This window comes from Aulostomus chinensis, chromosome 12, assembly GCF_037954235.1.
Source record: "Aulostomus chinensis isolate RoL2024-O1b breed Wild chromosome 12, RoL_Achi_v1.0, whole genome shotgun sequence".
Taxonomy (NCBI): domain Eukaryota; kingdom Metazoa; phylum Chordata; class Actinopteri; order Syngnathiformes; family Aulostomidae; genus Aulostomus; species Aulostomus chinensis.
The window spans coordinates 16,499,093-16,555,059 of NC_141331.1; the positions used below are offsets into that span (position 1 = coordinate 16,499,093).

The 55,967-nt window shown below is 43.1% G+C and overlaps 3 protein-coding genes and 2 long non-coding RNA genes across 6 annotated transcripts; 4 read left to right on the forward strand and 1 right to left on the reverse strand.

Annotated features, from left to right (window-relative positions):
* Positions 1–2,750: 2,750 nt before the first annotated feature.
* Positions 2,751–4,064, reverse strand: LOC147252268 (helix-loop-helix protein 15-like). Its single transcript, XM_086220521.1, has 2 exons — positions 3,869–4,064; positions 2,751–3,122 (listed from the first exon to the last, which is right to left on the reverse strand). The coding sequence occupies exon 2, from the start codon at positions 3,110–3,112 to the stop codon at positions 2,759–2,761; it is 354 nt and encodes a 117-aa protein (XP_086076647.1). The 5' UTR covers positions 3,113–3,122; positions 3,869–4,064; the 3' UTR covers positions 2,751–2,758.
* A 9,488-nt stretch (positions 4,065–13,552) lies between these two features.
* Positions 13,553–15,471, forward strand: LOC147252269 (NAD(P)H dehydrogenase [quinone] 1-like). Of its 2 annotated transcripts, none has more exons than XM_086221276.1 (6): positions 13,553–13,710; positions 13,853–14,017; positions 14,106–14,236; positions 14,307–14,420; positions 14,492–14,593; positions 14,662–15,471. In XM_086221276.1, the coding sequence occupies exons 1-6, from the start codon at positions 13,707–13,709 to the stop codon at positions 14,959–14,961; spliced, it is 816 nt and encodes a 271-aa protein (XP_086077402.1). In that variant the 5' UTR covers positions 13,553–13,706; the 3' UTR covers positions 14,962–15,471. The 2 variants fall into 2 exon arrangements, with proteins under 2 accessions (XP_086077402.1, XP_086077401.1); XM_086221275.1 differs by having other exon boundaries at positions 13,577–13,710; positions 13,850–14,017.
* Positions 15,472–28,217: 12,746 nt separating this feature from the next.
* Positions 28,218–32,885, forward strand: LOC147252270 (atypical chemokine receptor 3-like). The gene is made up of 2 exons (XM_086220522.1): positions 28,218–28,498; positions 31,051–32,885. Exon 2 carries the CDS (start codon positions 31,102–31,104, stop codon positions 32,233–32,235), a length of 1,134 nt encoding a protein of 377 aa, XP_086076648.1. The 5' UTR covers positions 28,218–28,498; positions 31,051–31,101; the 3' UTR covers positions 32,236–32,885.
* Positions 32,886–37,081: 4,196 nt separating this feature from the next.
* On the forward strand, positions 37,082–38,763 carry LOC147252271 (uncharacterized). The gene is made up of 3 exons (XR_015118836.1): positions 37,082–37,217; positions 37,847–37,946; positions 38,553–38,763. It is a non-coding gene; the product is annotated as an uncharacterized LOC147252271 (long non-coding RNA).
* An 879-nt stretch (positions 38,764–39,642) lies between these two features.
* Positions 39,643–41,104, forward strand: LOC147252272 (uncharacterized). Its single transcript, XR_015118835.1, has 3 exons — positions 39,643–39,707; positions 39,805–39,947; positions 40,854–41,104. It is a non-coding gene; the product is annotated as an uncharacterized LOC147252272 (long non-coding RNA).
* Positions 41,105–55,967: the final 14,863 nt, after the last annotated feature.

The following is a 55,967-nucleotide window of genomic DNA, read 5'->3' on the forward strand; positions in this document are numbered from 1 at the left end:
GGGTTTGGTACCTCTGTTCTCCAGAGTGTCTTCCTGTAGCTATGTCTCTGTGGGACACACTCATGGAAGTCATGTCCAGCAAACTCCTAGAAAGGATACGACTGGATTCTGTTGTGGGGACTCAGCTCTTTTCCCTTGTTCCCCTTCCTTTCCCTCATATTCATTGTAGTGGCCACCACGATGGACTGTGGCTCGATCATCTGCAAACAATGTAAACTCCTGTTAAGCGTCACTTCTATCGCACTGGGCGAGGCAAGAACACTTCTCTATTACACTTCACATTTGTAAGTGAACATCAAATATACGCGATCAACCTTCAAGAAGCCAGAAGTGCACCTCGTGACTGGCAGAGAGGGTATATAGTAAACTGTCCAATTTTCACTCTTGAGTCAAAATCAAGCCTGCACTAAATGCTTTTTTGTTAGCTTTTGATCAAATCACATGATTTTCACCAACAAATGAACAATTGCCACTTTGTATGTTCAAATCATCACTTTATTTTCACAATTTCGTCATTCGAGCCAACATTGACAAAACTTAGCACGATGATTGTTTGATACAATATCGACACGAACGTCCATCTACTTGTCCGATCACACATCAGAGTTGAGGCCCGTTTAATCAGGAAACAACGACGCTGAAGCTCAACTTCATTGGAGAAAGCAAAAAGGTGAAGAAGAAATGTTACAGCTGAAACTTTGCACCCTTTGAACTCATCTTGTAAATAAATAATATCCAGACAGACCTGGTGATGAGACATGTTAAATTCTAGTTTCTATATCCCAAAATGGCTGTGGACTAATAATCATTTCCTGCCCCATTTATCGGGAACTGTGCTGTCAAACTTGGCCTCTCTCACGCTAATGTACGCCGTGTGTAGATGAAGAAGTGTGTAGTGTGTCACTCTTGCTGCTGCAGTGGACATGAATAATAACCGAAACCCCTGAGGCCACATTACACAGCAGAGACTCACATAAAGGGACACGGGAAGGAGAACAGACTGCCTCTGACTTAATGGAGAGAAAAGGCGGGTCCACGACCTGATCTTGTACGAGATAAAGAAAAACATTTTCAGACTGGGCACAAAGCTAAAATAGCGTGTAAAGCACTGAAAAACGTAGGTCCAGTCTCTTATTATTCTTATCTGACGTGATAAAATGAAACCATGTCAGATAGACTGCACATTAACAAGCATTAGAAATGATCACAGGCATGTGGCTGTTAGCAATCAGCAGCTATCTTCACTTGTGCGTATCGGTGCCTCCTTTATGACATGCAAAGCTTCAGCTTCAACACAGCAAAGATGCTACTCCAGATCACCTCTGTACTATCAGAGCACCCTAGCAGGGTTGCTGGAACCAGTACAAACCGCCACTTCCCGTCCTCCCTACGACCTTGAGGAAGCAGTTGATGTTGTTGAATAAATATTAGAATATTTGAAAAAGAAAGCATTGTAAGACACTAGCAAGATATAGACGTGCCAGTTCACCTACTGGGTGATTCTAAAAGGTTTGCTTGGCTGGCTGCATTTTCACAATGACTCATTTGTGTGTAGCGTGGGGTGCATGCATGCGCGCGTGTGCTTGTGTGTGTGTGTGTGTGTGTGTGTTTCCAAGGTAGATGAATGGCCATCATCTGGAGAAACACCTGCCCCACACAGAGGGAGTCTGGCCACCCCCAACATCTGATTTAACAAAGGAATAACGTGCAGAAGCGTGATATGAAATAAATAAGCGTCAAATACGTGGCTCTGAGATACATTGTTTCAGAAGACGTATTTTAAGATGGAATCATGTAAGGATTTGTGATCACTTTGTAAACACCCTGCAGGTTTAGACTTATCACAGTTTAGCCTCAGGCAGAATTTCACAATAATCTGACAGAGCACAGACATATATTTTTACTGTTTTACCGACTGTGTTTGTTTGTATGTTTGTTTGTGTGTGTGTGTGTGTGTGTGTGTGTGTGTGTGTGTGTGTGTGTGTGTGTGTGTGTGTGTGTGTGTGTGTGTGTTATTACTTTCGGGGACATAAAGAAGCCTAATGAAGCAGCCTGTCCTCCACAGAGGAATGTGCTGGTAGGTCATACAAGGACAACCACCTCCACTAAATAATGCCATCTAGTGGTCATAGTAGTTATGGCAGCACACAAGTTGGCAGTCATCGTGATGGAATTTTCTCGGTCAAATTATTCCCACTGTGAAACATCTCCTGGCTTCTGAAACTCATATAGGAGACATGCACATACCCCTAATCCCCACGGTGTGCAGCACTTCCTGGTCATGTGACCAGTAAAGGACAGGCTCGGTGAAACAGTGAAATAGTGTTCCAGTTTCAGGGTGTTCACACTGGCTTAAGACAGCGGTGACGTTCAGTCCCTGGTTGAGAGAAAACATCAGTGAGAGGGAAGAACTAGAAGTTACAGCCTGACCAATGTATGTGTGATTCTAGCAGCATCAAATCATTAGTCACAACTTCTGTAAAAGCAGTAAGTTTACATTTATGGAAGATACCATGTTGAGTTGGGGGGAGGGGGCAGTATGTTTATTTAGACCATGGCAATATAGAACTTCCCCAGATGTGGTTACCTGCTTGACGTTTGTAGTGATCATTACTGAGTCTCCTCAAAACAAATCCATCGGATGGAAACTTCCACTGGAGTCACAATGACAAAGAACAGTAATTCATAGAAAAAATAATTTCGGATTGGCGTTCAAGGATACGACTCGAACGGGTGTCCTGCGTCCCTCCAGCCTGGCCTACACGTCCAGCACCTGTCTGAGGTAGGAGATGTAAGAAATGGCCAGGCGCAGGATCTCTATCTTGGACAGCCTCTTGTCTGGCGGCAATGTCGGTAGCAGTTTTCTCAGTTCTGCAAACGCAACGTTAAAGGCCACCACCCGGATCCGCTCCCTGGTGGCGTGCGCGGAACGATACTTCTCTGTGGCGCGTCTCCTCCGCCTCCTCTCCTCCCTGCTCAGACCGGACACGTGCACCTGTTTACCCTCCCCGTGCACGTGCTCACACTGCACTTTTAAAGTGTCCAGAAGAGTCTCAGTGTCCGTCTGTGTCCAGTCGCCCTCTGACTGGTTCGGCTTCGGCCTGAGCATCATGCTCCTCCGACTGCAAGAAAAAAGTTATAATAAACTAACAAGAACCAGTTTGATTAAATCTAATTTGATTTAATCTCAGTCTTTTGGCCAAACACCAAAACAGCAGTGTTCACTGTAAATGTGGACTGGATTGAATGTTAAGAATCAGGTGTGAGATGTGTTCAGTGTTTGATGCTGAAATTATAAAGCTGATTACAGTATTTTATTATATCGGAATAAACACATAGGAATTGAGTTACTGGTCCCATCTGAGCCCGTGAGAAACAAAAGACATAAAAATGTGGGGGTACTCTGCCTCCCCCTAGTGGGGAATCTATCACTCGCCTGCAGCGCTGTCCGAGGTACTGAAGAGATGATGATGATGATGATGATGATGATGATGATGATGATGATGATGATGATAGATAGATAGATAGATAGATAGATAGATAGATAGATAGTCAGTCTATCAACAATTCACCAACAGTATCTCAGAAAATTAAATTGTGCACTATTTCTTTCACTCGTTTCAAAATACATTAATGACATAAGAGGAGCAGGTGGCGAAGAAGTAACTTCTCAATTTCTTTTCTCTTAATTGAGTTTGATTTTTGTTTTTCTTTTCAAAACGCTTTTAAAGAAAATAAACACTGTTATTACGACTGGGGCAGCTGAGTTGACACAGAAGATCCCACACATTTGGAATTGGCAGGCGAGTAAATACCGAGCGGAATTACTGTTGGATTTTAAAAATAAACATCTTTAATTTGCTCTTACCTTGTATATTCAAATAACCAAGCGTCAGACTGACGAAAGTGACATGTCTACGCTGCGCCCCCGTCTTCTGAAATTCACTCAGCGCCCATCAGCAGGTAAACTTTCTGTCTTTGTGTCTTCGTCCATGCTCGTTAGTCTCGGATTGGTTAAACCAGTTTTAGTTTGTTTTGCTCCTCATTGACAGTCCGGTGCCTTTCACCTCCTCCGGTCTTGGTTGATCTGTTCATCTTTTCCACGTAAGCTCGCTCGCCCCCCCCCCCCCCCCCCCCACACACACACACACACATATACACAAACACACATCTACTCACGTAACAGGAGCGCAGTGACGACACGCAGATAAACCGTGCTGCAAACTTCACTTTCGGATTTAGTTCAGGTGCGGATTCACGTAGTTCACCAGAACGAACTACTTCTGTCGCTCATGACGCCATCATGGATGGGATCCTTGTATTGTACTGAAGTGTCAAGTGGACTTCCGCGTCTAAATAGAAAAAAAACAAAAAACAAAAAACGCCTGAAGTTTGAATACTGTTGTCACAAAAATCCACAAAAACTAAATAGGTGACACAGCAGAAGCAGTTATGGTCTAAGAATGTGCTATAGGGAGTCTGCTGGCGCATGTTGGAACACACACACACACACACACACACACACACACACACACACACACACACATTTAACAACAAGTTACTAGATCAGCTAAGTTGCCAGTAGAGTATAATTCTAATACTGAGATCCAGTTTGTGTTTGTCAACTATGTGGACTTGAAGTTCTCGCACTTTATTTCTGACGTGCTTGTCTCGCAGAGGTAAATGCCAGCAGCGATCATTACTAACACAATCACCGCGTGTAAAGCACCAGAGGGCCCCTCCTCAGGGACAATAGAAATGGCCAGTTATAGTGTGGAGTCAGTGAGGAGGCTCTGATATAAGGCTAACATCATTATCCTCCCCTCCAAGCCACTAAAGCGTCTTTCTGCTGGTGAAAAACAGGGCCGGCGCAAGACTTCATGGGGCCTGGAGCAGAATTTTGTTGCCCCCACACTAATATTATTGACTAATTTCAATGCTTGTCTAACACACCCACCACCAATTATTCAGCAGTTCTTTCTTTCTTTTTTTCTTTCTTTGAATAGATTCCAAAATAAAAATGAAAATTAAAAATTTTGTTTCAGCACCTTATTCAACTGCAGACCTAAACAAATTTAATGCTTATAAACACCTGTTTTCACCCATCCATCCATCCATCCATCCATCTTCTTCCACTTATCCTGTCAAGGGTCGTGGGGGGCTGGAGCCTATCCCAGCAGCCTTCAGGTGAGAGGCAGGGTTCACCCTGCACAAGTCACCAGTCCATCTCAGGACCAACACATAGAGACAGACAACCATTCACACTCACAGTCACACCTACGGTCAATTTAGAGTATCAATCAGCCTCGTCCTCTCTTGATGTCTTTGGACTGTGGGAGGAAGCTGGAGTACCAGAGAGAACCCACACAGGAACAGGGAGAACATGGAGACTCACACAGGAACAGGGAGAACATGCAGACTCACACAGAAAGATCCTGTGATGGAGCCGGGACTTGAACCTGGAACCTTCTAGCTGCGAGGCCACAGTGCTGACCACTGCACCACCGTGCCACCCCTATTTTCATATGCACAACAACTATTTACACTCATAAAACTAATCAAAAATATACTTAGCCCTACAAAAAGGGAAAAAAAACTCATACGCTAAAGACTTTTATGTAGAAACCATCTCCCTGTTATCACGTTTACAATCAATAAAAAAAACATGCCAGTGTCTCTGCTCAGGTCTGGGGTCCTGAGTCGACAGTTCATGATTGTTGATAGCATTGATGCTATTGATGCTATTGATGCTGTTGATGCTATTGATGCTATTGATGCTATTGATGCTGTTGATGCTATTGATGCTATTGATGCTATTGATGCTATAGCTACGTGAGGTGGTCAAAGCAGTCGGAGCTCAGAGGTGACAGGCAGAAGGACTGAGATCTAAGTAAAGGAGCTTTGTGACATCACTCAACCCCTGGCCCCGCCCCTCAAACAACAAATACTTCAACATCTGAGCCAGTTATCTCCATGCTGGTACTCTCATGGCTTCCGTACCCCGTCGGGGGTCCTTGCTGCCACTGCTCTCCCTGCCCCCTCTTTATGCACATGGAGGGGCAGCGAGGTCCCACAATAGAGCCGCACGACCATAAATTAAGATGTCTTTTTGACAAATGTGGTTTTGATTGCAAATATGAGTCTGGGTCTCTTCCAAGTGAAACTGGACATCTGAAGAGTCGCTCTCTAAAAACAAGCTCTTGAGAACAAACAGCAGCATCATGTAAGGACAGTCAGGTCCTGTGGCCTTCGCTGCTTCTCATCCCTTCCTTTATTCTCTCCTCCCACTCATCTGTAACTATTCTCCTGGGTTTAATGCCTCGTCTGTCTCAGTCTGGACGCCATCTGTCTAAAGGCCGGAGCTGCAACCCTCACGTTTTCCTCCCTCCGATGAACATACATGCACAGTCTTGTGCTCTCCCACAAGGCTGCTTATAGTTCAGATGTTAGATTTTTTTTTAATCCCAGCATATGTTTTTTTTTGCATTTCAGAAGTGAAAACGTGACAGCACATGGTCCTGCTGCCTTCTGTCACGTCTATTTGGCGGTTTATGCGACCATAACGCATCACCAACACGTCTCGCACTGTAGATGCAAATGAACTGAATTACTTACATTCTAATTTGCTTCCACTTTTTTTTTTTTTCTCCCACCTCCTTCGTCCATTTCCTGTCTGTCTGGTTACCATCTGCTGTCATATTTTCTTTCTGCTGATTTGGAATCAGATGACATCTAATCAATCAGCTTTGTCACCATGGATACCATGGCAAAGAGGGAAAGGGGCGAGGTATTACTGCAGTAACTCCTTGTGGCGCATCCTCCAGATGTGAGGAGGACGAGGCGTTCCTTTGAAAATAATGTCGATGACAAAAGCATAAATATGGGTGAGATTAAACACAATCAAGCGTCGATCTTCCTGTGGTTGGAGAGTTTCATGACATTTACTAGTCTTTTAGGTCGGAACTTAATATTTTCTAGAATATTTTGTCATCCGTTTTGAATTATACTGACAAACAGTTTCCATAATACATCTGTAAGCTAAAAAAAAAAAAACAGTTTGTAAAGCTTTAAATCTGAGGGCAGTCCAATGAACTACTGAACAAAGACATGTGACCCCGAGAGGAACCAGGTGTCAGATGTGCAAATTTAGCAGAAAACAAGTTTTGGTTTGAGTGAAAGTGTGTTTAGTGTTAAGCAGTCCAAATTAGGCACATAGAATTCCAGCCAGTGACGGTTAAAGTAGAACAACAGCAGGCAGGAATCGATGGCGCCAACCTGAAACAATCAGGTCTGAACAAGTAGCTCACAAGAGGAACGCTGGAACTCTGAACCCAAGGACACAAACCAGGACAGAGGGCGGGGCAGACATGACTTAAGCCTCGCGTACACAAGAAGACTGACAAAACTGTAAAGTGACTAATGTGAGACATCTTCTCACAGCCAAAGACAAAGGGTCAGCATCTCACTGAGTATCACGTAAGAACTCTGGCAAGACTTTCAGGATTTTTATTTTAACTTTGGAAATTTGTCTTTGGGAGACAATGAGACACGGGTGCAACAAAGTAGGGTGGGTAATCGCGCAGGAGGGCAGGAGGTGGAGGATCTGAGAAACAACAGGCGGGAATCCAAATCAAAGCACGAGACAGGAATCACGAGGAATGATGAAAGTAAAAATAACAAAAAGTTTCAGATTAGGATGTGACAGAAGGACTACCTCTCCCCTCACCCGGCTCCTCCTCAGGCCAGGTCTCAGTTAGCTTGTCCTGGGCCACCTCAGCCATCTGTCCTGTAGCCTGCACCTCAACAGGCTAGTCCACGGCTCCCTGTAGCCGTAGACTGCCTGCAGCTGCTTCCCCTGAACCACCAGCATGCCACAGCTGTCTGGCCAACAACCAGGGTCAATCCCCTCTTGCTTCAGCTCCAAAACTAATGTCCTCGTTTGTCATGGATTCAGTCTCATCACATCAACTTTTTAGTTTGGTGTTTGTTGTCTCAGTTTTTAGTTTCTTTAGAAATATTCAAATCTGTCAGTTCTTTGGTGTCTTCCTGCCAGCTGCTTGGTTTTACAATTGGGTCCATCTGCCTCCACAACACTCAGACTTCTGTTTCATTCCAATTACTGTCACTCTTCACAACCTTGCTATAATTGACAACCTACACTGAAGAGTTCTTTTTAACACTTTGATGAGATTAATTAAGTTTCACCTCACGTGTTTTAGGTGAGATGTAGAGTCAAATTCTATTTAAATGATACTGCGATTTAAAGTTAATGTGTGAATACAGGGAGATTATTATTGAATGTACTTCATATATTTTAAAAGTGCCGTAAACTGTTTTTGAAGCTGATGTGGTGAGAAAAACCAAACTGTGTGGAAGTGTGTATTCAAAGCATTATGGGAAAGGTAGTTTTTGTCCTACAATCCAGACTCCTAACTGCTTATCATGTCTGCACGTGTAGCGACTTATCCTGCTGAGTTAGAGAGGCGAGTACAATTATTTTACATTATGAGGTTCTTGACATTCGTAGTACATCAACCTGCTGTACTTTGTTTCCATTAGCAGGGTTCATAACTGCGTATGATAGGCCATTAATTTCCTTTGAGAACCACCGTGATCTCTGTTGTGTTTGCTAAGCTCCTCCTTCCATCTGTTGTCAGTTTGATTTTTTTTTTTTTTTTTAAATGGACAGTGCGCAGGCAAAAACAAGCTAACGGGCTATGAGTGAGCTAAATAAGCAGCCCGCTCTTGCAGCTACACCGGAATTGTGCCAAGTCAACATTCCACATTCAAAGTGCTGGAAAAACAGACAAAATGTGATAAAGGCCGATTTCCAAAGGCATCCTTCCTCCGTGTGTTTGTTTGGTGCTCAGAGGTTCATTCATTCTGGCGAGGTTCTTTGATATTCAGGTTGAACCAGTACCTTTGCTCATTATCCTGCAGTTACTTAGTCAGCACATTATCATTTTCATTGTACAACTGTGACTAGTGAACTGTCACAAGGGGGAGGGGGAGGGGGATCTAAATGTTTCTTTTGTCCTCTGTTGGGGTTTCTATTGTTTGCTCTTTTCCATTCTTTGTCTCTTGTTGGTTTAGTTTTTTCTTCTGGTTTTGTTTCAGTGTGTTAAATCACATTGATTAAATATCATTTGTTTCCATTTACATACGCACAACTATAGAATTGCTAAAAAAAAAAGTATATATTGAAACTGAAAATCCCAATGGAGCCTAACCCAGCTGACACTGGGTGAGAGGCGGGGTTCACCCTGGACGGGTCGCCAGTCCATCGGGCCATCAGGGGCGATTTGGGGCTCAGCGTCTCGCCTGTTCCTTTTCAGCGCCACGTTATACATGAAACATTACCAAGTGCTTTGCAAAAGTGAAGCGTGATGCTTTACTTTATTTCAGTGGCGTAATCCCCTTGACTCCTTTTTAACAACAAAATAAGACATCTTTATAGCAACCTTAACACAATAGTTAACATTCATATCAGGCAGGTTCAGTTTTGCTTTCACGCTCGTGCTGGAAATTCCCAACTGTCGCGGAGAGATGAGAGTTGTGTAACTGAAGAGGAACTCAGGGGAGGGTAGATGAAGGAATAAACAGACCCTTTTTACAAAACAGATTTTATACAGAGAAACTTAAATGGGAAAAGTGGGGAATAGATTTGCTCAACAACTGTGAATAACACGAGGGAGTAGCTGCCCGGGTTTCTAATGAGCTAAAACGTGAGCCACTTAAAAACTTCAATTTTCTCTTTATTATACGACTACAACCAAGCATTACAGAGGACACCTGCTTGTAGCTCCTCAGAGCCGGTTAGTGGACAGAAACATACGCCGCGTTAATGCGACAAAGAAAGAATGAAACTTTTCCTTCAAGGTTTAATCTGGAAACCAGCACCGGCTTGCCTCTGTACGAGCTGCTGCGGCTACAGCCGAAATAAATATGCACAAGGTCATCCACATGTCTGTCATCCAGTTTGTTAACAATGTAATGCAGTGTTTCTCAGCTCCACACCGTCACAGTTCAGTGAACATCACTTCATCATATTGCCTGGAAGGGATTTTGGCTCCGTAAACCAAGCTAGGCTGACAAACAGAAAACAGAAAAGATATATAAACCGGAGAAGAGGGGGGAAAGGAGAACGAGGCTAGACCACGAGCATTGACGAAGATGAATTCTAGCTGTTAAATACCACTTCAATATACATATCAGCTCCGAAAAATAAGATGGAATATGTGAAAAGGGAAATAAGAAACACGCCAGAATGGAAAAAAGAAATCTTTATTACAACATTGCGTATACGCGCTCACACTTGTGGTGTGTGTTCCTGCTTATTTTAACACCATCTGTTGCCTCACTTGACAGCAACAGCTGACCCTTGTCTCCCATTTATAACTGAACTGAGGTCAGTTTATCGGTTTGATATTGGTGAGAACTGATTGAAACATCTGGTGGCAAACTTCTCCGTCTTTAACCACAGTATTACATCAAGTCTTGGGAGAGAAAGATTTCCCCGCACCTTCGTTCCCTGAGGCGTTGGTTTTTCTCCGTCATTATAATGAGAATCAAACTCTCCGTTTCCTGGATATTTGATGTACGGTGTGATTTGGTGACATTAGTTGTTTAATTGGGGAAGTTTTCTGTCCTAGTCACACTTTTCCATTCATTCTTAAGCATAAACAACGCGTGAACTGAAAATGAGCGTCTAAATGCATCTAGAAATCATAAATGAAGATATCAAAGCGACATTATGTCATATGCTCTTATTTCTCTGTGGGTGAGAGTGTGACGGATATAAAGGTGGCCAACCCACTTTACGTAGAAATTATAATTTTTTTTATTTTGACAATTTTCTGGTCCTTTTTCTGGATTTTTTTAATAAAGCTTTTCTCGCAGAAATTCCATTTAACTTCACATGGGCAGAAAGGTCAACAAAATATTACCACTGTCAAAACTTTCCTCAAAAAAAGACCATGATCAGACAGTCAGAATCAAGACAGTCCTTTTTTTTAAATGAAAAAACTAACAAAAACCCACATGATTGAAATTCTATTAGCAATCAGATGGGTTCCATCGCGTTGCTCTCTTGTTTTGAAAGGTTGTGTTCGAACCTCGTGGTCCCTTGGATCCCACTTAAATGACCCCTGAGGGAGAAATTATGACTCTATGAAAACATTATTTTGAGCAGAGAATGAAAGAAGTGCACGTCAGGTAAAACATATCATAATACAGCTTTAATTTAAGTCTGGAACCTGCAGAACACAACTGTCTGATATGAAACGGAGCTCTATTTCATAACCTTCTCCCCGAAATTATTAAACACAGCTGCTGGTAAGAAATAAGATATCCTCATTGCTGTTGCTCATATTGCTGCGTTACGACTCCTAATGGGACATTTGTCAGAGTAATTAAATAACTTTATCACGTGTCAAAAGTTCCGGCACCGTGAATGAAATTATGTTGAGGTTTAAACTGCTGGACCTGTTGTATTTATTAGTTTTGGCTCTTATAATTGTCTGTTTACTCACCTCTGATGAGGAAACTGAAGGTTAAGACATAAAATTACAATGTAATTTTACAAGAGGACTCTCTCCTAAACCTCCTCCAGCTTTCACGACTTCAATAACTTTTCATTCGTATCTTTGCCAGGAAGGAGCACTGAGCGCGTGCTGAAAGGTCACTGTAAATTTTGATCCTCTGTTTACGTGTGGTCATTCCGGTGATTAGATCAGTGACATTCATCTGTTAAAGGTCGCAGTTTGCACGCTTGTAAGTGACTCTTTCCATCTAGTATAGAGCCACAATTCATGACTCACCATCTGGATGGCTATCGGTCAACCTCCTCCAGCTCTGGCAGTGATTAAACCATAAACAGAGGAACATCAGCTTGGAATTCAAAAGAGGCCAAGGATGGTTGCCACCTGGTGGTCAATAAAAGTACTCTTTGTAATTAACCTGTGGTTCTGATGACATTTCCTCAAAGCAGTATGTTTACATAATTGAATGATTTCCCGGAGGCACGGTGGTGCAGTGGTCAGCGCTGTCGCCTCACAGCAAGAAGGTTCCGGGATCAAGTCCCGGCTCCAGCACAGGATCTTTCTGTGTGAGTCTCCATGTTCTCCCTGTTCCTGTGTGGGTTCTCTCTGGTACTCCAGCTTCCTCCCACAGTCCAAAGACATCAAGAGAGGATGAGGCTGATTGATACTCTAAATTGACTGTAGGTGTGACTGTGAGTGTGAATGGTTGTCTGTCTCTATGTGTTGGTCCTGAGATGGACTGGTGACCTGTCCAGGGTGAACCCCCCCCCCCCCCCCCCCCACCTCAAAGCTGCTGGGATAGGCTCCACTTTTGCATTATAAAACATTCTCTAATTTTCCTAAGGAAATATATTTTCCATTGCGTTTGAATTAGTCGAATTATTTCCAGATGTACTTCTCACAATGACCACATGATGGCACTGTGGATATTTTCCTGTTTTCGTTCATGCCTCACAAATATAGGTGTCCTTGTGTATACCTCTCAAAGCCACTATTAATCCATGCGATTGTATGAAAGTGAACTCCTTGGGGGTGGGGTTGTGTGTGTGTGTGTGTGTGTGTGTGTGGGGGGGGTCTTTCAATGTTTTTTGTCAAGACAGTTAATTATGTAGAGAAGAACAGATACCTGACACATGCAAAAGTACATGTAAATCATACTGATAACGGCAGGGTGCTACAGTGCTGCAACAAAAACAGCCTTGGATCATGTGACTCAACACATCACAAGCGACAAAAACATTCCTGCGAGCAACACACATGATCCTGTTGAGTCACGACAGAGGGAATGCAGCCAGCGGCTCCAAGTGACAGCCAATGCACACTTAAGACACCAAAACCAACATCTTTTGTAGTATGTGGGTAAAAAAAAAAAAAAAAAAAAAAAAAAGTAAATAAGAAGGATGGCAAGTGTGGGCCTCATAAACACCAGAATGCCTCAATTTTATTTTAAATTTGAACAAGTATCCAGTGGTTAGAGACCTACTAATCAATGAGTGACACACAGAAGAGACACCATATATCTGTCATGTGTGGCGTGCACGCATCCATGTGCTTCCAGTGTGTTAATATGTACCCCTCCTCCTCAAAGTTAAAGGACAAATGTGACTCAGGAAGGATTTTAGTAGCAGATGTGTGCCAGCTCATATTTGCCTTTGATGCCCCCACCCCTTCTTTTTTAAAGGGCATTCGTGAGGCAGCTTGAACGCCAACGATTGTTTCTGGAGCCACTAATAGCATAGCGAGAGAAGGATCACTCTCCCACATCTGCTTCTCATGGGTTTAAGACATCAGGAGCAGCACACAGTTATTAAACTTTTCTTCCCAGACAGACACAAACTCAAATAGCCACATGGTTACTGTCGAGTGGTACACAGACATACTTGGACTCTGTTTGGAGTAGGTTAAAATAAGAAAAGACATAAAATCGAAAGCTTGTTTCACTGGTAATATTCGAGTGGTTTAAACTCCTCTCTTCCTGGATGAAAGGAACGTGTGAGTAAACCCTTCAGTTGATTGACAACCTTGATTGCTGATTGACAGCATCTGTGTCAGGAAGCTTGCTGTATAAAACCTTGTGGCATGTTGCCAGAGTGTGCACAACAGTTTCCACTGACACGTGGGCTAATCTGAAACGTCTCTGCTCACAGCTGACAGCTCACGTCAGGAATGGGTGAGGTTTCTTCCTCTTATTTGCTGATAGTGTTTATCTGACGCTTTTGTTCAGCATCTTTTTTTTAAATAAATAAAACTGCCGTTTCCTCTACTGTTACCGATCTGATGTGCACTTAATCTTTAAACTCTTGGCTCAGCAGCAAAGAAAGTGTTGATCGTGTACGCTCACCAGAGCGCCTGCTCCTTCAATGCTGCTGCCAAAGATGCTGCTGTGGAGGTTTTAACTACTCAGGGTTGCACAGTGCAAGTGTCTGACCTGTACGCTATGAAGTTTAAAGCCACAGCTACTGCAGAGGACATCACGGGTACACAAACATCCTCCCTGACATTAAAACACTTCAATCTTGGCTCCTATCCGTCCTTCAGGAAACTCCTCTTTTTTTTGGCCTACAGGAGAGCTTAAGAATGCTGAGAACTTCCGTTACGCTGAGGAAACCAAACTAGCATGGCAGGAAGGGAAACTGTCCGCTGACATCATGGAGGAACAACACAAACTGAATGAGGCAGACCTCATCATCTTTCAGGTAAGTGTTCTGAGTAACACTGGTGTGGTGTTCAGGCCTCAATGTCAAACTAACAAGCTCTGCCTCTCAGTTCCCCATGTACTGGTTCACCCTGCCTGCCATCCTGAAGGGCTGGATGGACCGAGTGCTCACACTGGGCTTTGCCTACACACATGAGAAGAGATACAGCCAGGGAATCTTCAAGGTGAGGCTTGGATCTACAGCTCTGAAGGACCTGTCTTCCCCTACTGCCTATAACTGCTTCCTTCTACCCAGGACAAGAAGGCCATGCTGTCATTCACTACTGGATCTCATGAGTCCATGTTCAGCTCCAATGGCATCAATGGAGACATGAATGTAACATTGTGGCCACTTCAGGTAATCTAGATCATCATTCTTTCATCATGTCACTGCTTCCAACACCTAACATGTTCTCTGCTATGCAGAATGGCATCCTGCACTACTGTGGCTTCCAGGTTCTGGCTCCTCAAATCTTCTGGGCACCGGTTCACATTCCTGCCGAGGCCCGCAGCACCATGCTGGAAGCCTGGCGCAAACGCCTGCAAGGCCTCCTGGAAGAAACTCCGCTTTGCTTCACTCCATTGGACTACTTTGACGGGGAGAAGGGTTTCCAGCTGAAACCTGAGTTTCACGAGAAACACGCCAGCCAGCAGTTTGGACTGACGGTGGGAATCCACCTGGGCAAGCCGCTGCCACCCTTCAACCAGATGAAAGCTGGAATCTGATCTGTATAACTATCCATTAAAAACACTGACCTCCCATATTTGAATTGAGTCGCTCATGACAGTCTGGGCTATCGAACTAAAGCTTTGTCTTGCCGTGTGTGGCGGTTTACACCTAAAATTCTAGGGAATGTTTGGAGGTGGGTTATTGGGTATAATCAATCACTTAAGAGTTGACGTTTGCCTACACTGCAACTTTGAACAATAAAACAAGTGCATTGTGCCTCATTCATAAAAGCTTGCGCACAATTGTTCAGAAAGGCCTCTATGTAACTGGTTGCTCCTGGCCCCTTTTGTAACCCTGGAGGAGTGTCAGAGGTACACAAAAGATGCAAAGAGTTGACAAAGCTATTGGCGTTCTGTGTTCCCCTCAATTGAAGTTCTCATGAATGGAACCCCAAAGTTTGTATGGGGAAAATGTGCTATTCCAGTACGGCTGTTTTCTGTGTGAATACATGTCTGAATACATGAATTTTTAATTTGGGTGGTCAAATAAAAATAAACTCGAAACCACTTGCATTCAGCTCAAATTTCTCTTTTTTTTTTTCTTTTTTAAAGGGCTAGCATAAATAGTGTCATGTGAAACTCTGGTCAAAAACCACAGCGATTACAACAGGATGTAATCTCTATCCTTGAGCATTCATCACTTTTCTCCTAGAAAAACTTCTGTATAATGGAATTTTTTTTTTTCTAAATGTTGCCCATGTGTGGTAATGTTTAAAGTTGTTCTGTTAAAACTGTCAAGGCCTCTCTAATAGCTTTGTTGATGTAAAACGAAGAGCCTGAAGCGTTGGACTCTTCTGACCGGCTCATTTTCATTACAACTTTGCTCACAGTGCTTCCGTAACTCTCCCGAATGATCGCTATATTTTGGCTTCGTCCTGGGAGCTAAGAGTCCATCTCTGGCTCTGGCTGCTTTGAAGAAAAGTTTCCAGCTGAAGCCCATAAGAACAAGAGTACTGACAGTGGTAATCCATGTGGGGAACCACTCCTACAAAACAGATCAAAGCTGGAGGTTAGGACGAACACAGATCTTTGGGCTCAGCATCTTCAGTAAAGCTTATTTCATCTTTGAAGTTTTGAATGCTCGTGCATGATGGTTGTGTACTCTGTGTGTGTGTGTGTGTTTGTGGTTATTTTGAACAAATTGTCTTGCATGCCATCTGGTCTAAGTGTTTCAGCTCCTTGTATACAAAAGGTCGCTTGCATGCAGATTTGGTCTCTACACCAACTCTTAAGTGGCTGAGCACTTTTCCCAGAGAAGCTGCTTTTAAGAAATGGAGGAAATGAGTTGGGGGGGTGGGTGCACACTTAAGGAAATGGCCTTGCACTCTGATGTCCTGACAGCCTGAGACATGTTGGAACTTGACAGCTGGGTTTTCACAAGGTAGATCTGTTTGAGTAGCTTTTGAGTATAAAGTGGTGACATTTTTTTTTGTTTACAAGACTTGAGGCATTTGCAATCAGTACATCTTGACATTACTGTGGACGGTTCGAGGCTTGTATATGTATTGTTGTCCAGAACAGAAAGCCATAGCATGAGGGTAAGAATTCCCGGGTTTCGGAGCGTAGCGTGTTTATATATGTAAGAGTTAGAAGGCAGTCTCTGATCTGTCGTCCATCCGGCGCTCCATTGTCCATCCCAGTTCTCCCACCATCGCCGTAGGGAAGCCCATTTTCAGCTGGCTCAATGGCAGGAAGAGGGCACCGTGTTACCAGGCAGGCATTGTCCGGAAGAGTACTAAAAACACAAACCTTATCAACATTGAGCGAGGCAGGTGACAGTTTTTGAAAATGTGTGTGTGTGTGTGTGTTTGTTTTCTTATCTTTAAGGTCAGAAAGACTCTCAAGAGTACGTGGCAGATATGAAGTTGCAGACAGAGGCCAGTTAGCTTAGCTTAGCATACGAGTTAGTGTAGCGTGACGGGGTTAAGTAGCAAGCCTGGCTCTTTCTGGATGTGTCAAACTCAAAAGCTCACTAACTGATTTAAATTGATTTGTGCCAAATTATTTCTGCCTGAAACACTCAGGAGGCAGTACCAGGTGACAGTTTTTAATGAGGTCAACAATCACTTAAGTAAGGTTAAATGTATTTGGCGCAAGAGGATTCATCCCAAATCTGGCAGGACATGGAACGATCATTACCGGTTTTCTCTGAAAGGAGAAAGGTGAGAAAGGTGAGACCATTCAGACAGTCATTTCCTTAATGTTGATCTTCCTGGCAAAGCTCTGTGAACGTGATTAGTAGTTATGTAAGTAGAAAACAATGATGTAAATGACTCCCATGGAAAGCCCAGCAATCAAGGACTGGGAGGGATGAATTAACGGGTGGCCTAAACTACGCGTCTTCCCCGTAGACCTTCCTCTTAAGCTGTCAGGTTTTAAAAACTTAGATTCAAACACGATGTAAAACGATTGAACTGGAGAGCCCTGGAAAGTGTGTAACCCCGACAAGGTGGATAAAGTGTCACCAAAATACTGTACATTCATAATCCAAACCACCAAATTAGGTCCTCTGGATCCAGAACAAGATCAACACCATCTCTGGGAACTTAATACCGAACCCTCTCAATTAAAATACATCAGAACAGGAAGCTAAAACATTCTTCTCTCAACCACTTCAAATTGGATTCAAGGAATACAATCAATAAAAATCTGGGTTCAAAAAACTACAGCTAATAACTCTATCCTGCCATTTACCCACAATCGTTTTCAGGATTATTATTTTCCAGACTGTTTCCAAAAGTTAATCACTTGTTACTTGTAATATTAGCAGAATGAAAGAAAAGATACAGTGATCACATTTACCTCCGATAGCGTACTTCCCCAAATAATTATTACTAAAAAAAAATAAGATGTCCGTGTATGTGAGCATGTCATTCCAGTCTCACGTCCGCTCAATTCCCTGTAAGTGAGGTGTGATTTGAGTGATAGATTCAATAAAGTTGGGCTGAGCCAGATGTGTCGGGTGACTCGCGGCTGTTTTGATTGGGTCTTAAATGGGTGTCTGTGTTTGCACCAGATGTCATAGGGTTAACAACAGGCTGGCCATTAAACACCCAGACCCACAACAGAGGTGGAGATTGTAAAATGTAGAAGAAAAGAGACTGGAGGTAGACTGAAAAATGAAGCAAATTATGTATACAATCCATCCTTTCACTCTTTCAGGGGCTGCATTAAAGCTCCATCAATTATACCTCACCAGAAAACCACAGCTTGTCCAACTTGTGTGTGTGTGTGTGTGTGTGTGTGTGTGTGTGAGAGAGAGAGAGAGAGAGAGAGAGAGAGAGAGAGAGAGAGAGAGAGAGAGAGAGAGAGGCACATTTCGGGGCAGTTATATTAAGATTGGCAGCAGGAAAGGTTGTAATGAAGAGCTACTGGCTCCCCAAACTGCTTTCTATTTTAACTGAAGCTCCAAACCCCACCACCCCCCCGGCTCCCCTTTTACCTCCATGTGACAGTGTGTCCATTGTATGTTCCCCATCATTACGGAACTGAGGAATTCACTCCGACATCTGAACACAATCAACTCCAAAAACTACACCAATCACCGAAGCCTCTCTGTCTATCTCTCAGCGTGTGGAAAAGGTTACCGCAAACCCCGTTAGAGAGATAAAATATGACACTGATAGTTCGACGCTGAAGTTCTTCACTGAGCGAGATTTACTTTAGAAAATAACCTGCAGGACCGCAAACATGAGTCACTGAACTAAATATGTCAGTTTGTTCTGTCTTTGGCGTGACAGGACATAATGCATTTTTATGGCTTTATTTTCTCATCGTTTAGAGCGCTAACGTCCCGGCATGAGAATCTTGAATGTGTGCGTGTACGTCAAAGGTAAATCTCTCAGGATATTGCATTGGTGATTGCAACCTTAACAGCTGCATATAAAAAAAAAAAAAGAATGATAAAAAAGATTGGACCACCACAGCTGCAGAGGAACATGGCCAAGCTTTGGTTCTTTTACAATGGCCAAAATAGGAGAGAACAACACGGGTGAAAAAACTAACGATAATAATAACAATCACTGCCTCCTTCCTCTTTTTATGAACCTCTGCAGGATATGTCTTTCTTTTCATCCTCATCTCCGTCCTTCTTTTGTGTGCCTCTTCTCCTCTCACCAGTGTGAACGTACACAGGAAACTTTTGCCACTTTTTCACACACATTTTGCTCATTAGCGAGTCACTGGGGGTGTTTTTCCTACGGGAACCAGTTGCACAAATCAGGTTCCTGACAGCTACTTCAGGTCAGCCTGCTTGTGACTGAGTCCAGGGAAGTCTGCACTTTGCGATGCAGAGGGCCTGCCATGGTAGTTTTAATAGATGAACGGACAACGAGATCCATCGTGGTCCTGACGTATAAAGTGCCTGGTCCTGGGAATTTGTGGATCTGTATCTTATTTACAGGCGGGGTGTGTGGCGAGGAGGTTTTGGTGGTTTGGGGAGTCGGAGCGACAGGGGTTAAGACTGCTGTCAGCCATTAAGCTTCTTTTTAAATCCTTTTTATATTTTCTATAATGAGAAGCAGATCTCTACTTACTGCACCCAAGCCTGGGCAGAGAGGCAGACCCACGGCGAACAAACTATATCCTGCCACTCACTCCTTCCTTCCTCTTTGTTTCAGCCTGTCACTCGTTCTCAGCTTTTGTTTCATGCAGCTGATGCTTCTCTCGGTGTAAAAGACGAGGAAATGTTTTTGGCTCGGAGTGACAAATCTAATGAGACAATGAAGAAATGAAAAGGAGAATCGGTGCCCCTCGCTACGAGCTCCAGGCCTACAGGGTTCAACTCCAGATGCTTTCTTGGGCCGCCACATCCTGGCTGTTATCCCCCCCTGCAGTGACACATTCGCTTATGTGATCTGCAGGGAAACCATGAATAGGAACCACCTGGTATCAAGAGAAATGGCCTGAGGTTATTTTTCATCACACGCTGCTTTGGTGATTCTTGATCCATCATTTTCTGGTTCACAAGATTTTGTTAATGACATGATGTTTACTGTATTCTCTTTTTTCTCGACCCAGCTAGTATTTTTTTGCATGGGTTTGTTTGAGTACTGCAAGTTGTGTTTACATCCAATAAAGCCTGCCATGTTTGGTTTTCGGTCTGTGCTCTTCACTCTGGAAAATCTTGACATTTCTTGTTTGTAATTGGAATGTCATTCTGTGTATGTTACATGGGCTTGTTTACCATTGATGTAACTATAAACTAGATCCACCTATGGTACAACAAACTCAGAGAACAACCACGTTTAAGGTCTTTACAACAAGCACATAAAAAATACGACAATGAAATACATGCAGAGAGATAAAACGCACAAACCAAGACCTCCACCAAGGCAATGTAAAAAAAGAAAGTAGCTTCTTGCCATGTTAAACAGTTCTGCCCACAGTTTAATGGGTTTTTCCTTGACCCGTGTTCCATCCTTCGACCAAGCTTTTACATCATCCTACTGACAGCAAGACAGAGCAGCAGTGATGAGGCTAAAAAATAAGGCAAACGAAAGGTTAACATTGGCCGTGAGCTTAATAGAACACAGTTCAAGGACGATTAAATGAAGAAAAGAAGGGAGATTTTTTAAATCTGATGTCCTCGGGGATGTTTTTATGAACTTCTTGGCCTTGGCTGCAAATTCTCCATGTTTCCTCCTGTTTTCAACTGAGACTCTGGAACTGATAAAAGATTTCAACATATTTTGATGTCACTATCCATGGACCCCTCCCTCAAACTCTGGGCACTGCACTAACTTGGGAATAGGTGGAGTATTTTGAGGGAGTGTTGAGACCAGGCCCGGATAAACTGGTGGCTTTAGGAACACCACAATTAGACAATTGTTAGATACCCAAAGAGGTTGCAAAATATTTCTGGGTTGGTATTACATTGCACACTCATTCCCAGGAATTCATGAGGGAGAAATGGAACATTTGGTCAAGCTGTCCAGTTGTGGGTGAAAGGACTGGGGTGATGAAATGAGTTATAGAAACAGTAAAATGAGATAAAAACAGCAGCACTTTCAGCACAAGGGCACAAGGCGGGGTTGCGTCGATCGGTGGTTCTTAATCTGAGGTCGTGCTGATGGGCAGAGATACGTTCATATAATGTTCTTACATTCTCAACCAGAGAGAAACAGTAGCTACCTTCATAGCTTTATAATCTAGTCGGAGACTTAATTTCCTCGACCTCCTGTCTGCACGTGCAGCTGTGAATGCTCTTATTTATTCACACTCAGACCTTGAGAGGTGCAGTGATATGCAGAGTAGAGAAACAGGCCAAGTTCAGATGGTCAGCCAATTATCCCGAGCCACAGGCTCACGAGGCAACACCTGCTGGTAAACAGTGACGCTGTACCGCTTCAGGCGTCTCCAAAACACAAGCGCATTCTTCGCAACATTGCTGATGGAACATTTTTCATGTACCATGACAGGACAATAGGGGTGAAAGTTAGCAACCCTATCTGTGAACTTCGTGTCAGCAGCGTGTTGTAAAGCACACATCTGGAATGTTGGGATAGGATTACTGAATTAGAGCTAAATCCCCCGGGGAGTGAAATGAGACTTTCTCTTGCAGCTTGTGGACAGATTCTGTCATTCAACAATCTATACTGGACTCTTACTGTCCCCTGGAGCAAGACGTTTCCTCAACTATTACCCATTTTCTGAATAATCCCACCTGCGTGTGTGTGTGTGTGTGTGTGTGTGTGTGTGTGTGTGTGTGTGGATGAGATGAAATGGGGGGTGAGAAACCTGTACGGCTTAGAGGAAAAACAGAACTCGCTTTTTGTTTGAGTTCCCGCTGCATTCAGGGATGACAGACGAAGTCAATGGAGTGTATGCGTCACAGCTGGTCATGGTCAGCAGCTGAGCAGGAAGAAACTGACAGATTCATTTGAGTCGGACGCAGACGAGAGGAGAACGTGAGAACCTCGCAAGACAATGCAAAGGGTGAGATTTTAAAGCCCCTAAATCAATATTTTTAGATTATCAATGGAATAAAGGACTGTTTTTATGTGAGGGGTGAGAACCCACGATGAATTATCACCACCTCCACAGTTCCCCTCAACTCTGTGGAGCACTGTAAAATCTTCCAGCTAATTGTTTTGGTTTTACAGGTGGACACATTGACATATCCACCCCTAGAGCTCTCGTCCATGAAGTTTCCAGTAGCAACCTGATCATAAATAACATTTTCAACATAAATACAAAAATAAATTGAGCAGCTAGATAGTGAACATAATTCATAAACAGCATGAAAGGCAGATTTTTCACTTTATGAGTTATAGTGAACCACACAACCAAAAAAAAGGGGGGATTTTTGGACAAGGAGACAATAAGTATGCAAAGTGATGTTTATTTCAGGCTGCAGTGTGTGGCGCTGGTATGAAATGTGTTAAAATTGCATCACAGCGCTACAGAAAATTACCATAATGGCAAACATCAGGTTTTTTTTTTTCAACCTGGACCTAATTTTCCTTACTATATTTTTTTCTGGGTTCGTGATGGAAATAACTTTTTTTTTTTTCAAATGCGTTCCAGTATGGAGAAAGAGCAGAGCTGAGCTGCCTGCAGCCCCAGAGGATGCTGTAATATAATTAAATGGGGCAACTGGCTATCATCAAATTATAGCCACAAAAAGTGTGTGTTTTCACACTGACGGACTCAGATTGTTGTTATAATTGTCTGACAACTTAATTGAATGAAATAATGAAAGTGTCGCAGCCCGACTCTCCCCTGTCGGGACAACGTTTGCTTCAGGACGAGGTACGTCGAGTTTGTAGTCGTCTTTAAATGGCAGTGGTGATCCTGGTCAAAATGGTCCCTGCAGACCAGAGGGTGACAAGGAGCAGTGTATCGACGGGACATTAGCATCCATTTGTAGCACAGCTAGCCACCATTGCAGCCTGTTCGCATCAACGACTCAAGTCACAGGAGATTTCAGAACGAGACTTTTTCCCTGAGTGAGAGTTGGACACAGACCACAACAAACACAAAGCCTCAGATACGCATTTCTGTTTCCTTTCAGCGATGCCGCAGTCCTGAGAAGTAAGGGTGGTTTTCTACCATCGTTGCTGTGGACTAATTCGATCAGCCCTCGAGGCCGGAGCTGGAGGCTCCTGGGCAGTAGCCCGGTTTGCCTTCTTCACCTCTGCTCGTTAGAGTGTGTCCCAACATTTACCTAACCCGCGATCTCTCCCTAACCTTAATGTTTTTTTGCTCCAGCAAGAAATGAAACCTGAAATTACATTGGAGTCCCATGAACATCATAGTGTTTCACAACATTAACTTGACAATGTTTCTCAAACTTTCACTAAAGGTTCTTGTGCCTGATCAGACCGTAACTGTGTTAACACATTAGAAAACATTATTCTCCAACAGTGGCTGACTGTTGTCAGTGAATGAGGTGGAAGTTTTCTAAACTCTTGAAACTCGTAACATTGGGTTGTTGAACCAGAAACGTGTGTGTGTGTGTGTGTGTGTATGTGTGTGTGTGTCTGCCACAACAAAAAATTCCTACCTGACTTTCTATCGTCATTGTTTCCCGCTGTGCTGACATGTCACTTTAACAGATGTCGAGCTGCTGCCTCGTAACGTTCGCAGGTCATTTCATCAATTTCTGTGAGATCAGGTTGGGTTCTGCAGACGGAAATGTTGACATATTCAGTGTCAGGCCTCTTGTGCATGAACTTTCCAGCAGCAACAGGAAGCTGTTTTCAGAAAATAAATAAATCAGGGTTGGGTCACTATACAGCAGGCAAGGTTAGTGACATAATTCAGCATCTCGAAGGAAAAAGCGCATCAGGCCTCTCCAGCTTGCCGCAAATCAGTGGAGAAATAATCTGTCACACATAAAGAGGGTTTTTTTTGTTTTGTGTTTTTTTTTTTTTTCCTGGCGTGCATGTTTTGACTTTTTAGCTTTTCTCAGGTTTCACACACTTTTATGGGCTGGTGTTAGGGATGCTCTGTCAATGCGAGGAATGCCTCGGCTGCAAGAGCGACGCAGCAAACATGCACCTGCATGAACACATCCCAGAGGGACACAAAAGATCATCCCATCAACAGCTTGTGGAATATCATCAGTGACACAATGCTCGCTTGAAAACCTCAGACAAAGTCCAATTGCAAAGGATCTTTTTTTTCCTCTCTGTCTCCTTTTCTACAGGTTCATTCCCCTCCCTGACACCCCTCCGCCCGATCTCGATCCACTTCTGCCGCTCAATCCTCTCACATACACGTTCCCTCAGGAATAATTGGCGATGAATATTTAATTCGGTGCCAGATTAGTGAGGTTTGAAGAGCAGAGGAGAGGGAGGGCAGGGGAGATGTTCAAGGCAGGAGGAAGAGACATGCTTGAGAATGAGCTTGAGTGGGACCCTCTGAATGGAGATTTGCACAAAAATAGCATGTGTCTGTCAGACCCCCCAGTGGGACGCAGGGCTCGACTACAATAGAAACACAAGTCATTAGCAATAACTCTCTCAATCTTTTCCCCTCTGTTTTCCTCTTCTCTCTCTCTCTCCCACACTCCTACCAGCCACCCACCCTCCCTCCTCCTTTTACGTCACCACCACTCTGTTTCCCTCCTGCTGTCTCCCACCCTTTTCCATCTCCTTATCTCTTGATCCTTCTGTTTACCCTGTATGTGTAATGAACTTGGCTGCGTCTTAAATTTTCGAAGAATGGTGGAGAGTAAAAAGCAAAAGGTCACAGCAGGAAATTCAATGCGTTTGAATAATGAACGCAGAAAAGTCTGCACCGACACAAATAGAACAAAAAATCCGCAGCTTTGTTTTTGTTAGAACTTCTGGCCAGCAGAGTTGTATTTTAGACCAAAATCCCAATTTTGTCTCAGAGGAATTAGCAACCCCAATCAAGATAAGAGTATTTAAAATAAACGGTGGAAACCATCAGCGTGAGCAAAGAGAGGAGGGACTCCTCTCCAAAAACTGGCAGACACACAATAGGTATCCTGGACAGACGAATCAATGGAAGAGCAGAACACTGAGCAGCGATGAATTGATAGAGCGAACTAACCAAGCTCTTACCAGCCCTACAAACCAAGCCGCATTAGCAATCCTTCAGTGTTCAGTTCCTGAATCTTCTCTTTTGCCCTCTTCGTTCGTCCGGAGGGAAACATGAACTTCTTTAGTAGAAAAAGCCTGGTTTATTCTTATGCCTTCTGCAGTAACCTACAGCATAAATTCATGTGGATGCAACTGCAGTAGCCTAACGTAGCTTAAAGTAGCCCCCAGCAAAATATAATCCCAACGTCAAAAAACACATTTTCCGGAACACTCCTAACTGTTCCTTCACTTGTGTGATTTTTAAATTGAATTCAACACAACATGAACCGGAGTGAGGAACTTTTGAGTGAACGAGAAAATCAGCTCTGCTTCAAGCGTAGGTTTGTAGATTTATTTATTTAAGTAGAACAGGGATGGTGCATATTGATAACATTTACATGTAAATATGCCAGATTATAGCCAGTGGCTAATTTCCATCTTTAGTCCCTGGGGGCAGATTGATGTACAGTACGGTAATACAATCATATCTAAGGTACGGTAGCTTTGATGTCATTGTTTGAAGAACACAAAGAAAGACGCGAGGTAATTCAGAAACCCCACTTTGTGTTTTTGAAGTGGAATGAAAAGCATCACAGACTCTCGAGTGCAGTCGTATCAGTTCTGGAAATGGAGTTTTTTAATTGTTTGTTCAAGTTGCAGGGACACAGAGGGAAAAGCTCAATTTCATATCCAGTCCCTGGGAAGGAGAGTCAGATCAAGAATTATGGCATCAAATGTTAAAGAAGTGAGAAATGACTCGGTGTAAAGTGGTTGACAGTTGCATCACACAGACGCGAAGACCTCTTCAACTGTTGGCTCAGAGGTGGAGCGAGCTCTCCTGCCTCTTCCGTCCCTGTACTTTTCTACAGATGGTGAGGTATACAGTAATAGTGGCGTATATGACCACCATGAAAAGGTGTAAAAGGTGCCACTGAGACACGATGACACTCATCTTGACCCATTTTTGCATGTAAACATGTCGATCGATAAAGAAGAAACTGAAATATCAATCCGACAGTGACGTGTTTGGAGGGAACGTTGCGGATGAGACGAATAAGGCTCGTTAACTTTGTCACTTTGTTTCATTTTAATCGTGGGTTGGCTTTCTCTCAGACATGATACGAAACACGCACGCACACACACACACCTGTTAATTCCCAGTCTGGCCTCCCTGTGAATGAGAAGAGCAGAGGTTGGCAGCGTTCTGCAGAGCTGCGGATGTTTCTCAGAGAGGCTTATAAATCCCCCTGATGCTGCTGATACGGAGGACAATGGGTATGCGTGCGTAGTGGGAGCGCTCTTTAAAGCCTCATTGAAACCGACTTCACTACTCTGCTCCTTAATGAGGTCAGAGGAGCCTGCTGGCTGTATTCCATCACTGAATACAGTCATAATAAACTTCAGTACCAGTCACTGATATCTCTCTCCTAAGCAAACAAGCTGGACACTCAGTACCTGGTTAAGAAAACACTTCAAACACTGGACGAGACATCAAAAAAGAATTCATTTGACTTTTAAGCTCCATCAAACTTTATTATCACTGACAAGGCAAACATCGTTCATCGGCGTGTTTGTACAGAGTCTGCTTCAGCCTCCGCGTCTTTTGTTTGTCTTCATCCTGAACTTGAGGTTAATTGCAGCGGTGGAAGCAGCTGTCAGGCCACCAGGGTCGCAGGTGAGCGCTCAGAAAACACGGCAGCCTTTTCTTTTGTGCTGCCTCCAAACTGAGACGAAAGGAGGCTCCAATAACAATAAAGTAACCAAAGTGCTGCAGCTGACTTTGTTTGTGTTTCAAGATTTTATGACGTTGTTTTTCAGAATAAAAAAACAAACAAACAATGAAGTTCGCTCACAATTTGCACAAGAAGTTTTGATCTTAATCATAAGGTGCTCTTCATTTCCTCTGTGAGGCTTCAGGTGTGGGGTTGAGCCTGTCTGTGGGTTTTGGGTGGAAAAAAAGACCGTGAATGTGGTTTACTGAGTCTGGTTTCACACTGAAGAAACTCTGGGGTGAGGCACCCTCAGAACAAGGCCTCCACCCTTCACCGTTGGATGCGCTTTGTGCGTTACGCGGATTATACGTCTGACAAACGTTGTGGCTTATAACAGTTGACGGAATAATTATTTTATTATATGTCTGCAACTACTAAATCAGCTCCAAACCTATAAAACAGATGTGAAATGTACATTTTATTAAGTGTGCCTTGCAGAACTATGACAGGTTTTCCTGCAGTTATAGTTTTTTTTTCCCACCATATATTATTATTATTATTATATTAATAGGATATTATGTCCCACATATGTACTCAACACAAACTACAAACAATGTTATGACTCACAGTTGCACCTCAAATTCTGGATGAAACTAATCTTGACGCGATGGGGCGGAACATTACGTCAGGCCTCTTCCTTTCGTTGCGGCTGTTAAAACGGTGGTTCTGCTGTTCTGACAGTCGCACAACCTCTGCGAAAGGACTGGTTTCACCATCACAATTTGATACTTTTATCACATTTGGAGAGTCAACAAGAGCTGCATGATTGATTAATACCAACCACACTGCTGACCCTCTTCCCTTAGAGCACGTTCAGATCATCCGGAATGTTGAGACGGATATGAATTTCATCTGCTGGGAAAGACGGAGATTTACCTGGCAGCGATGAGCTCAGTGAGCATTAAATGAACTTGGTTGGCGAGGCCTTGCGTGTAAAAATGACGTGACGCAGCTTTAAAGTATCACGACGATCCTCCCATAAACGAGCGGAATATCAGAGTTTATTTCTTGCTGGTTTGAGGTAAATGTTTCATACTGTTGCGGCCAGTGACGCCTCTGCTATTCTGTTTCTTCTTTCCTGCATGTTTTCCCCAAGCACGTACATGTGGGTTCTGCTTTATAGGAACTTACGTGCAAATGCATTCAAAGAACATGGACAGTTCACGTGCTTCTGTGATCTACAGTTTCACGTATGAAGTTTAAAAACGTGACTTTGACCTTGAGAGACGATGCTGTGAGCCAGAATTTAAAACTTATCGAATCTGACGTCTTCAGTTGACATGAGTCATTGCTTTTATTGCCTCTTTGAGTTCATGCGTGTTGACTGTGCTTTTTAGAACAACCGAGGTGATGAGAATAACACACACATGCATGAAGGATTCTGAACATACATGTATCATGATGTGTTTTCTTTTACAGTTACAAACAAATGAGGACATTCTGCATGCTCTTCCTTCCTCTTAGCCCGAAACTGCCCACCGGTCTGCCCGCTGCAGTCTTTCTGTCAATACGCATCTCTGGGCTCTAGGACCAGCCTTGGAGGCGTTGCTCTGCTGAGTATCAGCAAGTGCAGAGAGAGAGGGAGGCTCAGATCCGTGGGAGCAAGCGGGGGAAGCAAGTTAAGTGCAGAGGAGTTGAAGTTATCCATCAACAGCGAGTCAAACCAGGGAAACGGAGTGTAGCTACGGAGGGAGGAAGACTTTAACGCAGGTAAGCTGCGATGATGAGTTCACGCGGTGCGGGAGATATGAGTGTTCAAGGAGTTTATCGGTCTTAGCACCGAAAGAACTGGAGATGCTCGATACTTGCGGTTTTCTGCCAGAATGTAGCCTTTCAAGTCATTACAGCAGCCAAACCTGGATCCATGCCGGTCAATATGATGTTTGCTGATTCCTCAACAGTGATTTCTTGTAAGAATATTTCAATAACACGTATTTATATGCACGTCTCCATCTTCCCAGGGTGATTCCTGCGCTGTTTATTTGTCCCCTCCCCCTCCCCCCTCCCCTTCAGCCACCGAGTCGGGCCACTGTATACCGAGCTGTCCTCTCTGATAAGACAAGTTGGTTTCCAGTCTGATAGAAATCAACAATAGCGACAATGACATTGTGTTTGCAGCAGGAGCCCGGGATCTGTCGCTGGATTTGTGCGTAATGACGCCAGTAGGCAGCGCGTTCAGTGGACCTTGAATGTCCCCTCTCGTAAAAAAAAAAAAAGAAAAAAAAATCTTGTCCCAGGCAAAGCCTCAACTTAGAAGCTGACGGAGGGAAACCTCCGCGAAACTTGCTGCACCTGCGCTTTTCTAGTCCGCAACATTAGCACATGAAACCCTTCAATCGCTTTTATTTGCTGTGTATTGAGAAACAAAAGGCGTTTTCAGCTAATTTGTAACTGGATGCTTTGAAAAGGATCGAGAGGGCGAGAGAGAGAGAGAGAGAGAGAGTGTGTGTGTGTGTGTGTGTGTGTCAGTGTGCCCTCTTATCTGATGGTGTTAAAAGGTTAATTAGCTTGAAGCCTGTGGGGCTACCTGGCACCTCCAGGTATTTTCCATATAATATAAGGGAATTAGAGACCATTGTGGGGGATTATCCCAACATAAAAAAAATCCCTCCATTGCAAAGAATAGCGCGACTATCTAGAGATTCAAAAATAACTGAAAGTCACCGCCATTCACTTTTATCTCTGGAGGTGTTGAGAAAAGTACTTAGATCCATCACTCATGTATGTAATAACATATTAATAGCCATTTAAAACCCCTAAATTTAGACTTAAATTTAGTTAAATGTGCATTAATTAGGAACCATTGGTCCCTTTAGGAAGAAACCCATCTTTTTGCAATATTAGAGTGGACAAAGTAGCTTTCTGCGATTGATTGAATGACTAAAAAAGAAATTGTGTCATCATTTCAAAGCAAACCCATGTAAAATGCAATATTTTTAGACATGAGCTGTGTTTTGAAGTTGAATATAGCTAGATGATAGACAGATAAGCCATACACAGAAATATAAACAAAAACACTAACAAGACTCCAAAATTAACTTGTAAACATATCGAGAATCCTATTTTTCAACGCCTAGTCATATTTGAAACGCAATATTTTAACTACAAGCTAGCTTGGATAAGACCTAAAGGGTTATCACCTGAAATGTTATTTCTAAGCAGAAACATGACTTGTTGGACGTTGTTTCCGTGACCCTGTGCACATACATACAGCAGAAGTGTGCTAGAAAGACAGATGTCTGCAGCGGTCACATTTCACTGCTCTCCGGCGTGCTGTGTTGCCCAGTGGTCAGTGACCCCCGTTTACAACGTTCCGGGGAATTTTTTTGCATGGCGTCAAACCTCCCGCTGGTCTCTGCACCTCAATTCACTCTGTGGGCGTTCGAGTCAGTCAGGGGCAACGGCAGGGTGAAGGCGCTCGCTCTCTGGTTTTGATCCCTCACCTTTCACCTCCGATCTTTCACACTGAGTTAGAGGAGCTGAGAGAGACATCACAGCACAAACTGTGAAGACCAGACAGGTCCTGCACCGCTGCAGAGGCCAGTATTTCCTCGTCAAGCTGCCTCGTCTGTGATTCTACTTATTGCTCCTCTCACCTCTCTCTCTATATGCACCGATTTGAAATTGTGAGCATGTGTTCACGTCTTATTAGCTTCAGATGCTGCAGAATGACGTATTTAAGGTTATGAGCAGCAGTGTCTTTGATCATGTGGGTGGTGACAGCACCTCCCTGACCTTCTCATTGCTCGCCTCTAGAGGACAAAAAAAAAAAAAGAAACATGGATTTTTTTCTATACTATAACAAGCAGGGTAACGGAAAACAATCTTTAGAGTGGCATCAGGTTTCCCACTCTGACCAGTGCTTTCTCTTGGAATGCCAGGAACGCTCCGGAAGTACACTCTTGTTTGGTTTTCGAGATCCCACTTCCTTATGTCTAATCTGCACTGAGCTAATGCAAACATTTATTTGCGCTGCCCCTTGACTGCACATCAATCACGGAGAGCTTCTACAGTTGTGTCACGACCACAGAGCCTCCACTTGCTCGTGAAAGCAGTGTTTTAACAAGTTAACCACATTAAGATTCTTCAGACTCGGGTGGCGCACCACAAGTGGCTTTATTAGCTCACAGACCAGCGGGGAGAATAAACCCTCCCTTACAGAACAGCTTCTTGAGTATAATGCCAGAAGGTGAAATGTAAAAGCAATTGAAGTTGTACTGTAGATAAAGTGTTGCTGATGAGGTAATGTCTTGTTTTCGCAGGCTCCCAGTCAGAGGTGTGTGTATGTGTGTGTTAACTCCCAAGACTGAGAAATGAGTCTGAGCACCAGCGAGATGGAGGACCTGTGGGAGTCCTTGGGGTACCTCAACTTCTCCGATACCTTCAGCAACATATCCAGCGTGGACACAGTCATGTGCACCACGGCGTTCAACCTCAGAGCTCTCCTCTACTCCATGTGTGTCCTCTGCACATTTATCTTCATCATCGGTTTAGCTGCTAACGCTCTGGTCCTCTGGGTCAACATCCGCGCTCAAAGAGACTCCACCCCTCGCCATGAGACGCACATGTACATCGCCAACCTGGCTGTTGCAGACCTGTGCGTGTGTGCTACTCTGCCCGTGTGGGTGAGTTCTCTGGCTCAGCACGGCCACTGGCCCTTTGGCGAGGTGGCGTGCAAACTCACACACCTGCTGTTCTCCGTCAACCTCTTCAGCAGCATCTTCTTCCTGGCCTGCATGAGTGTGGACCGTTATCTAAGTGTGACATGGCACAGAGACAGTGAGGGAGGTGTGCACAAGAGGCTAATTCGCATAGGGGTATGTGTCGGGGTGTGGCTTCTGGCTCTTTTGGCGTCCTTGCCTGACACTTACTTCCTGCGTACTGTCAAGTCCTCACATGGTGACACCATGCTGTGCAGACCAGTGTACCCAGAAGAAAACCCCCGGGAGTGGATGGTGGGCGTGCAGCTGAGCTTCATCCTGCTGGGCTTTGTTCTCCCCTTCCCTGTGATTGCAGTGTTTTACGCTCTGCTAGCCAGAGCTTTTAACCGCTCCTCCTCTTCTTCATCCTCCACGGTGGAGCAGGAGCGCCGTGTCAGCCGCAGAGTGATCCTGGCCTACATTGTGGTGTTCCTGGGCTGTTGGGGGCCGTACCACGCAGTCCTCCTGGTTGATGCCTTCTCTCAGTTGGGCCTGTTGCCTCTAACCTGCGGCCTGGAGAATGTGATCTTTGTGGCCTTAAACCTGACCCAGTGTCTGTCCTTGCTCCACTGCTGTTTCAACCCCATCCTCTACAACTTCATCAACAGAAACTATCGCTATGACCTCATGAAGGCCTTCATCTTTAAATACTCCACAAAGACGGGTCTGGCACGCCTTATCGAGGCCTCCAACATGTCTGAGACTGAGTACTCGGCTGTCGCTGTGGACAACCCGCCGCAGATCTAAATTACTGTCATGCAAACTAAATGTTACAACTGATTTGTCTACCATCATGTCTGACATTATATGAGAAAAGAAAAAAAGAATAATCTGCCGGAATAATGTAGAATATCTTGCAGTATATCAAGTTTGATGGACTGTTTAAAAAAGCACTTAGGGAGCAGTTTTATTATATTGAGCTGATACTGAAATCATATAAATATTGTTACTCATTTGTAAAGCCAAAACCATGACGTTAAATATGTAAAATTGTGTGTAAGATTGTGTTTGTTTGAGTTAGATTCAGGGGGAGGTAAGAGAATCCTTCCTCCATTTTGTGTGTATAACCTGACGGGCATTGATAGTATTCGCAGAGTAGTATTTTTAATCATTCAAGTGGTATTTATACACATTTTTTATCCAGTTTCACCTCTCTCATGTTGTAGTTCACCCACTGATGTCTGCTGAGGGCTCCATGTCTCATATTTCTGCCTCATGCTTTGTTCAAGTCCTGCTGTCCTGCCATCTGAACCTCAAGTCACATCAGTCGAATCCTTCAGACAAATAATATTAATCAATTGTGTGCTGTTTCATGCAACTTTGTAATTAATAATGAGTGTGTTTTCTATTATGTTGACTCACTTTCGTGCTGAGAATGAATCTGTGGTGGATTTACCCATCAGATCAGACGGTTTCTGTCCAAATGTAACACTGTAAGCTCACAAGAGCCCCTTTTCCTACTGGCTGAAAATCCTCTCAAGTCCATAAATACTACAGTCAACAATCATTGTAATCAACTGGTAGTCATGCGATTCAAGTTTGTGACTGTGAAACAGGCTGTTACTTTTTCGAGGCCAGGTCTATTTTCTGTACCAGACAGTTCCAGTATTTTTCAGGCAGAAGCTGTTAACATCTGGTTTGTGTTTGCTGTGGGAATGGGTCTAATTAAGATTCACTACCAGGTCAGTTTGCCCTATGGTAGGCACAGTATCTGTCGGCTCCATTCGGGATGACTATCTAAAAAACAAAATTTGTTTGAGTATATCCGGCCCACATATGCCTATCAGAGCTCTGCTATCAAGAGTACAAGGAGGCGATAAAGCTTGTTGCTTCCACTGCTAACTCAGTTAGCGCTGAGTTGTTAAAACAAACTGGAGCCAAACATCTGAAACATAATCCCCTCTTGTTTGTAACATTGAACATGACGCAGCAGATAACAAATGAATCGTCAACTCATCCGCTCGCAACAGAAAGGGGGTTTATCTGCCTTATTCAGTGGGTGACCTGGCTAGAATAAACTACATGCACCTCCAGTGGAAAACTGAACCATTAACTCTTGTGAATAATCCTTATGTCCAAAAACATTTTCTGACAATGTCTGAAGGCATCAAGTGGAACGACTGAGATGAATGAGCACATAGTACAGATGAATTTGTGTTCTGTACTGTCTTTAAGCTTTGCATTAGTTCAAGTAGTTCAAATAGTGTTAATCCTGCTGCATCAGCACAAGGGCCGCAGACGACTGAGACTTTTATGACCAAATAACATGAATGAATAGCTTTACTGCTCTAGCGAAGGCAGCAGCTGTGGTGTGCAACAACCAAGTGTTTATTAGGGAGGAAAAGAAAATAAAAGGATCAGTTTCATGTGTGTTTGTGCGTGTGTGAATGTGTGTGATCAATTGCCACTGAGAGATGGTGTTGTATGTGCCGTAAACATGGAGTCACAGTTTACTCAACGATAGGAAACAACATATTCTTTCGATATGCTGACATTGTGTCATGTGGTTGCCTACACGTGTATGCTTTTACACTGAAAAGATTCCAAGTAGCGATTAGAAGAGACTGGAGACTCGGACATGTGTCTGCAAGAACAGAGGCATTCCTTTGGTATTGTAATGTGTAACATGTGTTTTGTTATATATTAAACACAGAGAAAATGTTTGGCTTCTCTTTGGTTCTTGTCAAAATCATCCAACAACCTAATGTCCTCAATTCTTCAGCATTAGTCAAATGGGGTTTTCTCCTAAGAAAGGTGTGTCATTAAAAATTGCTGCCTTTTGAGATTTCATACACAACAAACAAGCTGATCCAGCTGAAACATAACATCATTCCACCTATTGCGCGATTTGTTACCCTTGGCAAGTCAGTAATGGAAATTGGGAAATGCTTACATGTGCGGATACACCCTTTTCTATTGTTGTGACAGTTGGCTCAAAAATGTATATCTTTTTGTTGTGTTGCACTACCTAGTTAAGAAAGATTGAGATGCTAAACTCCCAACAACAGGAAAGTATTGGTGCAGGTTGCTATAACATCAACAGTGCACTTAGGTCAGGTGTCAGTGTCTCACCCCTTAAACCTTAGCAGTCTTAGAAGAGAGTCAACTTCCCCCATCCCTCAGAATACAAGACAAACCTCAAGCCGGCCTTCTTGCAATCATCTGCCTGGGCTGAGTACTTCTCTACCCTCCCCCACCTTCCTAATGAAGGAGATTGTCTCGCTCTGCATCTGAAAAGTCTCTATCCACTCTGTCGAGTCAGACTTGCAGTGTCTGGCCCTGGCTTCTTGAGCCTCCGCTGTGACCTCCAACAGGGGTCAGCCTGATTAGGAAGCTCTGGCTGCTTTTCCAGAGGTCAAACCCAGTGAGTGATCTGCTGATGATATCTTCCTGTTCTGTGCGGCTTCTTTGCTCCCTGTGACACCACCCCGACCTTACAGCACTCCAAGTGTGTGCTCCTGCTGTGTGGCAACCACCTCTTCCTCTCTTCTTTTAAAAAAAATGTGATGTTTATCTCACTTCAAGAGTAGAAGAGAGGCTGCAAATATCCTCCTGCTGATGGCTGCTCCACTTTGATTTATGCAGAGTGAAGGCACTTAACTCGCTGTTTAAGACAGAGTGAGAGTAAATTTGTCTAGTGTTGGGCTAATGTTAAACACATCCGTTAATAATACATGTGGAAGACACACAGAGATGAAAGGATATTGATCGACATGCCTGACCACACAGACGTGAGTACCGCTTTTAATTAGAACTCCAGATGAGGTGATGCTGCTGGGTTTTAGATTTCTTCCCTAAGCTTCATTCCATGCAAAAGTCATGCAATATATGCAGCAGCCACGCACACACACACACACACACACACACACACACACACACACACACATTCTCCTCAATGGTCTGTCTGTGAGGTTTGCTTTGGTGTGGATATATTCTGTCTTTACTTCGTTATGCTCCTCTCTTGTGTGCATCGCTGCGTTCAAGCTTCGTAATGAGTTAGAATCCTTCTCTTAAAGTAATACTTCACCCTAAATGTGATTTTTCAGTTCGAGTAGATAAAAATAGGTGTTTCGAGCTCACTGAATTTGTTGAATTACCTTATTGTGGCAACAGAATACAGATAGACCCAGCCATGTAAATTTAGCTTGAAGCTAATAGACTAACAAAAGCTACAGTGACAAAGAAAAATAAAATACCATAATGCCACAAAAATTAATATACAAACTCGGAACCACATGGTCCGTATTTTCTTTATCCAGCTGAATGCTCATTTATCCATCAGTACGTTAATTTGAGCTAAAACTAGCATTAAAGGAGCTGGTTCAACTGAATGTGCTAATGTGCTTATCCGCGCTTCTTCACGGCAGCACCAAACGAGGAGTGTGATATTTTTTTAGCTCGAATTAAAGTGTATTACTGAGTGAACGGTGGGATAAAAAAGATGTGGATTACACCAGATGATGAGCATGAGCATTCGTAAATGGACTTTCTTCTGACAGTTTTTCTGTTGTTAGCTGTCAGTCACCATTAGCTTCTAGCTTGGCTCGCTCTCTCTAACTTCTGGAACCACAGAGACGTCCTTTTGTTTCCTCCAGGGGAAGAAGAAAAAAAAGCTCTTTGTGATTTCAGGACAACTATTTGTGAGTACTTGACGGGTAAAATACACTTTTTGGGTGATGTATCACTTTAAATATTTCATGCGTTAACTGAGACACAGAGAGTTTGTCACTGTAAGGGCAGGACGACAAGCAGGAGTGTTAAATTTGTGTTGATGGGGGGGGGGGGGGGGGTTCTGGATCAGGCTCTGAGCTAAGTGGTTAAAGATTGGACACTGAAATCTACTGATGTCCACCGTATTCTTAATGGGCCATCTGTTTTAGTTTGGCCTAATAAGCCTGGGTAATGGGCCAGTGATGAAGTCGATTAAGGGAGTGTTGCTTTATAGCAAGGTGATACCTTCTGCTTGGGAGAGATAACATTTATGAATGATAAAACTGCGAGGACGAGGGAGGCACACTACGGGGTGGTGTAGTTGTAACTTCCATTATGTCTGGCTCATTTCCAAGCATTTGGTTCAATTCCTAATCAAGTTGGGGCTTGTTTCACTCAGCCTGGCAGAAATTCCACATGAGGAATTAGAGCAAATGAAGGGTCTTGACCTATTAATGTAGAAGACGGGGAAAGCAGCAGCAGCAGCAGCAGCTGCTCGTGCTCATCGGTAGTTTTCAGAGGGAACGTGAAGAAAGTACAGAGAGCCGTGACTCCACTCGTGTCAGGACAGGAGGGGCAGTGTTATGCCCAGATGTTGGGCAGATGTTCGGTAAATGAGAGAAGAAAAAATAAAGTTAAAAGAGTTGCATTTGGATCGAACAATCACACATGTCAATTTAGAGAGTCACGGCTTATTTAACCTCACAGGCGCAACGTTACAACCTTGCTTTGAGGCCCGAGTCCATAATATATCATCAGAATCCGAGGCCTCATCACACATGAAATATATGTAGCAGACTAATGATGATAGGGTCTTTGAGGCAGATGGACCGTGGACACTATATCTTCTGTTTCAGACAAGAGAAAACAGAGAGGGGAGAGAGAGAGAGAGAGAGAGAGAGAGAGAGGAGCACACAGCAGAAAGATGCTGACCAAGAGCCTGAAGGAAGATGCTCGCGCATTCGTAGCCCCGATGGAAGAAGGATTTACGGAGGCAGCAAAGATGAGGAATTGGTGCTGTGAGTCTGCAACCATCGTTTATCAAGTCTGAATGAAAAACAGACCAAAATGTCGTTACTGAGACCCTTCTTGGTTTGTATAAAGCGTGTTTTTAACTGCAGTAAATCACAAAAACATGTTTTCTTATTTATCTTTAGTTTTATCTACTCAGAGTGCGTCAGAATAGAGGTTCACATCATAATTGTGATTCTATCTCTTCCAATATTATATATTATATTTGTTCCATGGAAAGAAGTCTTGTTCTGCATTATCAATGGTCGTCATGGTCAAAATCTGTTTTTTCTTAAACTTTCTGAATCATGAATGACCTCTTAATCTGTGGTATTTCTGGCCGCCCAATGAGTAACTCTTGAGAGAATTATCAGCCTCCTTAGCCGGTCGCTCCGCATGTTCATTAACAAATTGCTGACTTTGTTTGTTCTTTGTAGAGGGACTATCTGAGGTTTTTGGCTGAGAACCTCTGCAGCTGAAAATGAGGTTAAAGTTGATGAGAGCTGAGACTCTAAACCAAAACACAGCCTCCAATACCAACACCAGGAGTAGAGCTGGGTCGTTATGTGGGTTTAGAACTGATTGGGGCTCTTTCACATGGCACATTTGCACATTTTTCCTTTTATTCCGTTGATAGCCCATAAACCAGGGATTTTCAGTCTAAGATGGTCGGCCTCCCCTTAGACACAGCTTGGAAAACCTCTCCTTACATGACTGACCATCAGGATACATGTCAGGTAAGTTGATCCCACAGATGATCAACTGTTTAGTCAAATTTACCTTACAGTCTTTGTTTAGAAAATTCAGAACCCCCCCCCCCCAAAAAAAAAAAACTGTCCTGAGTCATAAATCAGTTCCTGACACTTGGAAAGCAGGAAAAACAGTAAATATATCTTAAAGTAAATCATGTATATTTTCAGCTGTTCTACGTGATTTCCTTTTATTTGTAATATTCTTTCACCTCGGTTCACTAAGCCTCCCCTGGAACTGAGGGCCTCCTCACACTGAAAACCTCTATTGAGTTAAAAGGCTTTTAAATCATTTATAATGTGCTCACAGAACAATGTGATTACAGTTCTCTTAGCACTAACTAGTTCTGCGGTTGCTACGGACCCCGTTGGAACGAGTCGCTCCAACTGTGGTTTGCACCGCAGAGTTAATTATGGACAAAACACAGATGAAGTTAGAGACATTTCCAAAAAGAAGCCGTGCATCTACCCTGATTGACGATGACATCAGAGACCCTCTCTCTGATGCTCACCGCTTCATGCCACATAACATTCAACCCTCCGTAAAACCGTCCCATGACTTGGTGTGAGTGCAGATACTCTAATCTTTTCCAGATCCAGAAATGTAACCGTATAGGCAGAGCCCACATGGATTGATATTCAGGGGCTGATTTATACCGCAGTCGCTGCCTGAGCTGTTTAGACGTCACCTAATTCATCCAGCCTCCCGTCTTCTTTAAGAGCTCAGCCCGAGTTCACCCTTGATCAGCTCAGCGGCACGCGGGTGTCAGAGGCGATGATGAAACTTCAGAGACGTGTCAGAGACGAGGAGGCAGCTGCTTCACAGCTTATTGAGGCACACAAATCCATACAAGCCATTTGTCTGTTATTAAACACATATCGGTCATGCATACTGGGAGCATTTCGTGTTTGAAGTCAGGAGGAGGATTCTACCTTGACGTGGAAGTACTTATATTTAACCGTTGTTTATTTAAATAACCTGTCTTTTACGTTTCCATTTTAAGTGTCTGCAGTCCTGGCGTGTAGATAAAGAGCTGCGACACTCAGAAATTCTTCTTGCTCTTATTGGGTACATTATTCGGGCATGTTTATCACAGTGCCTCGCTCAAACCACTACTTTTTCTTCTCCTTGATGGATAATGAATGACTTACCCACAGAGGCAGACACAAGTAACGACAGCTCATTTTAGCTCCTATGAGAGAACGACAGAACAAAGGTGTTAGTAAACTTTAATCTCAAATCAAAAGTGGGATTTATGCGCTTCTCTGGTGTGTACCTTTCGACTGTGTCTGATGTTTTGTCTGTGATTATGTTTAGGCAGACAAATGTCCTACTGAGTTCCTGTCTGGGGTCAGACGCTGGTATTCCACAGTTGAAAACATGCCTGTTTATTCAAACGGCCGAGTTCTCCACTCGAGCCAACATGACATCACCGACCGCACGAGGTTCATAAGCGTCATAAACGTCACACGCCACAGAGACGTTCCCTGAGAACACTTCTCTTGTGAGGCTTGGAAGTAGCGGTCATAGTGTCGCACAACTGCTTTTATACTGACTTCAACTGACAAGAAAATGGTATTTTCCCCAGAACACATTTCATCTTTAGTCATCGTACATAAATGCAGCTGAGCAGACCCGATAGAACCGTTCTAACATGAGTTCATCTGTCCAAAAAAAGCCATTCTTGAATTGGATAAATGATGTGTACGTACAGTAAATATCATGATGGAACTTCCGTCTGTCCTGCGGTAAGTTTGGGCACTAACAGAAGGGCAGGTTCTGCAAACCAACTGTAAAGTTCCCTAAAGCTTCTCTAAATATGACTAATTTAACGGACCTTTACAGAACCTTTAATATTCTTAAAACATCCCGTGTTGGTCATCGAGTTTCCCATGACATTTGGAGAATGCTCCGTTACAAAGTTCTGGGATGTGAAGAAAAAGCTCCCATGAGGGTCTCTGGAGATCAGATGAAAATGTTCCCTTCAGGTAGGTTGTTTTTTTTGGAAATGATCTCAAATTGTAAGATCCAAGAACTTTCTGAGAAAATGGTGGCGTAAAAGTGATGTTCCCACATTTATAAACAGGATACGGTGGAAGATCAGAGGAACATTCAAGATGTTCTGCAAAGGTTTAGTGAATCATTTTAAGAGAATCCCCTCTTGGTCTTTATGCAACCTTCCAAAAAGGTTTCATGGCACTAAAGATGACTTCTTTAAAGGAGGAGAATGTCATTTAATGGATGTTTGGAAAGGTTTAGGGGATAGTTTGGGGGAGGGTACGGGGGTCGTTCCTTCTCTGCTGCTGCAGAATCCCACAATATTTGAAGAACATGCTGTGACATTACAGAAACATTTGTTTTTCTATTCTTTGGTTGCATCACCGCCTCAGAGGGAACAACCTATACATTCCCCCCGCAACACCAACCCCACCCCACCCCCACCTTTTAAGAACTCCACTTTTCGGACAGTCGAGGAATGTTCTATGTCTGTGAGATTTTTCTCAGAGAGGAACATTCAATGTCCAGCTGGGAAAGTCACTGCTTCACCTTGGCGACAGCATTCCCTCCATCGTCAGCCATCTGCAGTCCACATTGTTCCTCCGACCTTCTGATGTATATAGAGAATGTTAGTTCAACGTTTTCTTGTCCCTGATGATGTGTCTGTGTTTATATCTGTCCGTCAGCAAAAAGAAAAGAAAAACATATCTGTCTCTTCCCTTCTCTTTTCCTCGTTTATCTGACTAGCAGGACAGGCAGACTCTGGTATCAGTTTACAGGGAGTTTCTCTCACTGAGAGACATAAGTAACACCCCGAGGTGAAAATTGTGTCTTGGCTGAAACAAGAGGTACTCGTCATCCTCCATAGCAGCCCCCTTTTTTTCTTCTCTCCGCAGGAACGAAACCTCCACAGCTTCCTTGGGGACTGGGCTCTTCCTCTGTCCCGTGAGGGACGTCATTCTGCCGCGATAAGACGCCATTTACAATGAGCGTGTATATATACAAAACACACCCACATAAACATGATAAACTACATTTGACTGCTTCCGCTTCAGACCGACTTTGATTCTGAAACTAAAAGTCCTCTATCATTGTGGTTGAAGTTTGTTACGGTTGGCCTCAATTCAGTAAGTTCAAAGTTGATTACAGCGCCTTTAATCGTTCTCTGTCGATGAAAAAGAGAGTTTCCTCGCCTCTGTTTTCCTTAGCTTGGTTTCACAGGCCTTAATAAACTTTTGTAAGGCTTGACAAATGAGTTTGTAAAACAGCTCCTGAGAAATAAAACAAAATCGCAGTGAGATGAATGGGGGAGGAAGTAGTAGTTTCCGGGCGAGGGGGGGGATCGGGTGGGGAAACTGAGAGCTGACACACCCGATCTGTGTGTATGACACCAAATCTCAGCATTCACTCTCACAATTGACCAAATGAAAACATGCTACGGATTGTATTCCCCCTCCGGCCTTGAGTTATGAATAGATTTTCAGAAGCTAGATGCGGGGTTTGTCCTTGTCTGTCCCCTTTTCACCCCTGTGCTGGTGTTGAGTCTCCCTGCTGTATCAATTACCAGTTTTATTTGCCTTTGGTCATCATTGTTGTCACAGCTGCAGCTATTTCATTGTTCAGAAACAAAGGTTTTTAGGCAGAGAGCTGCAGGATTAACTCAACCGTGCAGGTCTTGTTCATTAACATCGCCCACAGCACCATTACAGAAGAGCGTATATCCGAAGGTGGCTAAGAGCAGACTCTCCACATGCATGAGGGTTTGACAGTCATTCTCTAAAATGTGGCTGCTTCTATTTGAACTGAGATTTAAGAAAAATGAACGCAGATGCATAAAGTTGTACTGGACATGAACATGAAACTGAATGACGGCATTGAGCTTCCAGTGTAACAGGGGCTTGATCTGAATTTTGGAGGGAAAGCAAAATGAAATGGAAGCATTACATGAACTGTGGAGAGGCGATGTCTTTTGTTTGCAGGTTATCTGGCCATCTGCTGCAAGAACGTCAGTTACAGCTTTGAGAGAATGGTTTCAAACTTGGCATTAATTTCCACTTGGACTAAAAGATGAACTGATTAGCTCAGTGTTGCAATGGAAGATTTTGACGCTCCTTCCCAGAAAGGAAACTCCTCCCTGTGGAGAACATCACCCAAAAAATACTTTAGAAAACCTCATCTGAGGATGTAAGAGTTACTCATCAACCGATTTTTGATGGACAAAATCGATTGATGAATCTGAGGCTCCGTCTATTTTCAAAATGGTGAGCGCTACCTGTACATCCTAGGAATTGGTTTTATGAGAAGAACGAATTTGATTTTGGTGGTCAAAGGTCACCAAAGGTCACTCACAAGATTTTAGCCATAACTCAAAGTCGAACAGGGAAAAATGCCTCGCTACAACATCCTCATGTTTTGCAAAATCATTTTTCTGGGAATTATTGATGGAGGAACACAATCACAAGTTGGTGATCCTATTTCACTGGAAACAACCTTCATGAAAAGTGGGAGGAAGAAAAAGGAAAGGAAAATATGACGGAAAGAGACATTACACAGGAAATGTGTCATTTTTGTGCACTTTCACTTTGAGTACTTTTGATTTTCTTCTCTCAGAGCTTAAAGAGCCAAAATAAGATGCTGGAATTTGTTTGAAATTTGCCCAAATAAAGATTTGACATTGAAACCTTTATTCGGCTCCAGATCGGATTCCCTCATTTTCTCCTGAAGTGTTACCAAATATTCTTCACCAGCACTAAAACAAAGATCTATTGTTCCACTTCATCCAGAAATACCAAACCTTCATCCAAACCTACTTTTGTTTGAGGGTTTCGGTGTGTTTTGTATACCTGTGTGTCGTAGACTGATGGATGAACATTTTCATTGAGGTCGAAATGCCAAAACTAAAGGCTGCAACCTAAACTGGGGTTATAGATGTGCTTTGAGCTTCGCTGCTGTAATTCTATAGGAGAAGTGTGTGTGTGTGTGTGTGTGAGGGGGGGGGGGGGTTAGCAAAAACACACATTTAAGGGAGGAGGCATGCGTAGGTGTGTGTTTCCCCGCTACGATATTAAATAGCTTTCCTTCACATGCTTGTCACCTTGTAATCAATAATGCTAGAATAACACCTAAAGCGCAGTGGCCATCAGTATCCCGTCACTCATTCACACCCAAAACTTATCTGCACATGACCAAGAAGTATCCGTCATCTTTAACTGTCTGGTAGCTGCTCAGACCGCAGCTCCACAGCTTCCAGGCCTCATCCATCACCCCGGCCCACCAGAGAGGGTCCACACATGCGGCGAACCTGATCCACACCCGGCTGCAGAGAGGACACACACACAAGGGGAGTAGAAACATACACACATACAAACACGCAGGTCACCTACAAACACAAGCAGGTGCCCTTTGGAATATTTCACATCCCCCACAGTCCTCTTACAGTGTAATTATTTTCAGTCTTTAATCCACTTCCTTAATTAAAAATTTCCAGCACTTTCCTCTCATTCTCACTAGACTCTTCCCCTCCTCCGGCTTCTCCTGCTATGAGGATTATGTCTGAGAAGGGCTGAGTAGGTGGCCTTGTAATGGAAACACAGACATATACATCTCAAAGACTCACCCTCTTTTCTTTCAAATTCTACAGGAATCAAGACTTGATTTTCTCAGATGTGCACGCTAGATTCCTGTGTGCACTCGTCCGTGTCAGTCTGGAAATGTGCAAGTCATGCCAGCAGGTGACAACATGTGGCAACGTACTTTAAAATTTCTCACAAGGGCAGACATCTAGATTGATAGTTGGATCTTGAGATTTATGCTCCCCTGTTTCATTCAGGCTTGTGATGAGTTCAAGAAATTGGGTTGTAGCCTCCAGAAAAGGGTGAAGGTGTTCATGACGTACAAGCCTGAGTAACATTATCAACTCTGCTCTTCCATTAGCATCAGTCATGTGTACTTAAGTGTACTCTTCCCCGGTCTGATTCCCATGACCTGCCTCTTCTCAAATGGCAGAGAGCATCTTCTTATCTTGAAAATTCTCATCACAAGTTGTAGTTTAAGCTGGGGTTTGCTTAAAGCTTAGATCAAATATTGGTAGATCACTGGGCATACGGCTGGATAATGAAAACACGGATTATACCAGATTATAGTTTTGCGGTTGTTAGTCATTAGTTGCCCTTGGTTTTTTAGCGAAATTGCAGCTCTGAGCTAAACGACAAAAACAAAAGTAACCCAAGCAAACTATAACCCCTCTGTTTCGTTCATTCACTGTAGCTCTGAATTAGACGGGTTTGGCCACTTTTTGGGTAAAGTATTGCTTTAAGTGTAAAAGAGAAGCACATAACAATTACCAGCGGCTAAAGCACAGCTTCGAAGTAAAGATGAATACCTAGAATGGGTGGGTTTCAGAGCATTCTTGGGGGAAACTTGTCCGCCGAGAGTAACCACTTTCACCTTTCTGCAAAGTGTCTTTAACTTCGTTTGGCCCTCACATTTGGTGCCAAATGATTGATGGGAGTGTGTCAGTGTGATGAGGGAGCGATAAGGATGTTGACAGATTGGGTTCAGGAATAAGGCTCCACTGCAGCAACAGTGGTCTTCAGAATTACTTCATTTCTTACTCTGTCAGGGAGTCTTGACATAGCTGCCACTGAGAGGGAGTATCAGCCATGCAGTGCAGTCCAAAAGCAATCACATATTTGTCCCTGTTAACGTTTGCCTGTTAACATTTTTTTGTGCTACAGTGTTGCCTTCCAGCTCCGGGGTCACCGTTGAGCCATGAGGTGACAATAGTGGCTATAAATGTCTCAACTTGAAGGCTGTGGTGATGAAAGTTGTGTCGTGGAGTGATGTCGCTCTGCTGGGACACAATTCTGACTTGTGAAATAGAAGCAGAAGCGTGCAAATAAATCAAATCAGGCTCTGTTGTGGGTTGAAGTCATAAATAAAAGAACACCAGCCCAGTCAAGAGAGAGTCATAACTCAGAAAGCATTTCAAATGTGAAATGTATAGTTGTAAAAGCTGCATGTGTGTATTGATTTCCAACATTTGCCTCGTCATATTTAAAGGAACACGCCAACTTTTTGGGGAAAACATGCTTATTTGCCAACCTTCCCTCCACCAAATAAGAATCCTTCTCTCCTCTGTGAGCGCAGTGGGCTTATGAGACGCACAGAGACCGCTAGTTAGCTTAGCGCAATCAATCATGGTGGATTGTAAGTGTTAGAATAATTCATCAGGCATCATGAAAATAGGTCGGGTTCATGATTTTTTTTTTGGCCAGAAGTAATCATCCTTATCTCCTCTAACAAAGACAGCCATAATTATTTGCAGCCACTCTTCTCGTCGTCAACAAACACTTGAGTGGCTGAAACTTTGAGTCACTGCATTAAATCACCACACTAAGTCAGGAAAGTAGTTCTGATTGATTCCAACATAAGAATGTCTCACTATTTTAACTTATTTGACAGCGAATGTCATGCACAACCCTTGTTATATTAACACAAGCAGGAACTGTTTTGAAGGATGATATATGCTAAGCTGACAATTCATTACCAATCATTGTGCTAAGCTAACTAGCAGTCAGCTGGTCTGTGTCAGTCTCAGCTCTCTAATGCACACACAGAAGAGAAAAGGGGATCTGTCTTCTTTTCTGGCTCTGGGGAGGATAGACAACGAGCAAACCCCCCCCCCCCAAAATGGTTCTTTGAAAGATTCACTTTTTAATATTGCTTTGGGCCAGTGAGGGACGATATCACAGCATGTCCACTATATCATTCACAAACATCTGGATATGATATGTACCTCTGCGTTTCAGGAATGACTGAGGAGGAAAACTACAACCTTACAACCTCCATCCTGCTGTTCGTTGCCATCACTAGCCTGTGTAGCCAAACCCTTATGGGATATTTCACAGGACCTCATGGAGTCAAGGTGATATCAATTATAGAGTACAATTACCCTGCTCCTCTTTAAATCTCCCTCGGTACACAGCTCAAGTGGCACGATGACAAGTGGGCCCTAATGTCCAAACAGTTACCAGCACAGACCAGAGGGACGATGACTCCTTGTTTCCTTGGATAATAAGTTCCTTGTCTGTGTTTTTCCTAATGTAGTAATTCTACAATTATAGGTGCATTGTAATGCGACCCTGCTTCACACACCCACACCCCCCACACACACACACACACTCAGCTAAAAGTATGCAAAGATTGCAAGTGTGTAAATTTCAAAGTAAGATACTATTCTTACCCACCGCAGCCTCCGATACCAGTGCACAGGAACGCAATGCATGTGAAAAATAAAGATGCTCTTTCAGATTCCAGATTTGGTGTGGCTGAACTTTCCTTCACCTCCAGAGGCAGGGCTGGGAGGCAGCAGAAAAAACAGACAACGGGCCAGGGGAAATTCCTGCCAGGGATCCATGAGTGTCTTAATACCACAGGAATGCATGAGTAAAATTTAGTGACTGTCATGACAACGGCAGATAACATGCAAGATAGTTTCAGATTGTCCCAGCATGTATATCCTCTTGTTGTTTGTGAGCTGCAAACACATCGGAACATGGAGTTTGTCTTCAGACGTTCATCCATCAGGCCGCACGTGTAAACAGAGCATGAAAGTGATATCGATCTTGTCATCTAATTCCTTTCTTTGAAAGGAAAAAAAATGTATTTGAATCACTCTAAATAATTATATCATTTAAGAGTATTCCAGTAATTGCATTAAATTGATCTGAAGGAATACATGAACTTTTGGAAGGAATACACATATTTGCTTTTAATATGACTTCTGTAAGAGCCTTTCTTAAAAATGGAAACTAGGGCAAACAGGTAATCTCATTCTCCTGTTATTAAAACCATTACAAACATCATTAATATCCTGTTTGTTTAATCCACTGCAAAAACAATATGCAATTTTTTTTCTCTCGTTAGGATGTTTCTATTTCTTGGCCTGGACGCGTTTCCAGGCAACCAGCACAGATGAATGTGAAGCTCCTGGTCTCAGCCAAGAAATTGTTCTGCACACACTTGTTGGGACTTGTTGTTTTGAAACTTCTGTTTTTAGGACAGATTAAATAAGACGGCTCTAACCAATGGAAAAAAATGTGACAGTGCGCCCCTTATTCACGTATTAAGAGAATGCATCAGCAAAACCCAACAATTACACTCAGAATTTCGAAAGTGAATAAAAGTTACGAAAAGATAGAATATATTTAATCTAAGGTACAACATTTCTCTACATTTCACGTAATGTTTTTGAGCTGTTGATTGTTGCTTTCTCTTTTTATGTCTGTTTGCAGCTCAGTAATGCTAATGTGAAACAGCACCATTGCCATTAATGTGGGCCTGAACACCTGAGTCAGACAAAGCATGAATCAGTTTTGCATGCAGGCTAACACTAGCGCCACAGCTGCAGCAAGGAGCTTGTTGAGGTAGCACCAGAAAATGATCTGGCCAGCCTGACTCAGGCAGCAGTTACACGAAAACGATCTGAACAGAAATGCAAAAGTGGCGTCGCGTCCTCACTTTTTATTCCACGTTTAGTCAAGCGTTTTCGGGAGGAAATCTGTGTGCATACAGAGACACAAAAGTGTGTGGAGTTGGATTTTGTATGCGCACCAGGTGGGTAGGTGATGCACTGCCACACAACCCCACCATGTGAGCGCGCCTGCGTAGAACCTTTCTTCTACTTTTCCTCTCTCCCTAATAGCGCGAAATGCAAAACCAAAACATGGCTGATCCATCATCAGTCACCTCATGTGATGCTCATGAGGTTCTCTGTTGCTGTTAGAACGTGTTGTGATATGTCATCAGCAGGTTCTAGGCTGGAGGCGGACCCAGAGGAACCCAACATTTAAAACAGGATGAGTTGTGTGTGACGTAAACGTGTGCACGACGTGAGCAGGTCTGAGCAGACTTCTGCGTCTTTAGCAGTCCAGACGGGAACGCGACGTGGATCGTTGGTAAGTTTTCCACTCTGTTGGGTGGTTCCAGTTTAGCGTTTTCAAGCCCCCAAAATGCTTTCGCCATTTAAACGAAAAGCACATCCGATAAAAAATATTTTGTCATTTTCACCTTCGAGCATTGTCGTGTAAACAGGGCCTTAGCTTAAGCAAGCTTCACCCAAAAAATCTGGTTCGTTTGAATCGTGTGAACACTCCACACCACGGCCAGGCATGGTACGCCTCCCTGGCCCTGGAATGTTTAGGGGAGGTTGACTTTAGGCCCCATGTAGTTTGAATATCCATTGAATGTGAACTGCAGATGAGTGTGTTTCAGTCACTCCTATTGTGAGATGAGATCATGAGAATACTTTTTTGGTGCTTCACTCACTGTTAAACTGAGTGGTGGAGCTCCATTTTAGTGTAAAAACTTGATACCTCTAGTTACAATGTGCACTATACAGCCTGACATGCAAAAGGCTTTTCACCCCCATCCCGTCCTGTTCCTGTGGTGTAATTTGCAAAAATCCCGACCAAACATCAGGCTTCAAGTACAGCTTGGTGATGATGTAAGCAGGTCAGCTCTGGCCAGGAGCAACGTGAGTGAAGGCCAGCAGGAGAGTGGGGAGGAGGATAATCTTGCTTCAGCACAGTGCAAGGCTACCGGGCCAAGTACGTGTGTACTGAACACAGTCGCTCAATGTCTTGTGCTGCTCCGCTCACGTCTGCTGACATCATGATCAATGACCCCGAATAAAGTAGTTTATAGGGACTTAGTAGGATGTGGGAAGTACCAGTAGGTCTATACACAGTCCACCAAAGACCAAAATGAGACTACAACCCAATTCAAATGTCTCAAACTATCCCTCCAAATAACATAATCACTACGAAAGGAAGATTAACTCTTTAAACTGCATTGCGAGCTTTGAGCAGTTTTATATCTTCTTTTTAAACAAAAAGCATGTTAGGATTTTTGACACAACAGGTCAAAAATTAGAAATTTTTTTTTGGGGGGGGGGATAAAAAGGCTGATAATGACACAATCACCAGAGCAACATCTGTAATTAACAAACTATCCACAGGACTGTCTCAGGGGAAATTAACTCTAATGAACAACTTTCATCTGCGTTACGTAACCCGTGCAGAGAGGGAACACCCTGCTGCAGCCTGACAAACAACACTTATTTGTTGAATTTCACTGATGGGTGGATCTTATTTGTCTCTCAGATAGTTTTGTGCATTCATGAGTAAACGATTTGTCAAGGCGGGTGTGGATTTGTGCTCCACTATGTGGAGCATGCCTCCATTCCTGTTGATGGAATAGCTCATGAAATATTTTGGCAGTGGTCCCATTGATCCTTGCTCCTCGATTGTGATCCATATTTTTCTTATTTCTCAATACCGAAGGCTGCTTCCTGCCAAAGAAGATAAAGCATGTGTACATTTCTTCATAGAGCTGTTTCCCTGCAGACTTTGCTGAGGCTTCAGGAAACCTGTAGCCAGGTTAAATGCTTTATTAATCTGTTAAACTTATCCTCAACTTTCACAGATCGCACAAAGAATAACATTATAACTCAAGTATCATTGATATTGCAGAGACATGCATGTACAGAACTACAGCAGCTTGCAGCAGTATAGCTTCTTCTGTCAACTCCCACCTCTCTGATGAGCAGAGCAGTATAGCAGAGTCCATTATTAGCTGCTATACATGCTGGCTAACTGCCAGGCCCCTCTGGTAAGCCACTCAAAGAGGCCAGCACCAGCCAGAGCCTAAAGCCTTCCCATGCCAAACAAAAACACATCACTAAAGTCAATATTAGCCTTTTTTATACTGCCAAGCAGCAGTAGGAAAAGCAGAGTGAAAGAAGTGAAAGGGGAATCTGAAAGGCTGAATGAAAACACTTATAAATCTGCCTCAATAAAACCAGGAGTTGGTGAAGTGGTCTCATAGGTCAGCTTGTCTCCAGGGGGTCGTAACCCATCAGACGCTGCTCTTGCTTCCGTCCATTCTCTGTTTAGGGCTAATTGGACAACGCTGGATCAGGATGTGCAGCTTTCAAATCGTTTACCGGGTCTTAAAATCACAAGCGCGTTCCCCTGATGACATGTTTCACTGCCGAGTCTCCCCCTCAAGGCTAAAAACGTACAGAATCTGTCATCACTTACAATGACAGTGATCATAAATTTGTTGTTCAGCACATTTGGAGGACGTTATAGAATAAGTCAGGACTGCCTTTTACTGCACAAAGCAATACGGCTCTTCATTTTTGTCCGAAGACCCTACTAGACAACGATCCAGGGTTAAAAAGTGTATTTTCAATATCTTACTTATCATCCTCCTTTGTCTGAATCAGGCAGTTTCAAGTTGTTTCAGTCACCTGAACAAAATGTGGGCCTTTTGTATATCTGTGGCTGCCTGCAAGCCGTATACAATGGACACATTTTCTACAACAATGCTACGTATACACAAGTTTGAAGAAAGACTGGAATATGATGAAGAATCAAGAACGTCTTTATAGGAGGCAAGTTGGAGTGGTGGATGGAACCTACAACCACAACTACTCAGGCCGCGGCGTTTCCTTGATTCCAATCAATGCAAAATCTATTCAAACCTTAAAGCTACAGTGTGTAACTTTTACTCATAAATTAACTTCCTGCACATTCAAGTCAAACAAGTCCACGTAATACTCTTTAAGCTTTGCGTCGCTAGGTAAAACTGCTTTTCATATCTTAGGGGATTTTTTTTTTTTTTTTTTTTTGTCGGATGTCAATGAGAAAATAAACAAATTTTATGTCTCTCTGATAAAAAAAACCCAACAATAAATCAGTTTTCCACTCTGCCACGACTCCCATGATCACTGCTGAACCTTCGTCTGTGTTGAAGAAGTCTTGAAATGTAACAATCTATAAATGTAAAACATCATTGTGGTTAAAGGCTGAATGTCTTTTAATAGGTTGCGTTCTCCGACAGTTTTGACAACACTGACTACACTGCGGCAGACTAAGTCAAAACATGGTAATACTTGTTTGTTTTGCTTCTGATTCTTCCATGGATCATTTAGTGGGATCTGTCCGTGGCGAAGTTGTAACCCCTCACCTCACCTCACCTCACCTCACCTCACTCCACCCTACCCCTCCCATAGGAAAACCTGTGGTTACAAGCTAGATTAGTAATGATCCTTGATCTGTCCAAATTCTTACAAAGGTTCAAGAAAATCACTATATGGCAAAAGCCTGCATTTGCTCAAAACACCATCAAAAGAGAGGGAATGATTTCCTTGGTATTTACTGCAAATGATAATTTAATGAATTGGAAGTTATTAATGAAAATAATTCATGTTCTTGCTTCCAGTTAGAGGCAAGAACATGAATTATTTTGTTTTGACCTTTTCGTGCACTCATCAACACAACCTTGTGTACGACCATTTCTTTTATCCTCATTACATCACAGATCATTTCGAGTCCCTCGGTGGATATTCTCTGCTGCAAGCTGATAACCGAGAGACGAGAGTTAGCTTGGGTGAAGCTCGCCGACTTCTCTGCTAAATAGAGAGTCATCCTGGTCAAATCCCACCAGGAGAGTATTTATCCTCGAAGACAGGAAGAGAAAATGTCAAGTAGATTTATAGTGTGTCTGCTCAAGCTTGTGAATAAGTGTCCCACCACCATACACATAACTTCATGTGGGAGCATCCCTGTTACTTGGCTTGGACCGTGTTGCAACTGAAACTTCTGATATCTTGTCATTGAGGACAAGACTTGAGGAGATTTGTTGATCCAGTTCTCTCCACAGTGGGTCCAACAGCTGTTGGAAGCACCAGATGGGGTCAGTGGATGTCCTCCCACTTGGATCATGTGGTAGGGTGAGTGATATTTTCAATTTTTTTCTTTTTTTTTTTGCATTACAAATTTATTTTCCCTGCAGGCGGTGATGCTCAGTGCCAGAGTTTTGTCCCACAGCTGAAGAACTCTCAGCAGCTGATGTTGGTCTTGTATTTGAAGTGCTATGTTTCTAATTCTTCCCAGCAGAGGAAGAAATCCTTATAATTCACCGTTAAATGAGCTTCACGGTGCTTTCTGATGCTTTTGAAAACACTTTTTCATCTTCCACTTTGTTGTCATATTTGCACTTTAGCGCCAGTCTGTCCCGTCTCACAATACCACTTTGAAGCTCAGGAGTTCTAGAGGTGCTGGAATGCAAAGAAGCAGCAGCTCCACCTTATCAACACGCACGAGCACCCCAGGAAACTCATTTGTATCTGTAATATCATACGTTCAGTTACTTACCAAAGCAAATATAAGGGCTGGAACACAAACCATCTGGTAAATGGAGATTCCTTCTTCACCACAGCAGACACAAGACGGGCTTTACTGCTGACGCTGCATCCATCCGCCCGTCTTCTCTACTCCCCCTAGAGCACAAGACCTCAGTGCTGAATATTACTGACAGTGCTAACATGCCTGCTGTTAGCGTTTTCTTGTGTTCATAGCTTTTATCGTTGTTGTAGATCAACACAAAGAAATTTGTTCTCTGCATCTAACACATAATCTGCAGAGCACGTGAGGTGCTCGGGGGAACCAACTCTAGATCTTCAGTCAGTGTGCTGGTCAGCAGCGACGGTGTGTACATGTTTTTGATGCCGGAGGGAAATGGAGCACCTGGAGGAAACTCACAAAGAACCTGATTCAAGCCCAGGGCCTTCATGACGTGAGGCTTGAGTTGCCAACTGTCCCTTTTTTTGGGGGGCCAAATAAATATGTCCCTTATGAGACCGCCCACGTCCCATATTGCTCGCTATTAAATTCAGGCGGAGTGAAGGTGCCTCTTCTGGAGTTCAAGCCGTAAAGGTCTTTATTTTTTTAAAGTAACTTATCTCTAAAGGCACCTCCACCCGGTGTCATTCCCTCTCTACCTCCCCTAACATCTTGGTTGGCACTGAAAGCAGCACAATACAATAGACCGCTCGATTAGATGGATGAACAACTGCTGCTTCTCCAAACCTTGAACACGACTAAGCCCGGTTGCAAATGTAGAGCAGAACTTCTTAGGGTAGAGAGTGAAGGAGGGAGAAGAAAAATGTAAAGAGATGAACAGGCTTGTGGAGAAAGCAGATGAAGACGGATAGAGGGGAGTGAGGACGGGAGCAGATGACATTTAAGATCAAAACTTTTAACATGAATCTTTACCTTATTTTAGGTGGTTTAGATATCAGATTTTTATGATTCAACTTTGAGGGGTCCATATGTGAGGCAACTGTACTACCCTCTATTGGTTTGATCCAGGAAGTGTGAGGCTTATTTTGAAATTTAGGATCCTTTCGTGTATGATGACAAAAAAAAAAAGGGCTGTTGGGATATAATTTGATCATAAAGGTTTTGGGGAAATGATAAAACCCAGTTGAAAGCATACCAAAGATAGGGGTGCACATAAAGAAAGTAAATATACTTAAGAAATGTATAAATATATGAGAATCCTCTGATCTCATCTCTTCAAGCCATTTTATTAGCAGTGAATTTCCTGTTTTCATAAAGCAAACTGCTGTACCCTGAGAGCACATGTTGTGAGAAAATATTAAATCCTTTTTTTTTTTTCCCCCTCTCGCATTCACGGTCGTCAAATATTAAAGATAAAATCAGGTGGATTTGATTTTTTTATGAAGTCGGGAGGCGAGCTTTACTTAGGTATTATATGACCTAAAATATGCTGATTAAATCTGTATTTTTATTATTTCATAACCCCACAGCGTGGTTTAAAATGTCACCGGTACCTCTGTGGTCTCATTCCTGCTCTTTTGAAGTGACACAGTGTCCTCCATAAAGTGCTAAATTATGACCGATGCATGGGTACATTTGGGGGTTTTCACAGGTAATTACTGTTATACGGTGGCCACCATATTGCACTGAATTGAACTGCGGTCGCGGTGTACATTCAGAACACGGAACACTCAATAAATATGATAAAAAAAAACGAATAAGATAAGAGTCTGTAGCAATATTTCAGTCACAGATAAGAGCGGCGTGTAACAAGACGTGGTGTGTTCATGCAGCTGAGAAGTGGGACAGTTCTCAGCTGTAAAAGTCCCATTTTCCATTCGAAGAACGTTCGCATCACAACAACAAACAGGCGACGTGGCCCCCCCAGAAAATCAGTTTGATTTCTGCTGTCAGGAAACAAAAACAATTTTTAAAAAGACAATAAACTATGCTGTCATCCATACATGTGAAATGAAATAAAGCCTCGAAGGTGAATAGTCACGTAAGCTTGCTAGACCAAAACTGGAAAAGCATTTGTCATCTCAATCATTTGCGCTCAAGAGAATAGCATAAATTAACAATAAAGAAACTGTTAGGGCTCGGATTTTTCTCGCCACAAAACGCCTCCATGCATGATGTTAAAGCTCTCAAAAACAACCCTCTTTCTTAGTCAAATATACAGAGTTCAACAGGAGCTCAGTGTGTTCTCCCTCCCCCTGAGGTTGGAACGTTCACACTTCCCTGTCGCTCGTGAACACACTCTTAAGGATGTAGGTGGTGGTGTATGTTGATTCATGTGCAGTTTACATGCAGCTCCTGTGTTTGTACGTTTGAATCGAGCTGCCTGCAAAGTGAAGAGATACCGGCTGAAGGGGTCACGTTTTTGGTGGTGTTTGTCTGTTTTTAGTATCCAACGATCACTAAGAAGAGAAGAAGGATGTGCGAATGCCCTGAAATTTTCATGCAGATCCATTTAACAAAGTGCAAAATTGCATTTTTTTCCACCTCGGGTTTGGTAACGCTCACCTTAGCTGCGGTGTACACTCTCTGAGTGCCCTTCTATATTTTGGTGGTTTGTCTTATTTTCTTTTCTGTGCTGCGTTCTTTAGTTGCTATTTATGTTATAGGACAGAATAAAATGTTAAAAAGACAACAACTTATCGTCTTTGAATGTCAAGATTTTGATTTCTTCCTTTGCGATAAAACAGCACCGACCAATGTGTCAGGGAAAAACAGAGCAGAACATTCTGGCAGAGGAAAGAGCTGTGTCTGTCAGGGCAGGATCAAGCCATGGCCGGGTGCAATAAATTGCATACATTGCATTTAATAACTCTAAAGCATGTTGCTTGCTTTTATGTTCATGCCTTACTAATTGGATTGTTGCCCCATAAACATATAACAAGGCATTTATTTGGAACTAATCCTACATCTTCAAAGATATCACCAACATCTCATACTCACCCAATGAAAGTTTCTCTGTTGAGCATCCAAAAGGAAGGAAACAAACTTCAGTAGGAGCCTGAACTCAGCAGACGGAGTTAGCAGCACCCGCCCTTCCCTTTTCCATTTGAAGAACCCGCACACAATGATTTAGAGGCAGGGAAGGGAGAGCCTGCTAGGACACATGTTCCACACTCTCCTTCCAACCATCACAAGACACTGGTTTATTGCTATCCGTTTGTTTTGGAGGCCTGAGTCAACCGCTGGCAGGAGGCAGGTGGAACGTTTCAATTAAGATAATATATGAAAAGTTTGGAGTGGCACCAAGTTCTTGATAATCATCCGCTTCAGGGGAAAGAAAATAACACCATCCCAGTTCCTGCATGATATTCTAGGGGTGATGGGTCAGTCTTATCCACTGTTACAGTACAATGCAATACAAATGTCTTGAAGAGCACTCAAACACATTCCTATATGAATACCAATTCCCCTTCTCAGCGACTGGTTGCCATGGTTTCCTGATTCAATCACTGCTGGTAAATTGTGCAGATTCAAAGTCTGTTTAACAAGCTCAAGCATGTTTCATATGGACGCCGGCTTTTTAGAAAAAGTGCTGAAGTAAAACAAAAACATTCAAATGAAAAAAAAAACACACACACACACAAAGACTGCACCGCGAATGAAAAACAAACAAATTCACAGGCCGAAAATTTAAAACTCACTTGCCGAAGAGTAGGCTGAGAGTTTAAATCAGATTTAATCAGCATACACTCACTGTTGAAAAGACGTTTTTAATTGCCCTCATAGGCAACTGAGACGCAGGGACGCATGTGACGAGAAATCTTTCATCCACAGGCTCATTAGTAGAACATCAGACGC

Coding starts and splice junctions, on each gene's coding strand:
- LOC147252268 (XM_086220521.1), bottom strand. CDS start 3,112: ATGATGCTCAGGCCGAAGCCGAACCAGTCAGAGGGCGACTGGACACAG.
- LOC147252269 (XM_086221275.1), top strand. Junction 14,018..14,105: donor TACTGCAGAGGACATCACGG/GTACACAAACAT, acceptor TTTGGCCTACAG/GAGAGCTTAAGAATGCTGAG. Junction 14,421..14,491: donor ACAGCCAGGGAATCTTCAAG/GTGAGGCTTGGA, acceptor CCTTCTACCCAG/GACAAGAAGGCCATGCTGTC.
- LOC147252270 (XM_086220522.1), top strand. CDS start 31,102: ATGAGTCTGAGCACCAGCGAGATGGAGGACCTGTGGGAGTCCTTGGGG.